This window comes from Perognathus longimembris, chromosome 1 (assembly GCF_023159225.1).
Source record: "Perognathus longimembris pacificus isolate PPM17 chromosome 1, ASM2315922v1, whole genome shotgun sequence".
Classification (NCBI taxonomy): domain Eukaryota; kingdom Metazoa; phylum Chordata; class Mammalia; order Rodentia; family Heteromyidae; genus Perognathus; species Perognathus longimembris.
The window spans coordinates 91734357-91806445 of NC_063161.1; the positions used below are offsets into that span (position 1 = coordinate 91734357).

General features: G+C 41.9%; 1 protein-coding gene across 1 annotated transcript; it reads right to left on the bottom strand.

Annotated features, from left to right (window-relative positions):
- Nucleotides 1-19298: 19298 nt before the first annotated feature.
- Nucleotides 19299-55914, bottom strand: Gcnt1 (glucosaminyl (N-acetyl) transferase 1). The gene is made up of 2 exons (XM_048332155.1): nucleotides 55896-55914; nucleotides 19299-23823 (listed from the first exon to the last, which is right to left on the bottom strand). Exon 2 carries the CDS (start codon nucleotides 23692-23694, stop codon nucleotides 22399-22401), a length of 1296 nt encoding a protein of 431 aa, XP_048188112.1. The 5' UTR covers nucleotides 23695-23823; nucleotides 55896-55914; the 3' UTR covers nucleotides 19299-22398.
- Between the last annotated feature and the right edge of the window lie 16175 nt (nucleotides 55915-72089).

The window sequence follows — 72089 nt, forward strand, 5'->3', positions numbered from 1 at the left end:
GTTCCAGGTAAGAGAGCATGCTTAAAAACTACTTCTGTGTGGACCACCTTGTTGCTTATAATTGGAGTAAAGTGGCCCCTTATAAGACTCATTGATCTGAATCTGCGGTTCGAAGCCAGCCCGGGCAAAGAAAGGTCCCTGTGAGAGACTTGTCTCTAATCAGCCAGCAGAGTGCTGGGAACAGAGTGGTGTGGAGCTCAAAAGTGGTACGGTGCTAGTCTTGAGCTGGAGAGCTGAGGGACAGCACTCAGGCCCTGAGTCCAAGTCGAAAGTCACTACTCCTGGGACAAAAGTGATGGAGCATCCAGAGGCAGTAAGCCACTGCTTGGATGGCAGAGATGGTGTCAGATCCTAGAGTCACTACTGTTGGCCTTTCAAAAGTTAAAGCCGGGAAGTCCTAGAAGAATAGTTCGTAAGCATGCCTTTCCAATGCCCATGTCTGTCTACTGGGCAGGAATTTACCAGTCATCTGTGATAGTGGTTAGTAAGGGTAAGTTTGTCAAATGAGAGGATAGATTAAAATCTCACCCCCCGCATTTACTCAAAGCTCTGACTGGCAGTGAGAATTTTAAGCTCATACATCTGTTTAGTAAAGAAAGCTTGTAGACCTGAGATTGTGTCCTCATTGAGATCTGTTAAAGGCCTGTCAGCTTGCCAATGCCCCCAATCAACAGATTACTAAAGGAGCTCGCCTCTGTGGGAATAGGCCAGGCGTGTATTGGGAAGTAATGTAGTGGCTAAGAAGATCCTGAAAGAAATCCTACCCAGGAGACTGAACTCCTTAGAACCATGGTGGAAGGGACCCTAGACGGCATCGCCACTTGGGTTCATTGCTTCCACGCCAGGCCAGCTGACCCCTTTGCCCTGGATGACAACTACCGTGATGGAACATGGGAGGTCTCCAAGCACCCAACTCAGCCGCTTTGCCTTCGCCTCAAGAAAAGAAAGTTAGACTGAGACTAAGGTTATAGGTTCCTGGCTAGGTAAGGTCTACGCCCCTGAGTCAGCCTGAAGAAGTTACAGAAGATGATGATCTTCACCCATCAGCCCCCCTTTAAAATCAAGGGACCAGTGTTGTTTTTGGGAAGATGAGGCAGGATAAACGAGGCATGCAAAACAGAGGTACAGAGACTATTCTTGTAAGAAATGGTGACAGGCCCTTTGGTTACTACATTGGGCCCTACTGGCCCATGCCTTACTTCTATATCATCCCCTAGACATGCAAGCCATTGAAATGGACAGAATGGAGCCATGATTGGCTCCCAAGGTACCAAAAAGGAAAAGGGGGAAATGAGGTGCCAGACTTTGAAGTCAGGGCCCACCACGTGAACCCCATTTTAGAATCGAACCCTGAGCCAATCAGATTTGTACCTGTGTTCTAATCTTGCTTGCACAGCTGATTGTTGTAACCTTGTTCTTTGCCTTTATAAGCCCTGTGTAATCACAGTTGGGGGCTCCCTCCTAACCTCCGCTGTGTCGGTGGGTAGGACGAGGCCCGAGTTGGCAGCTCGTTAAATAAACCCTTGCCTTGCTTTTGCATTTCGGAGTGTCTGAATCTCGGTGGTCTTCTTGGGGGTGGTCTTGCAACTTGGCACAACACTTTCACCTCCAGTGACTGGCTGAAAAGAAATTGGGCAGGGTGACCTTTTTTCCCCTCACGGATTGATTCCTAAAAGAAATGGCAAACTTTCTCCATCTCTCTGCCTGTCTGTCTGTCTCTCTGCCTCTTTCTCTTGGTGCTGGGGATTAAGTTCAGGGCTAGGCATGCACTCTAGAGACACCTCACATCCATCCACCCTCCAATCCATCAAGTGTAAGCTCCATGTGGACAGTAACCAGGAGTATTTCATTCACCAGGGAAGCAAATGCCTAAGTCATGGGAATCTGATAAGTAGGAACTAGAGATGTTCGTCTGAAGCATCTAAAATGCACAGAAGAGCCTCCACTCTTATAAAAAAAGAACACCTGGCCCAAAATATCAGTAATGTCTAAGTTGAGGAACACATGCTTAGATGGACTGAACAATTCTAGTCAGCAATGAATCATCTTTTGACACCCGCCCCCCACCCCCAGTACTCAGACTATACTATTAAATGACAAAATGGTACTGAATCATGCCTCTCCCTGTGACCAAACTATTGTGTGGTAGTTACAAGGAGAGATTCCAAAGGAAGGCTTTTCTTTTTCCTGGCCAACTGCTTTGTTCTTGCTCTCTTAAGCCTAGGGTGTACGTTCTGTTTTGTGCATATACACACCCCTTCTCTATTTTCATTGTTTGTCCCTATTTCCTTGTTTGCATCTTATACAAAGCACTGCTTGGTGTCATAGGAACCAGTGGACCCAGAACCTGATAGAGTTTCTACCAATGGCTTGGGAGAAAACGATGCAAGCAGGTAGTCACAAACACGGGCTGTATCTCTGCCCTGTTTTTCCTTCTCTTTTCCTGATAGATGAAAGCAACTTCAGTCTTCCAGAAACCCAAACTTTGTGATGGCTCATGAGGGGTTGTTCTTGCTGTCAGGTTACCTCAGTCACATGCTGAAGCAGTGAGGAAAGGACACTTGATTCCTACAGTTTAGTTACTTGGACTGAATTATCTGTAGGCAGAAAAAAGAAAAAGACATGATACTTTAATTTTGATGCAGCATTTGTCTTTAAGAAGGTTTTGTTTCACTGAGAGAATAAAGATAAGCTGAGTTTAGCTGATTTTCACATAGTTATGTGTAAATTCTAAAGTTTTTATCTATTGTGATAAATTCTATTTGAGAAAAAATCTAGAAGAGTTTCTTTTTTCTTTCAGAGTAGTTGTTAGGGGGCTGGGAATGTGGCTTAGTGGTAGAGTGCTTGCCTAGCATGAATAAAGCCCTGGGTTCGATTCCTCAGCACCCATATAAACAGAAAAAGCCGGAAGTGGTGCAGTGGCTCAAGTGGTAGAGTGCTAGCCTTAAGCAAAAAGAAGCCAGGGACAGTGCTCGGACTCAGGACTTGCTTGTGTGCGTGCGTGCACACACACACAGACACACAGAGTAGTTGTTAATAAAGATTAAGCAAATCCACCGGGTGCCAGTGGCTCATGACTTTAATCCAAACTATTGAAGCCAGCCTGGACAGAAAAATCTAAGAGACATTTTCTTCAATTAACCAGCAAAAAGCCATGAGTAGAGATGTGATGCAAGTGGTAAAGTGCCAGTCTGGAGTGAAAAAAGCCAAAGCCAAATGACAGTGCAAGGCCCTAAATTCCAACTTTAGTAATTCAGCCTTTGCATATGTGTATATGCACACACACACACACACACACACACACACACACACACACACACACACACACGATTAAACTAATTTTTTAAAAAGATTAAGCAGTTCATCTATTAATTGTCCAGGTGCTTGATGAGTCCTTACTGTATGAATACCATGTTTTTTGAGATGTAATGCCTGAAAATACAAAAACACACAGAACACAGCCCCTGCCCTAATGGACAATATCAACAATTGCTTTAACAATATTAAGGCACTGTTTCCTATGAAAAAAGAATACAAACACCGACTTGAGAGAAATATTTTCAAAATTCATACCTAGTAAGGAAATGTTAATATGCAAAATATGCTTAAAATTGTACTATACATTTGATTTGGACCAATTAGTTGTAAACTCCACTGTACTTGATTTTGTAAATGGGCAAAAGACCTGAAAAAACACTTTACCAATGATGATCTATATAAATGACCTATATGTACATGAAAAGATGCTCATGTCATTAGAGAAGTGAAAACAAAACAACCGCGAAGATACCGCTACAACACACACGAGTATGACCAAAATGCAGAACACTCACTACCCCAAATACCAATAAAGTTAGGGTGCCACAAAAACACTTACTACTGAAGGAAATATGAAATTGTGCAGCCATGCTAAAAGATAGTTTGGCAGTTTCTCACTAAACATAATGTTTCTTTCTGTAATCCAGTAATCATCTTACTTGGTGTTTAACAAAATGAGTTAGGAGTAGATGTACACATGAAAACTTGCTCATGTATATTTACAGTAGTTGCATTTATAATGGCCAAAGTTTGGAAGTGACCAAGATGTCCTTTGGTAGATGAATGAAAAAAAAAAGTGAAAGCACAAGGGACTAACTCAGTGGTAGAGCCCTTGCTGATTAGGGGCAAGGCCATGGGTTTGATTCTCAGATGTTGTTAAAAAGAATTGTGGTATTTTCATACAATGGAATATTATGAAGTGCTAAGAAATAATGAGGTCTTGATATATGAAAAGACAATGAAGAAACTTAAGTGTTTACAACTAAGTGAAAGAACCCGATCCAAAAATGTTATACTGCTCCAGGCACTGGTGGCTCATGCCTGCAATCCTAACTACTCAGGAGGCTGAGGTCTGAGGATCATGATCCAAAGCCAGCCCAGGCAGAAAAGTTCATGAGACGCTTACCTCCAATTAACCACCAGAAAGAAGTGGCACTGTGGTTCAAGTGGTAGAATGCTAGTGTTGAGATGAAGAGTTCAGGGACAGGGCCCAGGTCCAGAGTTCAAGCTCCATGACTGACCAAAAAAAAAAAAAGAAAAGACTATACTGTATGATTCTCATTACATCATTCTGAAAATGGAGAAGTGTAAATAAAATCACAAGTAGTTGCTGGAGACTAAGGGTAAAGAAAAGATAAGTGAAGCACAAAAGATTTTCTGGACAGTGAAACTACAGTCTTCCAACTGCTGGTGGTTCAACTTACTGATTTCTTGACTTTACTATGATGTGAAAGCAATGCACATTTTGTAGAATCTGTTTTTTGCATTTCAACCCTTATTTGGGTGAATGACACTCTCTTGTGAAGCTGAACAGTAGGAACAAGCCACGGCTCCCAGCTATGTATGTCATCATAGGATGAAACAAATAGGACTCAACTGTTGCTGAGTGACAAGGATGTTCAGTAAGTGAGGTAGGTGTATGAAATACAGTGGTGATATTTTCAGCTTAGGTTACATTTATTGGAGACCAACCTTCATCCTAAGTCAAGGAACACCTATTTTGGTATCAAAATGCTGGATAAGCATTTTAGTCAAAATTTACAGAATAGCTGGGCGCTAGTGGCTCACACCTGTAATCCTAGCTACTCAGAAGGCTGAGTTCTGAGGATCATGGTTTAAAACCAGCCCAGGAAAGAAAGTCTGTGACACTCTTATCTTCAATTAAGCATCAGAAAACTGGAAGTAGAGCTATGGTTCAAAGTGGTAGAGCTTGAACAAAAAAGCTCAGGGACAATGCCCAGACCCTGAGTTCAAGCCCTGTGACTCACAAAATAAAATGTACATAGAATATACAATATAATCTAGAATATCATAGAATATACAATATCAAGAGTTAATCCTGCTGCAAACTCTAGATGTGGGGTGATAATCTATGTCCAAGTAGGTTCATCAGTTGTAACAAGCAAATCATCATCGGTTTAAGTGCTGACAGTAAGGCCAGCTTTGCATACAGCTGGGGATGGAAACACAGAAATTATTGAACTTCTACTTAATGTTGCTATGAAATTAAAATTGCTCTGAGGCTGGGGATATAGCCTAGTGGCAAGAGTGCTTGCCTCGTATACATGAAGCCCTGGGTTCGATTCCTCAGCACCACATATATAGAAAATGGCCAGAAGTAGCGCTGTGGCTCAAGTGGCAGAGTGCTAGCTTTGAGCAAAAAGAAGCCAGGGACAGTGCTCAGGCCCTGAGTCCAAGCCCCAGGACTGACCAAAAAAAAAAAAAAAATTGCTCTGAAAATAAACCAAAGTCTAGTTTTAAAGAACATACACTCAACTCTCCATGTATGCACATAAATAAGTTGAGTTGTGTAATTAGATGATGTAAAAAAGCTCTGCTGGGAGTGCTGTGGACAAGTCCACTCAACACAGTGGCCATTCATGCAGGTAGTATGGGGAAGCAGTGGTAGAGAAAACCTCATGGAGAACAGGCTGTCTGAGCTGAATGTTGAAAGCTGAAAGTATTCTGATTTGATAACCAGAGGAGATGTGTTTCAGTGGAGTATGCAGTGCTTTAAAAACCCAGTGCTTAGGGCTATGGTTTGAATTGTGAATGTGTCTCCAGAAGGCTCAGATGTGGAAGGTTTGGTTAAGAGTAACTACTCAACTACTGAGAAATGATGGAGCTTTTAGGAGGTGAGCCCAATGAAAGGAAGTTACATCAAAGGGAGCATGGCTTAGAAGGGGCTATGGAGACATTGCTTCTTTCTCTATTATGTGCTGGGTTTCCCCCTGTTGCTGAGGATCAAACAGAAAGACTCCTACATGCTGGGCAAGAACTCTCCACTTATCTACGTCCCTAGTCCCCTTCTCTCCCTGATTCCTTCCCAGACACCATGAGATAAGTGGTCTCCTCTGGCACCTAACTTCCACCACAATGTACTAGGTTCAGGCCTGAAGCAAAGGGGTCAAGAGATCATGGTTGAAACCTTTGAAACCAGGAGTCTAAAATGAACCTTCCCTCTTTGAAACTGTTAACTGTTTCAAGTGTTTTATCATAGCAGCAGAAAGCAGACTAATACAACCCTCTCTTGAACAATCAAAGAAAGAATTTAGTGAATCAGATGCTTAAAAAGGCCTGGTCTCAGCTTGGTCAGGCTGAAAAACCAACAACACCATCTGTGTCTCCAGTGCCTTCATTTTACCTTCCAAGTGTTGAATCACTTTCCTGCTGCTGGAGTAGTAGCTCTCATCTCTGGTACCTTCTTAGTCTGAGATTCTGTGCAAGGAGATAAAGCAGATGCAAAAGAAAGGGAGGCATTCTTTTTCTTGGCTACTGTTTATCAGATGGCTGATGAGTAATCACCATGGGCCCAAATCTACAACTGATGGCTATTTGTAGATATATGAAGACTGAGTGTGTTCTCAGAGAAGCACCTGTGATCTAGGAATGGACAGAGCATGTCGTGCAATAAAGAAGACTTGACATGTAGGTCATGTTAGAAATGGCTTGGGATGTTGGTGTGTCCTGTAGGAATAAGCACCCCAACTCTAAAGGAATGGAAAGGCAAAGTTCTGCAAAACTCTGGCAGGCAAATACATAGAGCCAGGCAGGCTGTTCCCTTTGTTGTCCTTAGCCCAGCAGGACCCACCCCTCTGCTGAGGTTCACAATCTGCAAAAGGGTGTGGCTTAATTAACTGGACACAACTAAAATTCAAGGAGCTTCTGACAGAATGTCTTAATTAAAGAGCAGCAGGAAAAAGGATGTAGCTAATATGTAATTAACAAGGGCCAATCCACCTGACCAAACCAGGAACCTTTCAGAAAAAGACTTCTCTCAAGAGGAACAGAAAAGAGGCAAACTGCTTTGGCTGAAAAGATGCTTTTCTCACAGTCAGAAGCTACATCATACCCCTCAAGACATCAGGACCTTCTTGGCAACAGGCATTCATTGAAAGAAGTGATGTATGAGTGTGAAATCACCAAAATTCTGTGATGGATCTCTCACACAGTGGGGAGGAATTGTGCAACTCACATAAGGGGCTCAACACTCCTGAGCTGATTCAATTCCTGTATTTGTAAAAAGTGGACATACATAATTTTACAGAAATGGATCAATTCTTAGAGAAGTATAAACTGCCCAAACTGAACCAAGAAGAAATAAATCAACTAAATAAACCAATAATTTACAGTGAAATACAGGGGTAATCAAGAGCCTCCCAACAAAGAAAAGCCCAGGCCCAGAATGATTCACCAATGAAGTCTATAAAACCTTTAGTGAGGAGCTAGTACCAATACTCCTCAAACTCTTCCATGAAATAGAAACAGAGGGAGAAATCCCAAACTTATTCTATGAAGCTAATATTATACTCATTCCCAAACCAGGCAAAGACCCAACAAAAAAAGAGAACTACAGACCAATATCACTAATGAACACACAGGCAAAGCTCCTCAATAAAATATTAGCTAACAGGATCCAGAAACTGATCAAGAAAATTATACATCATGACCAAGTAGGCTTCATCCCACAGTCACAAGGATGGTTCAACATCCGTAAATCAATTAATATAATTCACCACATAAACAGAACTAAAATCAAGAATCACATTGTTATCTCAGTCGATGCCCAAAAAGCCTTTGACAAAATACAACCTCCATACTTATTAAAAGCTCTGGAGAGAACAGGAGTAGATGGAACATTCCTTATAACAATAAAAGCTATATACAACAGACCAACTGCTAATATATTAAATGGGGAGAAACTAAAATCATTCCCCCTAAACTCAGGAACAAGACAAGGATGCCCATTCTCCCCACTTCTTTTCAACATAGTGCTGGAATCCCTAGCCATAGCAAGAGGAGGACATCAAAGGGATCCACATCGTCAAAGAAGAAATCAAACTACCCCTATTCACAGATGACATGATCTTATATCTGAAGGACCCAAAAAACTCAGTCCCCAAACTCCTACACCTAATAAACCAATTTGGCAAAGTAGCAGGATACAAAATCAATCCAGAAAAGTCAGCAGCTTTTCTATACACCAGCAATGTACAAGCAGAAAAGGAGATTATGGAAATAATACCATTTACAATAGCTAAAAAAAGAATAAATTACCTAGGGATCAACCTAACCAAAGATGTGAAGGACCTATTTAATGAGAACTATAAAAATCTAAAAAGGGAAATCAAAGAAGACACAGGAGATGGAAAGACCTCCCATGCTCATGGGTAGGCAGAATCAATATAGTGAAAATGGCCATATTGCCCAAATTGTTATACAAATTCAATGCAATCCCTATCAAAATCCCAGCTACATTCTTCACTGAAATAGAGAAATCAACCCATAAATTCAAGTGGAACAGCAAAAGACCTAGAATAGCCAAGGCAATTCTAGGCAAAAAAAGCAGTAGTGCAGGAGGTATCACAATACCAGACTTCAAGTTCTATTATAGAGCCATCATAACAAAAACAGCCTGGTATTGGTATAAAAACAGACCTGAAGACCAAGGGAATAGAATTGAAGACCCAGAAATAAAACCGTACTCTTACAGTCAGCTGATATTTGACAAAGGAGCTAAAGACATACAATGGAAAAAAACATAGCCTCTTCAACTACAGGTGCTGAGAGAACTGGACAGCCATATGCAGAAAACTCAAAGTAGACCCTAGCCTATCACCATGCACCAAGATCAACTCAAAATGGATCAAGGACCTCAACATCAGACCTGAATCCTTGAAACTACTGAAAGACAGAGTAGGAATGACGCTAGAACTTATAGGCACAGGAAGGAACTTCCTGAATATAGTCCCAGGGGCACAACAGATAGGGGAGAGACTCGACAAATGGGACTACTACAAAATAAAAAGTTTCTGCACAGCTAAAGACATAGTCACCAAACTAGAAAGACAGCCAACCATATGGAAAAGGATCTTTACCAGCACAGCAACAGATAAAGGCCTAATATCTGTCATCTACAGATAACTCAAAAAACTAACCCCCTCCAAGCCCAGTAAACCAATTAGGAAATGGGCAAAGGAGCTCAAGAGAGGCTTCACAAGAGAAGAGATAAAAATGGCAAAGAAACATATGAGGAAATGTTCAACATCCCTGGTAGTAACGGAAATGCAAATAAAAACAACCCTGAGATACCACCTTACTCCAGTTAGAATGGCCTATACTCTGAACTCAGGCAACAACAAATGCTGGAGGGGGTGTGGGGAAAGAGGAACCCTTCTCCATTGTTGGTGGGAGTACAAATTAGTACAACCACTTTGGAGAACAGTATGGAGGTTCATCAAAAAGCTCAACATAGACCGACCCTGTGACCCAGCCATACCACTTCTAAGCATCTGTCCTGAACAGCAGGCCCCAAGATATCAAAAAGACATTTGTACTTCCATGTTTATCGCTGTACAATTCACAACAGCCAAAATATGGAAACAACCCAGATGCCCCTCCACAGATGAATGGATCCAAAAAATATGGTACCTATACACAATGGAATAACTACATAGCTATTAGAAATGGGGAAATATTGGTATTCGCAGGGAAATGGTCAGAACTTGAACAAATAATGTTGAGCGAGACAAGCTTAGAACACAGAAAACAAAGGGGCATGATCTCCCTGATATATGACTGTTAAGGTGGGGGGAAGGGGGAGACAGTAGAGACCAAGTCTGCAAAACAACAATAACAAAAAAAGTGGACATACATAGCACTTACACCACAGGACTGTGGTGAAGGTTAAATGAGTTCGTATTTGTTAAATGCTTAGCTCTATATGCTTGGCATAGAGTGAGAACTAAACATTTGCTGCTACTGTTGTTGTTATTACATATTGTGTTTTTCTGCTGTTGCACTAAGAGTGTGACTGGAGGTACAGCATTGACTGTATCCCCATCCCCACCCACAATTTGCTATCTTCATCATCATTGCTTTACTCTTTCACAGAACTCTTGTTCTTCGGACCTTAAAATTGCAAATAACTTCAGCTTCCACTCCAACCACAGTCTCCAAAGCCCCTAACTAGCATCAAAGGACAGTTTATATCCCAACAACCAGAAACTTTCATCTTAAAATCCTCACCTTGCCGTAGTATCCTTGAATCCCAAACTATTTCACCACGATCATTATGCAAGATCCCACATTTCCACCCCTCTTGCCCCTTATGGAGAGTACAAAACCTCATAAACAGCTCTGCTTGGCCTTTCTCCATTGGACTGCTACCAAGACTCTGAACACAGAGTCCTCCACCCCCACAATGTGCAATAGACCCCTCTTTGTCTCTGGCTAGTTTGTTTTAGTGATATTTTTCAGGAAGCCAGAACTGGCAGTGGACCAGGTGAGAGATGATGAGGGATGATGAGGGCTCGATGACAGGAGAGGAGCATTTGAATGGAGTCACTGTGAAAGAGAGACCAGATAACTGGTGAGGCAGAGAAAAGAGAGGGTACATCCCAGGACACCGTCAGACTGGCAGCTTCAGCACCTGGTGAGGCTGGAGAAGTGTTTTTCAAAGGAAAATGAAGCCAGCTCTCCTAACTTTCTAATAACTTTATGGGGATGTGCAGAGAGATTACAGTTACATAAGTCAGATAATGAGTGCATTTCTTTCCATACGGTATTTTCCCTTCCCTCACTCTCTCCCAGTTCCCTACAAATTCTGCCCTTCCCTTCAGAGGCAGGGTAGCCTGACTAATACTCTCCATCAGAAACTTTACCTGTTGATGCCAAACACTTTATGTGTAAGTGCTTCACCTGTATGTGACAGGGCATTATAAAGAAACTGGACTTTCAAGGTGGCAAATGGCTACAGGAGATTGGCTGAGACCTGAAGAGTCAGCCCTTTGGCCTAGAACTCCAGTAACAGAATCAGTGACATATTAAGTGACAGATGAATGAATAAAAAAATTTTAATGTGTGCAATGCTAATTGGCCATAAAAAAATAAAGCAACTCTAACATGAGTGGGTCTAGATGGCACCATGCTAAACACCAAAAGAACAACCCTGAATGAGCTCTTTAGCATGTGGAATGAAAAGAAGTCCAATTCAGAAACAGTTGAAAGTTGCTTGCTAGGGGCTGGGGACTATAGCAAATTGATGGGGGTGTTGAATGAAAAGTACAGAGCTTCATTGATAAATTATGGAGAAGAAATTCACAGCATAATTATAGTTAACGATGTACCATGCACTTGAAATTTGCTGAGTGGATTTTAAGTCTTCTCACTGCATACACAAAGGTAATGAAGTGATAGATGCACTCATTAGTTGGATTGGGTTAAGGATTCCATTGTATATACATATATTGAAACACTATGTGTGTACTTTAATTATATACCATTTTTGTTGGTCACAATTAAACAGAGAAAAAAGTCACTAGCCGATGGCTCATAACTATACTCCTGGTTACTCATGAGGCTAAGATCTAAGGATCACTGTTTGAAGCCAACCTAAGCAGACTAGTCTGAGTGATTCTTATCTCCAATTGAAACTTTTAAAAAACTGGAAGTGGAGCTGTGGCTCAAGTAATAGAGCATCAGCTAAAGGATAGCACCCAAACTCTTATATGAAACCCCAGTACTGGCACAAAAATAAAGCTCTCAAACAACAAACCGCAACAAAACAGATAGTCCCTAGAAACTGGAGATTGACACTTGGCATGTATTTTATATCAAAACAATTCTCTTTTAGTCCTCTGATGCTTTAAAGTATTAAAGACAGAATATCTTGGAACTATTCTCCTGAGAACTTTTAGATAGCTCTTTCCTCTCCTGATTTACCTTTACCTTTACCTTTGCTTGTGTGTGTGTGTGTGTGTGTGTGTGTGTGTGTGTGTGTGTGTGTGTGTGTGTGTGTGTGTGCTGGTCCTGGCGTTGAAGCCAGGGTTTGGGCGCTGTTTCTGAGCTGTTGTGCTCAAGGCTTGCACTCTACCACTTGGGCCACAGCTCCACTTCCTGCTTTTGGTGTTTAGATGCTGCCTTGAAACCATGACTCTTAGATGTCAGCTTCCTGAGTGGCTAGGATCACAGCTGTGAGCCACTAGTGCTTTTATGATTCTTACTAGTTTCCAAAGATAGCTTGATGGTACACTCCTGTAATCTAAGTACTTGGGAGGCAAAGAAAGGAGAATCACAAATGATAGGACAGTGAGAAGTACACAATGAGACTGTGGCAAAGTACTAAAAGTCAAAACAAAACAGTAGCAACAATAACAGATACAACAAAAAGCATAAGCTATCAGTCTCAGGACTTTCTCTCCCCTGCCTGTTCTCTACAGATTGTAGCTCATTTGTATGTAAAAGTTGTGCTAGTCAATAGCTCAATAACAATGTATATATCACATAAGATGATCCTAAGTGAAATGAACTACAAGATTTGGAAATAAGGGATTTATCTTTGATGTTTTATTTCCAATGTACCCTATGAAATTATGCCTTTTTCTTTTGTCTTTCTTCCCCACACTTTTACCCCTGTTGTCACTGTAACTGATTTTGGTACACTGGGTATTTTATGTATGTTTATCAGAACTAGGGAAGGGGAACTTCAAAATGGAGAGATGAAGGGTAAAAGGCAAACCAATGCAATAGCAATACTTACAAGACAATATGCTGTAAACCAACTGTACATCTCAGGGGAGGTGGGGAGGGAATCAGGGAGGGGGGAAGGTGGGATAAAAATGAAGGAGGTAAAAAGTTTGATAAGAAATGTACTCAGTGCCTTACGTATGTAACTGTAACCTATCTGTACATTACTTTGACAATAAAATAAATTTTTAAAAATTTGTGCTAGTTTGGGGATTGTATAGCTCAACGGTACAGCTACATATGAACAATCGCCCCCTACCCGCTCCAAAACGGAAGAACAGGGTCTGGGAAGAGATGGGTGGCAGAAATCATAAAATGGAGATGAGTGAATGACATTTTTGTTTTCAGAAGAGATGCCATTTGTTTTAGAGTCATGCCTTTGTTATATAGTAAATTATCCAAGAAGCCATTTACTGAATAATATTGGAGGCTTTATTAGAGCATTAGCAATCTGTAGCCTGCAAATACCCTTAACACTGTTAGGAATCAGGCCAGAGAAGGACAGAACAAAAACAATACCAACAAACCAATTCAGCTCCAATGGAGAGCTGAAGTGGGACACCATGATGACCGGAGATGAGCCAGGAAACAGGACACAGGATGTGAACATGGAGACATATGGCCTGGTACCTGAGCTGGCCTGACCCTCAGGTCAGGGGGCAGGGTCACAGGAAGCTCCCAGTTCTAGGCACTTGACTGACAGGTTCAGTCACCTATAGGCCTATTACCCACCCCTGTCTCCAGGGGTTCAGGCACACCCATCACTTGGGGATGGGACTTCCCTTCCTCTAGGAATTCAGGAACACACATCAAGGCACACCCTTGAAGACAAGATGCCTGATATTACAACTTACCATGTGACCAATGATGGTGCAGGTCAGATCTAGCCTCCATATTACACCTTTCTTTGACTCATTTGTCAATTAGGCCAATAGAAGCATGAGGTAAAAAAGGATCCACGAAGAGTGTTTTGAGCATGTGCAATTAACACCAGTTGTTGCTCATCTACTCCAATAAACATATTAAAATAGGCATTCATCTAGGAGTGGAAGGCAGGGAGAGCTTCCCTAGAGAATACTTCCTTCCGGTCAAAGTCAAATAAGAGAATTCTAACTGGTCCACAAAGACTTTCCTGATGTGGCTAATAACAAAGAAAGTAAATTATAAATACTCAGTAACATTTATACCTGTGATTATCGGTGTCCATATTCTGCAGGAAAACTTAAAGAAAACTTAAAACATTGGTTTCTGTATCTTAGCGAATCAAAACGGTCATTGGAATCTTCACAGGAAAAGAACAAATTTTTGTTAAACAAGAACTTCCTCCTGTACCAATGTTGCTGTTCTAGATTACTCATATGTTCAGATGGGTGAGGATGAATGAATACACACACACACACACACACACACACACACACACACACACACACACATATTGCCAGTCCTGGGGCTTGAACTTGGGGCCTGAGCACTGTTCCTGGCATCTTTTTGCTCAAGGCTAGCACACTACCACTTGAGCCACAGCACCACTTCTGGGTTTTGGGGTTGTTGTTTTTTCTGCTTATGCGGTGCTGAGGAATTGAATCCAGGGCTTCATGCATGTAAGGCAAGAACTCTACCACAAAGCCACTTTGCCAGCTGAGAATGAATATTTTTTAATTTTCCTGTGGAAGGTGAACACCAGTTTCTCACTGGCATGTAGCGCACAGAATCAAACTACCGTATCTTCATCTAACAAGCAATTAGACCAACATTTATCTGATATAAAAAAAATGAAGGGCTGGGAATGTGGCTTAGCAGTAGAGTGCTTGCCTAGCATGCATGAAGCCCTGGGTTCAATGCCTCAGCACCACATACACAGAAAAAAACCAGAAGTGGCACAGTGGTTCAAGAGGTAGAGTGCTAGCCTTGAGCAAAAAGAAGCCAGGGACAGTACTCAGGCCCTGAGTTCAAGCCCCAGGACTGGCAAAAAACAAACAAACAAAAAAACACAACAAAGAAAATGAAATCCCATATATTCATTCTGTGGAGCTAGTGGTTAAGCTAACATTCTAAGCACCTCAAAATCTTGACAATAAATTTTGTTAATGGCTACAGAATTGTTTTGTTTTTTTCCTAACGACTTCTTTTATTTCCATGCCTCCTTCCCCAATAAGCCCCGACTTTATATTAATATATAAAAGTGGGCCACAATTTGCTTCTCTTTGGGGTTAAGGTGAAGAATGTATGCAGTTCTGTCTAGAATCTGGCTGACACACACAGTTTGGTCCACTCTGGCTACTTCTGAAAATAATTCTACCAGAGCACATCAAAGAGCTAGCTGAACATGAAGATTTAAATCTTAAACTTTTCTGGAGGTAAGAGAGGAAAGAGAAGTAGGCAGAGATTTCCCCAAATAAAGGCTGGGGGTGGGGTGGCATGGGGAGGATGACTCACTTGAGGAAAACATATGTGAAAAGATTTCCAAATAGAGATTTGACAAGTAACAATTCATGGAGCTGGAGGGAATAATTCCCATAGCACCAAAACATAATTTCAAGGGAATTAATTCTGAATGTCTGTTTCTATTCAAGACTTCCCTCCACCACCACCCAACCCTGCTGTATTTCCTTTCCTAATTAACACTAAGTTGTATATAGTCCTAATTCTCAACATGATCACCTTAAGGAAAAAAATTAATATTTTGAAAACAAAACCCCTAATCATACCAATTTGGCCTACAAAAATTAGATTTCATCTAATATGGATTTTTGTTGACTTAGATTTTGTTAAATTACCATTCATCTGACAAAGGAAAGTGAAAAGTCCATAAATACATTTTATGAGAAGCTCACAGGAAAATTGCTACTAATCTTAGCATTTTGGGATCGAGACATTGGATGAATGTGGGCTAGAGGGACTGTATAAATGATTCCTCTAGTTACCGCTTAAAAAGTTTTTCTCTATCCAAGATGTATAAGTGGGGTAAAGCATTAACTTTTCTTCTTTACAGTGCTGGGGATCAAACCCAGAGCCCTGTGATACCAGGCAAGCACTCTCTGATCAGTCCTAACATTTTTCATATTAGCCTTTTTGTTTCTCTTATATGCCTTATTTTACCTTTGAATTGTTAAAAAATATTAATTTTCCTCTTGGCATTTTTAAATTAATCTTTTTTCTTTATTGTCAAAGTGTGGTACAGAGGGGTTACAGATTCATATATAAGGCAGTGAGTACATTTCTTGTTCAACTTGTTACCTCCTCCCTCATTTTCCCCCCACCTCCCCCTCCTCCTTCCCCTCTCCCCCCATAAGTTGTGCAGTTGATTTACACCAAATGGTTTTGTAAGTATTGCTTTTGGAATGGTTTGTCTTTTTGTTCTTTGTCTCTCAATTTGGCATTACTTTGTTTTTACCAATTACATTTATAATAATCTCTAAATAAAGCCAGTTTTCCCTTTTTCAGACTTCGGGAGGACAGATATTGGGCAGAACAATCTGGCTTCTTCTAGCAAAGCATTAAATGCTTTTAATATATATATATATATATATTCATAGCCAGCTGCCAGTGGCTCATGCCTGTAATCCTAGCTACTCAGAAAGCTAGATCTGAGGACCATGGTTCAAAGGCGAGCCAAGTAGAAAAATCCATGAGACTTATCTCCAGTTAACTAGCAAAAAGCAGAAAGTGGAGATGTGGCTTAAGTGGTAGAGTGCCAGCCTTGAGTGAAATAAAACTAAACAGTCTGGAGTGTGGGACCCTGTGTTCAAGCCCCAGTACTGGTAAAAAGATATATATCATATGTAATATCATGATCATATGTCATATATATGTCATATTGTATATTATGTATATATATTTTAGTTTGAGGAGGTTATGGGAAATGACTACTAAAGGATAGTTTGTGTCTGTGTGAGGTTGGTATTGTGAAGTCTAAAATGATTATGATGACCACCCTGAAAATCATTGAGGTAGCCTTCAAATGGGTGACTGTATGCTGTGTAGATTACCCCAATAAAGACTTTATAAAGTATTATACCCTTTTCTTTCAAAATCTGTTGGCAGTTTTTCTAATCTCATTTACATTTTGCTTTCTCATATGAAGCCTCATATCTTTGGCTGAACTTACAATCTGCTCAAATGTATCTTCCTATTGCTTCTATTTGGAAAATTCTACTACATCCAGAGACAGTCAATAATATATTCTCCTAGCTTATTTTGAAAATTTAGGACATAATTTTGTTGTTATTAAGGTGTTGTCCACAGAAGTTACCATTTCAGAAGTCAGGTAATAAGTACATTTCTTTTTTTAGACAATATCACCTTTTCCTTTGCTTTCCCCCAGTTTTGCTTATTTTGACTTTTACTGTATCTAGCTATTGGCATAGATTATTAAGCATTAATCTAATATTCCCCAAAGGTTTACCCTGTGTGTCTATCGTTTTTGGCAATACTTTATTTATATGAACATCTACTCCTGGGCTTCTACTATACTGATGTGAGTTCAAATCATTTACATTTGAAATCAACTAAATACTTTAATATTTAGCTTTTTTTTTTTTTTTCTGTTTTTTTGGCCAGTCCTGGGCCTTGGACCCAGGGCCTGAGCACTGTCCCTGGCTTCCTTTTGCTCAAGGCTAGCACTCTGCCACTTGAGCCACAGCGCCACTTCTGGCTGTTTTCTGTATATGTGGTGCTGGGGAATCGAACCCAGGGCCTCATGTATACGAGGCAAGCTCTCTTGCCACTAGGCCATATCCCCAGCCCCAATATTTAGCTTTAAAATATGGTGATAGCACTGGACACTGGTGGCTTATGAATATAATCCTAGCCACTCAGGAAGCTGAGATCTGATGATTCCAGTTGAAAGCCAGCTCCAGCCCCAGCAGGAAAGTTCATGAGACTCTAATTTCTAATTAACCACCAAAAAACCAGAAGTTGTGTTATGGTCCAAAGTGGTAGAGTGATAGCCTTGAGTAAAAGTCAGGGACAGCATGAAGGCCCTAAGCTCCACAATTGACAAAAGAAAAAAAAAAAAAAGGGTGGGGTAGACTGTAGCTAGTATTTAAGACTTCATTACTGTCCTCAAACTATTCGTACCTATTCTTTTTCAGAAGAAATTTAGAGTAATATTATCAACTTATCAAGCACATTATAATTGCCAATTTGGAGAGGACACATTTAATACATCTAATTTTATTACAATGATTGGTGTTCTTTTTTCCACTTATATTAGCCTTTTTTTCTCATCTAGATCATGTCTTTAGTTTGTAAAGTTTTACTTGGTTGAGCTTGGTGCCATGATGAATAGTAAGACCTTCTCATTTTATCTTACAAAATAATTTTGCTTGGGTCTGGGAATATGGCCCAGTGGCAAGAGTGCTCGCCTCGCATACATGAAGCCCTGGGTTCGATTCCCCAGCACCACATATATAGAAAATGGCCAGAAGTGGCGCTGTGGCTCAAGTGGTAGAGTGCTAGCCTTGAGCAAAAAGAAGCCAGGGACAGTGCTCAGGCCGAGTCCAAGGCCCAGGACTGGCAAAAATAATAATAATAATAATAATAATAATTTTGCTTGAATATACAAAAAACAATTAATTTTTGTCATCTTGAGGTGCATTCTCACTTCATACTAATTCCATGATGAGGTTTCTGAGGTTTCTACTTGAACAATCATATTATTAGCAATAATGACAAGCCTTTTCTTCTTTCTAGTTAAAATTTACATCAAGTTTGGGTCTTAATATATTAGAAATAATGAATATTGTAAAAGGATAAATCCTGAAAACCTTAAAAGTACATATTAAAAGTGAAATCTGGGTCTGGGGCTATAGCTCAGCGGTATAGCACTTGCCCTCATTATATGGATAAAGCCTTGGATTCAATTCCCAGCACTTTAGAGCAAACATTGCACTGGCCACTCCACCCTGCTTATCAAGTTCTGCCTTTATTTATTTGTATGATATATATATGTAAAATTTCTCCTTGGTACACTTTCTTCCCCTCAGACATCCTGCAGGAGTGCCAGTCAGAAGGGGAAAAATGAGTAATTCATGCAGATAAGGCACTGGGTTCTGAATGGTTGGGTTTTTTTTTTTTTCTATTTTTATGTTTATTTATATTTGTTTATTTAAGATAATCAGTTTTATCTTTTTAAAAACAATTTGCTACCATAGATTAGCCATATGAGTTGTATGCAGGTGACATTCCCATACATGTATACAATGTACTCCCATCAAACTCCTCCTCCACCATCTGAATGGTTGGTTTTAATGGCAATGCAAGTATTAGAATTACATTCAATCACATCCAGTCAAGAGTACAAATTATGGCAACCATATTTACCATGAAATAGTGTTACATTTATTTTTATTAGTTTAATTCAATTTTCTTTCTCTTGGAAATCTTAAAACAGTTTATACTAAACATAATGCAAATGATTTTTCCTCAACATAATGCAAATAATTTTCAATTGACCCTTCACATGAAATAACAGGATCTCTTCTACCCAAATCACTGGAAGAGAAAATCTATTAATTATCTCATTTAAATGAACCTATACTTGATGAATGGCACAAATACAAGATAATGCTCCACATTTTCAGGGCTGAGTAGCTGTTCACCTCAGTCTGGGAAGAGCTTAGGTAGTTGCCTATAAAACAAATAACATTACCTTTTATCCTTATGTAATATGTAAATCTTGACCAATTTATTAAATAGATCCTTTCTAGTCTAAATTTTTAGTTTATGTAAGTGTAAGGTCTTTTGATTTTATTTATGAATGTGACTTCTAAAAAATTATCTCTAAAAGACTCCAAATGATGGTAAGAAAAAATTACTGTTAAGTAACTTATATGATGTAAGTTAAATAATTTACATAACTCTTTGCTGAAGAACTTGAAGTTTGTTCCTATTGCTGGTTTCATTATCAAATCTACCCTTTCTCCATCCCTCATATTGTATTTGAATAAGCAAATGCAGGATCCCATAGTATGAGTCTTCTTCCTTATACATTTGCTTTCCTTTTGCAACATTTTGCTTAAATGTTATAAAAGGAAATCCTTGCGCTTCTGCTAGAATCCTCTGCCATCCTCTAACAGCTCCTGTCAGGGACATTGCAACCAATATCAGTGAAGCAAGATAGGGTATCACAATTATAGAAAGATGGTGGGTCTACAATTTCAATGTGAGATAAGGGACATGGGCTTTAATCCTATTTTTATAGCATGGTGGACACAGAACCTGTCAATTTCAGTGTAAGTCAAGTGCAGTGACACCACAGTGTCCAGTTGTGTTCAGTTTAAAACGACATACAGTTTACAAGTAAATGAAGTTGAGGGTTACCTGTGTGTTCACTACGTGTACTGTTGTTTTAAACTCTCCAGTAGATTTACCAATTTTTAAAATAAAAAAAAACAGCTCTAAGTTATAAATTAAAGAATTATGTCATCAAGTATCATTGGCTTTAGGGTAAGAAAATAATGTTCTATCTTACAGGTAATCACAGTTCTATGAAAAGAAAAAAAGTCTAGAGGCCAACAGAGACAGGGGGGTAAGGGGGGACGTACACCCCCTCATCCACATTGTCTCTTGAGTTTCTAAGCAAACAGGTTGTTCTTTTTCCAACACTGGCTGTTTTATTTCTTGGTCCAACAGAAAACACAGCTTATCCTTTACAAATGATGATAAAATTTTGGAAAAAAAATACACCTTTCAGTAAAATGAAACTTAAAACAATTGCCTAAAAACTATCTGATATGAATGGCTCATGGACAATTCAAACAGGTTATGTTTAAAAAATAAAATAAACGGTTTGGTTCTTGTGTAAAGTCTAATGCTAAATAAGAAGGCTTTGCTATTCTTAACAGCTCTGTAGCTGAATGTATCAACTTAGCCAAAGTTTAAAAAGAAATTAAAAAAAAATCTTTACTTAGGATGGGAAATAGAACTACAGTTCAGTCTTTTGGTGAGAACAGAGAGAGTACACACTATGTGCTGTGAATGATTGCAATAGTGAAATAATCCGAGTGAAACCTGAAGTTTCCATCCCAGGCCTTCCAATAGGCCTCCTGAACAGCAGAGTATCTCCATCCCCATTGAAGGCTCACAGAGAGGAAGACATACACACAACCGAAGGATTAATGACCACCTGGAGCACAAGTTACATTAAGACCCCAGGGTAGGGGCCAGGTTCTTTCAGACAAAGGCACTGGTGATACTGCAGTGAAGCTCCCCTGGGTGGTGGGACATAAATAGATCCAATGAGCATAAGTCTTAAGTTCTTGGGACAGTGACAGTTGCTGGTTTCAAAAGTTTATCATGGGCTTCACAATCAGCCTACACAGATTCCTTCTCCTTCCTTTCAGACCTACTCCTATCTCTGTTTCTTGCATAGATTACTGAGAATTGGACCACATCAGAGAACCAAGACCATAGAGGTTTCTAAAGTGGCAACATTTTTCACACAGTTTGGTAGCAGAGGCTGGGGAGATGGTGGGTGAGTGAGGGATATAAAAGAAATATTGGGAAAAGTTGAATGTCACTCTTGGTAGAAACTGTGATAAACCATACTTTGAATACACATGCTTTTTTTTTTTTTTGCCTGAGTCAGGGTCTCAGGCTAGAAATATATTGCCTAGCATATATGAGGCCTTGAATGGATTCTCAGTACTAAAAAAGATAAAAGGGTAGGGAGGTAGAAAGTGAGAGAGGGAGGGAGACTCTCCAAATTGTTTCCAAACTCCTGAGCATGACCATCATCCTGCCTCAGCCTCCTGAGTACCTAGAGCTACAGATCTGCAATACTGCACCGGATAAATATCTCAGACTTTAAAAAAGAGATGATTCATAGAAATCAACTAAAATAGAAAGTTTTAAATGCATATACACTGTTATAAGCAAAAATAAGACAGCAATATTAACATCAAGACTATTTTAAGCTCCCTGAGATAACATGCAGAGACACTACACCAATCAACATGACAGCACAAAGTCAATTATTTTACAAGGATCATTTACAATAAAAATCAAATTTCGATTCACCTTATGTAATTATACAAGATACACAGTATCCTTATGATTGTGTGTTGCTACAAATGTACTCACATCAGAAAAATGATCATACTTTAAAATTCTCAAAATAGTTTTGGCACAAGTCCCTGAGTTACTTTTAAGAGTCCCTGAGGCTGATTTCCACAGCTGCCTCTTGCCCAGCCATCCTGGCTCCTGCTTCCCACAATGCCTCATTCCCTTTTGTGGCTTCCTCAACACTCCAGCTGCCCTTTTCATGAACAGAGGCAGAGGAGGGAAACGGATTGGAGGCACATTTCATGGCATCCTTATTCCTATAATCGCCTACAATGGTTTAGTGTCTAACATCCCTAGGGCTTTATGCCGCAGATGTTCATCTAAACACTGGATGGCAAAGAAGTCAACATCCACATCAAACTTATTGGCAAAGAAGTGATGCTTGCGAAGCATCCAGTTCAAATCCCCAGCCCCGAAAACACACACTGCACGCACATGGACCCCGTTGCAGGGTGGGTAGGGTGCACCATTGGACACATCGCCTTCAAAGTATTGCCACTTGACAAACCGAGCGACGGCGTTCATGTCAGACAAGTCATACTTATTGCTTGAGGACAGGGAGCCTGGGACTTCTGGAATCCTCTGGATAGTGGCCCAGAGATACTCATCAGGACTGTAGGTGTCCTGCGCCCACTCCATGAATTTCTGGATGTTTTCATTCTCTAACACATACCTCACATACTCCCTACTGACCACAAAATAGGCACTGCCTGAAAACATGGGCGTTTTCAGTGGAGGCTGTGTTTTCACAGTGCCCGTGTTAATGATCCTGCCATTCACGATGGCATAATGCTTTTTCCACCTTTCTTCCTTATGGGGTGGCATCTTCTCTGTCTCCAGGTTATTTTCACCCATAAATGACTTGAGCTTCCTGACAATCTCTAGGTTGGTTTTAATAGGAAAATCCATCCCGCACAGATTGATCAAGTATTTCCAGCCTGCATTCATACTGTACAGGTCTTTCATGCAGTTGAGGTCTGCCTGAACTCGACTCCAAGATGCATACACTACTGTCTCCAACCGACTGGCCACGAAGACATTACTGAAACATGAGGCAATACCCATCACTGCAGCTAAAAAGGCATCCCCAGATTTCTTGTCCACATGAATGCAGTAGAAATTCTGTGGCATGTAGATGGCCCTCAAGAGCCTATCCAGCATTTCAATCTTGTGATGAACTACGATGGAATAGGCAATTGGGAAACTCATCTCTTCCTTACTAAGGGGCTCTGTGATATACTTGCGCATCTTGATGAAAGAGCCACAATCTCTTGTCATGTTTATGTAGTCCTGCGGTGTCCACCGCGGGCGCTTCTTAAACTCCACCGTAAGCATCTCAAGCTTTGCCTTTTGGATTTCATTGCCATCACCCTGTATAACTTTGGTGCAATTGACGTGGCTGCTAGGATTCTCGTCCGTAAGCTCCAAGTGTCTGACACTTACAAATTCAGGCTTCTGATGGATTTTTAAAACGGACAAGGTAACCAGAGACAAAACAAGAACCACAAAGTAGTATTTAGTGGGATAAGAAAAAAGTCTCCTCCGAAATAAGTTCTTCAGCATTTCAAAGGACAATGAGAGACTTCCCTTTCTTCAGGGCGCTGTAGTAGGCTTGGGAGCCAAGGATTTTTCTCTCCAGTTTAGTTTTTGTGTGTCAAGAGGCACAAAGTCATCTTGAAAGGCAGAAGAGCACTAAAAGCAAAACAGACATAATATAAGTAAATACAGTCTTGTACACCATCTTCTTAGGCTTGAAAACAGTCTCTTTGCTGCAAAGGTCAGTTGTTTAAAAGTAAAGCAAGGTAGGTTAATGAAAAGAAAAGAGATCATTTTACAGGAAACCCACAGTCTATAGCATTAAAGCCACAGATGTATGTGTGTAGGGGAGGGGGAGGAAGAGGTGCTGGGCACAGCTGCCAAAACCTAGTACTATGTTGCCCAATATATCCTCAATTAACATGTGAATAACAATATATCCTCAATGAACATGCATATACAGAGATGTAGTTGAGAATCTGGGCTGGAATCATTAATCTACTATCTATACTTGCAGAGTGTTGATTCTAGAATCATTACCAATAAGTCCCACTGATAGCTACTCATGTCCATGCACTGGTGTCAGCACTTAGGAAGACCTGAAGAGATCAGATCTATTCTGTTTCCTGCTGTTTGGGATAGAGGGCACACTCAGACATTTTTAAAGAATCTTTGAAAGCAGAGCAAATTCAACTGAGTTTTCAAATGGAACTAAAATAGTTTTAGGTGAAATGAGGTCAGATTTGGGACTGAGTTAGGTTAACATCATATTTAAATTCAGTTCAATGACAAGCACTACAGGAAGACAAAACAGACACAGTCCAAAACACAGCCTGCGTTTCCTGATAGTGGAGCCTTTAGCCCCAAACCAGTGGTTTACACCTATAATCTTAGCTACTTAGGAGGCTGAGATCTAAGGATAGTGGTTGAAAGCCTAGGCAGGAAAGTCCACGATACTCTTTTAACTCTAATTAACCAGTAAAAAGCCTAAAGTGGAGCTGTGGTTCAAGTGGTAGAGCGCTAGCCTTGAGCAAAAAGCTCAGAGACAGCACCTATGCCCTGAGTTCAATCCTCAGGATTCTGACAAACACACACACACACACACACACACACACACACACACACACACAAATTAGTAATTATAGTTGAGCCCTTGGAAATGTAACAGTTGTACAAAATTGCAATTTACAATAGACATTGTTCATTGGAGACCACCCTACTTTCAGTATAAAAATGCTTACACACATTTGAATATTGTTTAGTATTTTCTCTGTGTGTATATGTGTGTACATATAGGGGCTTGAATCCAAGGCTTCATGCTCTTACTTGGCCTTTTTTGATCCAAACTGGTGCTGTACCTATTGAGCCATATCTCTACTCGGCCTTTTTGCTGGTTAACTGGAAATGAGAGTCTTATGGACTTTTCTGCCCAGGCTGGCTTCAAACTTCAATCTTCAGATCTCAGCATCCTGTGTGGCTAAGACTACAGGTGTAAACCATGAGCACCCAGCTATTGTTTAGTTTTTAGAAACAATTTCATTATTTTGCAATTGGTTCTACAACGAATAGGTGCTGTTCTAAAACAGATCAAATACAGGAACTATATCCATACCAGATTTATACAGGGATGTTTGTTTTTTCAGTACTAGAGTTGGAACTCAGAGCCTTCTGTTTGCTGGGCAAGTGCTCTACTACTTGAGCTATGCCTCTAACTCCAGATTTATAGGGACTTGATGTAGGAGGCTTAAAAAAAATTATTTTCTTTGAGACAGGTTCTCACTATAGTCTATGCTAGCCTCAAATTTGTGATCTTCCTGTGTCAGCCTCCTGGGGGCTAGGATTACAGGTGTACATAATCCTTTGCTTGAAATAAAGTTTTTAAATGCCAGAATTAACATTGAACCTCTTAAATATTTCAGTGGGAAATAAATTATCACTATCAATAATGAAAATAAGTTACCAGCCACAACATAAATGCAGAATAAAGTTAGGCACTTGGATTTTTTTTTTTTTTTTCCAGTCCTGGGGCTTGGACTCAGGGCCTGAGCACTGTCCCTGGCTTCTTTTTGCTCAAGGCTATAACTCTGCCACTTGAGCCACAGCGCCACTTCTGGCCATTTTCTGTATATGTGGTGCTGGGGAATTGAACCCAGGGCTTCATGTATATGAGGCAAGCACTCTTGCCACTAGGCCATATCCCCAGCCAGGCACTTGGATTTTTACCATTCAGAATAAATGGGATATCTGGGTCATTCAGTGTTCTCAGTCCTGGCTCATACAGTCACTGTCATACTGCTAGGTATCTTAAATGTGCCAACAAAAGAGATATATCACAAGGGCTGTTCAAATAATCTACAAGACAAAAAGAGAAAAGAGTGAGGCCCATGGATGTGCACACCCTTATTAATTCTCTTTTAAAATATTTTTATTTACATTTAATGGTTTGCTAAAGGTTTGAAAAACACCCAGCAACTTAAGCTAAGCTTGGGGGTCGGGGAGGCAGGGGGATATGGCATACTGCTAGTAATGGAATCCAGCATCTTTCACATACTAAACAAGCTCTCTACCACTGAGCTACACAATTTTCTTTCTATATGAAAGGAAATGCTATTAACCTTTTCCAAAACATGTGTTGAGCAACCATTTAATGGTCCAGAATGTATGACTGGAAAATCTAACATGGCTGGTCCTCACTGTACAAATTTCCAGCATTCATGGACATGTTAGTGACCATACTTCGTCTCCTTTTCCTTTGACTATTTTGATCACTGCCCTGCTCCAAAAGTTCTAATTGAAAGCAAACATTGTTGCTAACATACTTAAGCATTTCCACCACTATACTATATCAATATACTAAGCAATGATATTCTTTGCCCCTTATTAGTTAAAGACATTTACAGAAACCTCTGTCCAGTCACTGGCAAACCCTGAAACAAATGAAACAGAGATTTCAGTGGCTTTATGCAACAAACACAGACACTAGAAAATAAATCAAAGAAAGTATCCAGGGCTGGGAATGTGGCATGCATGAAGCCCTGGGTTCGATTCCTCAGCACCACATACACAGAAAAAGCCAGAAGTGATGCTGTGGCTCAAGTGGTAGAGTGCTAGCCTTAAGCAAAAAGGAAGCTAAGAACAGTGCCCACCTGGGAATATGGCCTAGTGGCAAGAGTGCTTGCCTCGCATACATGAAGCCCTGGGTTCGATTCCCCAGTACCACATATATAGAAAATGGCCAGAAGTAGTGCTGTGGCTCAAGTGGCAGAGTGCTAGCCTTGAGCAGAAAGAAGCCAGGGACAGTGCTCCAATGCCCAGGACTGGCAAAAAAAAAAAAAAAAAAAAAAAAAAAAAAAAACAGTGCCCAGGCCCTAAGTTCAAGCCCCAGGGCCTGGCTTACTATCTTCTTTTTCTTTTGGTGATAAAGAAGATTGAACTCAGGGCCCTGTGCTCATTAGGCAGGTGCTCTTCCAAACTGAGCCATGCCTATTTTACATGCTGTATGTATTCTGTTAATGCAGCTTGAATCACCAAAAATTCTTAGTTCTAGTAGAGAATAAAATCTAGGAGGAAATGAAAGGAAGGAAAGAAGGAAAGAAAGATGGTACCTGAAGACAACAGTTTTTAATATTTGACTTCCAGAAAAATAAAGAAAAAACAAAACAAGCAACATAAGAATGTGAAGTTCTAAAAACACTGAAAATAGACTGCTTTTTCTTCTATAGTGCCAGTAGCAAGATGAAGTCAAGGAAGGAGATAACAGGTGACAATATGGCCACACCCCAACATAATTTTATATTTTAATTTATATAATTTTATATGTCATTGATGTGGGAACATAAAATGAATAGCTACCTGGGCCAAGGTGAGGGGTCCATTTGAGTACTCAGTGGAGTGGGAAGACAAACAAAATGACTTTGGGGGGTGAGGGAAGAGTAGGTAGCAATGAAAATAGAAGAGCAGATGAAGAAGTGACGGATGTATCAGATCTATAAACCCTAAACTGAAAAAGATCCATCTCCATTTAATATGACAATATTCATAAGGCGAAGGATCTGATGACAAAAATACTTTAGAAGGGAGGTCTGGCAGCTGTTTAGAAGGCTGATGGGTCTTCACCTCCAAGACCAGGGTTTGGTCTCTGTTCAAGGGGTCCAGGCTAGAGTACACCAGGAAAGGAGCTCAGATCCCCATAGGGTCCCAAGCAAGAACACTGACACCTCCTTTTTCCTCTCTGACTTCAATCCAACTAAGCCAAGAGAAGAAAAATGACTTAATACTATTTACAATGGGAGTTCCTTCCATGTTCAAAGGAAACACCCTAAATACAATAAATAAAATGTCAATACCAGTAAAATACTCAGAAGATAACTACTTTCATTAAAAAAGAAATGGATAGGCAGGGTGCTAGTGATTCACACTTCTAATTCTAGCTACTCAGGAGTCTGAGATCTGGAAGCTGAGATCTGAGGATTGTGGTTTGAAATTGGACCATATAGGTACGTCCCTGAAATGCTAACCTCTAATTAACCAGCAAAAAGCCAGAAGTGGAGGTGTGGCTCAAGTGGTAAGTACAAGAAGACAAGGCCCTGAGCTCAAGCAGAATTGGTACCAAATGAGAAAGGGAAAAAGAAAGAAAGAAAAAGTAAATAGATGGAGCAGATTACATTTTCTGAAGCCAGCCAGCCAACAAAGTCACCCTTCATGTTCTTCTGTAATATGACCTCCAATCTCTAATTGAGTAATCCAACTTTTCCTCCTTTAATTTGGCAGCCATATGATAATGTTGACTGGGAAAAGTTTAGCAGAAGTGAACCTGACCAAAGCTAGGTCATATAAAACCAGGTAGCTACTGCCAAGGGTGCCTGGAAAATTTTCTCTCTTGAAGCTCCTTTCTGAAGCAGTTTCTATGCTAAAAGAAGCCAGGTTGGTTAGAACAGAGAGATGCCCTGTCTATAGTTCTAGCTGAACCTAGACTTCACATCATCCCAGGTTCCAGGTATGTGAGTGAAGACGCCACCAAAAGGCTGCAGTCTCTCACTGCTAGAATCTTTATTGAATTCTTGACCCACGCACATCAGGAAGAAGAAAATAAAATGGCAAATTTTATGTGTTATTATGTTGGAGGTGGTTTGCTTCACAGCAATAGATGAGTAGAGCAGGAAACCACAGAACACCTAGAAAATAAAAAGAACCCTTGAAAATCAATGATAAAAACAAACAACTGAATAAAAGAGCTGAAAGGCCAAATTGAGAATTCTCTGAGAGACAAACTGACTAACGAGGGAAAAAAATAAAGAGAGAGAAATACAATAATTTAGAGAGATGGGCCAGGAGATTGACCTTCTGGTGGAAAGGGAGAAGGAAGAATGTTAGTCATCAATTAAATAAATGAAGAGCTGGACACAGGTGACTCATACCTGTGTAATCCTAGCTACTCAGGAGGCTAGGAAAATCCATGGGACTCTAATTTCCAATTAACCACTAAAAAGCTGGAAGAGGGAGTATGGCTCAAGTGGTAGAGCACCAGCCTTGAGCCCCCAGTATCAACACAATAAGTAAATAAATAAATGTTTCCCAAGATGAAGAAACAACTACTAGAAGATTTTGTGTACAAACTGATAAAATCCATTATGATGGATGAAACCAGAACCCATACCAAGAGTCATTTATCAATTTGCCAAGAAACGTCAGAATACTGGGAAAATGAGAATCACACAGGCTTCTACACAGAGGGGAAACTAAACCACACAAAGTGTATTCAGAGCCAAGTATGATAGTAGATGTCTATAATCTCAGCACTCAGAAAGCAGAGGCAGCCTGGACTACATAGTGGGTTCAAGGCCGGTTTGGGTTACATTAGAGAAACCCTGTTTCAAAAAAGAAAAATAAATGGATTGAGAGGAAGAATGTCTTCATACCTCACAAAATCAATCTATAGAAACCAAGAAAAAGCACAGCGCAGTGCTTTCCAAGCACTGAATAAAACAGAATGACATCCAGCTGGGAATTTTTATGAATTAATCATCAAAGTAAGTGTAAAATAAAAACATTTATGTCTCAAAATTTATATTTACCTACCTATTCTCATGAAGCTACTGAAAAATGAGCTCTATAACACAGCAGTATTGACCAAGAAAGAATCATCATCAGGAAGAAACTGAAGGCAGATCTCACACAGACAAAAGAATCTCAAGTTATGGCGAAGGGTCATGTTTGGCCGTGTAGGAAACCAAGAGACAAACCATAGCAGGTTAGAAGGCCCCGGGAGCCACGTCTTCTAGAACACAAAACTAATGAATGGTAGGGCCTCTGCTTCAGGAATATCCATTTCCTGCTTTCTCCCTTGGCCTGCTTTTGGTGGCAATGAGGCAATCAACACTGAAAACCAACTTTAACAATGGCAGACTTTGAGTCTGAGTTTGTAATAAGTACCTTGCAAACAAAGCAAGCTAAGGAAGTTAGGAGTGTAATTACCCATCCCAAACAAAGCAGGCATGCAAGAATGAAAATAGCAATCATCACCTATCATGCAGCTTAGCTCTGAAGAACAGGGCCTTTATATGTAAACACTACTTATCAATCAATGTGCAACACAACTATGCTTGAAGCCATGATGTCCATCCCCAAGAACAGGAAGGGAAGGGAGGGAGGAAAGGGAGGCAGGAGGGAGGGGAGGTAAGCTGGGAAGGGAAGGAAGGGAAGGAGGGGAGGGAGAGGAAGAGAGGTAAAGGGAGGGGAATAGAGGAAAGGAAGGGGCTAAAGGGGGAGAAAGAGTAAGGAAGAGGAGGAAGGGAGGAAGGGAGGACGACATACAACAGCCACCTAAGGTGCCATGGGAACATGGTCTACATTATTTTGATGCTACAAACCAGAGCCTCTTTCTAATTTTAGAATGCTCTTGTCTCCACCAGCTAGACATGGTAAGGATCTATGGGAAAGCATGAAGTAGGGGTAAAAAGCTACAAGCAATGCACAATGTTATATATACATACCATTGATGTGTGCAAGAAAAGGCCCCAAACCACTGATTATCAGGTCTAGATTTCAGCTTGAAATAATCAAGAACAGAAGGCCTCCATTCCCAAGTAAATGAGGGTCATCATGGCATTTCAAAACCAAAATCTACTAGATATGACTAGTAGACACATCTATCTGTTTTTCAGAATGAACCAGATCTTAAAATCTCATATTCATTCTAAGACTAGAGACTTAGTAGTATAAGTTATAAGTATAGTATAGTATAAGTATAAGTATAGTATAGTATAAGTATATAGTTCTTTTCCCCTTTATCTTTTTTTTTTTTTTTTTTTAACAGTTCTGGGTCTTGAATTCATGCCTGGGCACTGTCCCTGAGCTCCTTTTGCTCAAGACTAACACTCTACCACTTGAGCCACAGCACCATTTCTGGCTTTTTCTTTTTATGTGGTACTGAGGAACTGAACCAGGGCTTCATGCATGTTAGGCAAGCACTCTACTACTAAACCACATTCCCAGCCCTATCTTTTGTTTTTGAAACACGGTTTCCATATATTGTCCAGGCTGGCCTCAACTTTGCTATATGGTCAAAGCCTAGAACTCAAATCCTTTTTGCCTCCATTTTCTAAGTCCTAAACTTATAAACATGAGCTACCAGGCCCATTCCAGCCTTAATTCCTTTTTTTTTTTAAACTGTATTGAGGTTTGAACTCAAGGCCTTGAGGTTGCTAGGCAGATACTCTACCACTTGACCCAAATGTTCAGCTCTTTTTACACTAGTTGTTATTCAAATAGGGTGGTCTGAATCATGAGTCTCCTGTTTATGCATCCCGTGTAGCTGGGTGAAAGGTATATGCCACCATGCTCAGTTCTTATTGATTGAAATGGGGTCATGCAAACTTTCTTTTTTCTTTTTTTGCTGGTGCTAGTCTGAAACCAGGAGCTTCCTGCTCTCTCACGTTCTGAGTATCTTCTGGGATTGCTTGCAGGATTAAGCCATCACATCTGGCTATTAACTCCCCCCCCCCTTTTTTTTTAAGAGGCAAAGAATGTGAGAAGAAAGAAATACTCTTGGCTTGAACTCTAGGCCTGGGTACTGTCCCTGAACTCCTCAGCTCAAAGCTAGCACTCTACCACTTTGGCCACAACACCACTTCTGGTTCCCTGGTGGTTAATTGGAGAAAAGAGTCTCACCAACTTTCCTACCCGGGCTGGCTTTGAACTGTGATCCTCAGGTCTCAACCTCCTGAGTAGCTAGGATGACAGGTATAAGCCACCAGTGCCTGGCAAGAAATAATCTTATTGTAAGTTAATGTAACAAAATCCTACTTATTTCTCTCTTCCTTCCTTATCCCCCCCAGTGCTGGAGATGAAACCCAGAGCCTTACACATGCTAGCTGTGAGCACTACCATTGAGGGCGATACTGCCAGACCCAGACCCCTATACCATTTTTTTAATACTCTTTCTTTTAAAAGCCTGCACACATCTGTACATGCGTGTGTATTTCCACGCCTTGCCTCTGTGTGGGTGTGCATAAACAATAATGGATGGATAACCAGGGCCCACACCCCACTGCCCTCCTGCCACAAGAAGTCTGGGCTGGTTTTTCTTCTTAATCTCTGTGTTAGTGAACATTCCGGGACTCAGTTTCACCAACAGTCTAAGGACTATAGTTCTATGGAGCATAGACTTGTGACTAGAGACAAAAGACCAACTAATGTGATTGAAGCCAATGTCATATAAGTGTTTTAGGATTGACTCTAAGCATACCAAGATACCGAGTAGGAAACAAATATGCCTGAAGGCAGAGGCCCTACCATTGGAAATGGAGTTCTTTCTGAGCAACTGATCACCCTCTGAATCTCATCCCTCAACTGAACCTCAGGCTTGCTTGGCCCTTTGTCCTTCTCACAGGCTTGCCCTACTTCAAGGTGGTCTCTTATCTCTGCCACTCTCTGGAGGGAGGTATGTAACTTCTCAGCATTTCCTCACCGAGGCAATCTTAGTCCTACCCCTGGCTGGCCCTGCAGACCTAATACAAGTGAATTTAAAACACTGTTATAGCTACTCACCAGTGGCTTATACCTGTAATTCTAGCTATTCTGGAGGCTAAGATCTGAGAATCACAGTTTGACGCTAAGTAGGCAGGAAAGTCCGTGAGATCCTTATATCTAACTAGCCACCAAAAAGCCAGGAGTGGAGCTGGGATTCAAGTACAGTACCTGCTTTGAGTGAGAAAGCTAAAGGACAGTGTACAAGGCCAGAATCCAAGTCCCAGGACCAGTATGTAAAAATCAATCAAACAACAATCAATCAATCAATCAAGACTTCTGTGGACCTGCTGCTCTCAGAAGTCTCTGGTGTTCTCTTAGGCTCCAGCCAAGAAAACATTAGGCGACAGTGAATCTTTTATGATTACCAATCCGTCATGTCTCCTGTGTCTTTTTGAAAAAGGCACTTACTTTGTGGATGAACAATACAACAAAAGCCAGATGATGTGGAAGGCAGGGGAGAGCCAACCATATCTCCATTCCTCATCCCAGTGCCAGGCCCACAGGGGCACTGCACCATGCTTGCCTAATGAGGCCCACATTCCCACACTCCTTTGCTAAGATTGTGGACCACTCCCTTTTCCCTTACTCTTCCTTCCTAGATTCGCATGCTTTCCAGATCCTAACACAGGCAGGCAGGCACAGACATCTGAAAGTATACTGCTTAAAAACAGTAGTAAGTGATTTCCCCTTGTAGTCCAAACCCCTCAAGCACCAAGATTACTGTTGAAGAAATAGCACCAAAAAGCTAAAGTCGGGTTCCAGTGGTTCACACTTGTAATCTTAGCTACTCAGGAGGCTGAGATCTGAGGATTATGATTCAAGGCCAGCCCAGGCAGCAAAGTCCTTGAGACTTTTTATCTCCAATTAATCACCCCAAAAGCCAGAAGTAGAGGTGTGGTTTAAGTTGGTAGAGCACTAGCTTTAAGCACAAAAGCTCAGAGACAGTGGGAAAGTCCAGAAGTCAAGTTCCAGGACCATTAATAAATAAATAAATGTAAATAAATAAGCAAGCAAGCTACTAGGCCAGTGGGACACTGGTGGCTCACTCCTATAATCCTAACTGGAGGCTGAGATATGAGAATTGTGGTTCGAAGGCTGCCCTGACAGGAAAGACCTTGAGACTTTTATCTCCAATTAACCGCCAGAAAACTGGAAGTGGACACACACACACACACACACACACACACACACACACACACACACACACAACTTCAAAAGCTAGAGGGTGTGACTGCTGATAGACTTGCAGATTTCATTACCCTGGATAACCCCACTTCTTACAGCTGGAATAAAACAGAAAGAACAAGATTTTCACACACACACAAATGATTTCTATTACTATGTAAAGGGTTTATTCATTGTTATAGCCTCAGGTTTAGAGCTGAGGAGGCAGCTTGGCGGTGGAGAGAGAGATCACCTAGTGTATGTGAGGCTCTGGGTTCAATCTTCAGACAAAAAAAACAAATATATTAATTTCAAATATAAACTGCTTTGAAATGCTGAAACCATTTTGAATTTATTTTTCTTTAAATTTTTGGAATATTTGCATATATATGCAAAGTAGAAAATCTTGAGAATGGAACCCAGTCTAAGAAAAAAACTTATGGATTTTTTTTTTTTTAATTTTATTTTTGGTCAACCATGGGGCTTGAACTCTGGGCCTGGGCATGATCTCTGAGCTCTTCAACTCAAGACTAACTCTCTATCACTTGAGCCACAGCACAACTTCCAGTTTTGTAGTGGTTAATTGGAGATGAGTCTCATGGCCTTTCCTGGCTGGGATGGCTTTGAACTGTAATCTTCTGATCTAAGCCTCCTGAGTAACTAGGATTATCGGCATGAGCCTAGCACATTGATATTTCTTATACACCTTAGACACGTAGCTTGAGGGTAATTTTAATGAAGTGTGTCAGTGTGCTAAGGCTCTGATGCAATTTGTCACATGGGGTCAGGGGTGGAATTTTCCACTTGTGAAAAGTTTCAGATTTTGACGCAGTTTGGATTTCAGTTTGCAGATTTGCAGTTTGGCGCAGTTTAGCGCTGCTCCATTTGTATTAAGTTTCCCAGATTCTTTTTTGTTTTCTAACACTGCTTCTAGAAAATTACAAAAATTACATGTTGCTCACATATTTCTTCTGGACAACAGAGAATGGGAAGTTCTAGGGGCTGTTGGCAAAGCAATGCTGTTTTACATGATTGACTGTGTGGGGAGAGTTCTCCATGTCCCCTTGTATTTCTATACAACCTGAGTTATGAAAAGAATAACCTTGGGGGAAAAAATAACACTTTGTCCTAGGTACTGATGACTCAAACTAGTAATCCTAGCTACTCAGGAAGTTGAAAATCAGGGTTCAAAGCCAGCCAGCAGAAAAATTCAAGAGACACTTCCCATGCCTCTGTGCCAGCAAAAAGCTTGAACTGAATGTGTGGTTCAAGTGGTAGAGGACCTGCAGTGAGTGTGAAAGAAAGCACAAGGCTCCAAGATCAAGCCCTAGTACCAGCATGCACATGCACGCACACAAACATACACACCTACAAAATAAATGCATAAACAAATAATAAATAACGTCTAGTGTTATGAACTTTTAAAAGTTATTTTTTAAACCAATCAACATGGGAAGAGAACTATCTTCCTGTCCCTGAAAACAAACCTTCTTCCAGAAGGTTCTCAGGGAGAGAGTGCTTGCCTAACATACTCTTGTTGATCTTTGAGCTCCCTTGTGAGAATCAGGACTCAAGAAATGTAGATGGGCCTGGTACAGTGGATGGCTCATGAATGTAATCCCAGATATGAGTGAGGCAGTGGTGGATCATGGTTCAAGGCCTTCCCAGTAAACTGTTAGGAAAACCTTATCTTACAAAAAAAAAAAAAAAAAAAAAAAAAAGCCAAGCACAGTGCTTCATACGTGTAAACCTAGCTATACAAGGTCGGAGGATCATGGTTCAAGATCAGTTGGGGGTGGGGGGGAGGATGTGTAACTTTATCTGAAAAATAAAATAAAGCCAAAAGGGCTGGGAACCTGGCTCAAGTATAGCCAAGTATGATGCTCTGAGTTCAAACTACAGTACTGTCAAAATAAGAAAAAAAGTAATACTGAGTTTCAACAGTGTAAAAGAAAAAAAAACTGGTTCCCCTGCCTGAACAGAATGGAAAATTCTATTCAGCTTTTTCATTTGTCCGTAACACTACTGAATGTCACTTTATAACTAAGCCTGGCATTTCACTCATTAGTGGAAATAGCATTCATTCTTGTCTCTTTTCGTGGCTTGGGTACCCATTGGCACAACTGGGAACTCAGGAGCTGATGGCTGGGGGAGGGGCTGTGGGCAGCCTGCCCTGCCCTAACAGCACTGATGAAACCCAGGTCTCTGCATTAGCAGGAAGCCAGAGGTGTGTGGTAGGTAGGCAGACTCAAGAGGCTTCCTGGATGAGCAGAGACCTGTGTAGTACATGATAGGATTTAGATGTCAGGGTAGAAATTGCTCCCTGCCTTTTAAACCTTCACTAGAGACCCAAGAAGACAGAACCCGAGGCAAAAGCAGCCCCAGGAAAGAAGCAGAGAGGCCTTGGGCAGTCAAAGCTGCTTAGAAGGTGAGTAATGGCCTGGGTTGGGTAACATGGAAGACTTCCTTCTCCATTTTGCCCCCAAGCCATGTCCTCACCTTGGTGAAACTAGTTACAAACAGGGTCACTTAGACACACATGCCACACATACACAGACACACATACACACAAGTATGTGCACACACAGACATGCACACATATGTGCAATGCAAACACACACATGTGTGAGTATGCAAACACATATGTATGTATAGGCCTATTTGTGCACACATTAACACACATGTGCCTATGCACACATTAAGACACATGTGCATGTGTAAATGTGATACATGTTCTTATGTGTTCATGCACGTGCACATGTGGCTATATGCATGCATGAATGCACACAAGTGTGGTACACACACATGCATGACTTAGGACTAAAGGCTAACCAAACATCTCTTTACATACCAAATGATAGCTCAGAAGAGTAAATGAAAACCTAGTATGTGGCCTCCATTAATTCTTTTTCCCCCAAACTGGAAACAACACATTAATGGAATTAATAGAGGCCAGCGGATGCTAGCAACACTGCATGAGGCTGGGATCCCTCTACCTGGGGCCACCTCATCTGCCCATCATGTGTGACAGCACAGGCTCCAAGTCACTGGCTCCAGCTCAGTAGTAAGGCCAACTGGAAAGGAGGGATACATAGGTACCAATTGCAAAAGGTGCCCACAATGAGGTGCCCTCAGATTCCCTGTGTACCACAGCTTTCCATAGCAGAAGTCCCATTAGTCCCTGTTCCAACGCATGCTCAATTATTAATCCACTTCATCCAATTTCCTATCAAACTTAACACTCAATGCTAGAAATAGATGCATGGTTTTACCTACACAAATTCCATACATTTTCCCCAAAAGCCAAAGGAACATTGATACTTCAGTATCAAAATAAAGACATCATATCAGTAGTTAGGAAAAAGAAATAATAAACAAAATGCAGTCTGTCCATACAACAGAATAGTGTTCAGCCTTAAAAAGGACTGAAATTGTGCTAAGCAATTACAGTAGCACTCAGGAAGCTGGAATAGGAGGAACGTGACTTTGAAGCTAGCCTGGCTATTAGAGTAAGAGGTTGTTTCAGAGAGAGAGAGAGACAGAGAGACAGAGAGAGAGAGAAGGAGGAGGAGGAGAGGAGAAGCAAAAGGAGAAAAAGAAAAATACATTTCTGACCTGTTAGGACATGAATGGGCCTTGGAAACTGTTAACTGAAATAAACCAGACACAAAAGAACACACAGTAGGATCCTGATTACAAGAGAGAGGACAAGGAGCTGAATTCACAGAGACAGAAAGCACATGGGGTTTCTGGAGGTTGACAGAGGGGTGAATAAAGACTTACATATAGAGCTTCTATCTCTAATGAAGAAAGTTTGACATAAGGAAGAGTGTGTGAAAGCTACACAAAGCTGTAAACAGATTGATCACCTCTGCATTTCCTGACTTTTTCCTTTTGTGAGTGTTCATTTTAACTGCTTCATTAAAGTTAAAATGAGATGCAGCTGGGTCATAAATTTCTTATTTAGAGCAGCTGTACAGGTAAACAACAACAACAACAAAAAGTACTGCTTTATCTACCTACTTATTTACTTACAGTGCTGAGGATTGAACCCGGGGCCTCACTCATGGGCAGCAAGTGCTCTACTATTGAGCTCCATCTCAGACTTGAAGAATTTTATCTACAAGAAGCTTTTGTAAGTCAATCTCAGAGGAGATAGACATAGAAGAAAATATAGTAGCCAAGTATAGGTAGCTATGTTCCCCAGGTTATATGAAGGAAAAAGAAAAACCTCTTCTAGTACAGGGTCCTGAACATGTAGTTATGGCTAAAAACCAAGGTCAACTGAAAGCAGGTAACTTGAGGGGATGGGTGGGGTTGGGAGAGATGAGGAAGAAGGATTGCTACTGGGGTAGCAATAAGATTGAGGATTCCTTTTAAAAACTAGTATTTGTTAGTTGGGTGCTGGTGATTCATTCTTGAAATCATAGCTACAAAAGAGGCAGGGACCAGTGGGTGGTTCAAAGCCAGCCTATCAAACTCCAATTAACCACCAAAAAGCTGGAAATAGGGTCGTGGCTCAAGTGGTAAAGTACCAGCCTTGAGCAATAGCTCAGGGGACAGCTCTGAGTGCAAACTCTGGTATGGACAAGGACACAAGGGGACACACACACACACACACACACACACACACTCACACCCCTATTTGTTTAGTCTCTATGTGTAACCAAAAAGGGTTCTGTAAGTCTTCTTCAAATGAACTTTGTTCCTGAAGAGGAATGGTTTTGCTATGACTCAGACTTCAAGGGAACTGAGGCAACAGTGAAACCCCATAGGCTATGTAGAGAACACTTTGACATTTGAGGAGTCATCAGTGACCTATGTCCTTTTTATATAGATACATAATTTTATAGTTGTACAAAAGGCATTTAGATTCAACACATCAGTTTATGAGTATAATGAATCTTGATCAATGTCATCCCTTCCATCATTCTCTCCCAGGCACCATTCCCACCCCCACCCCCCACCTCCTCAAGTTACCTGGTTCCAGTCAGTCTTTGTTTCTTTTTTCTTTTCTTTTCTTGTTTGGCCCATCCTGGGGCTTGAACTCTGGGCCTGGCTGTTCCTGAGCTTTTGTGCTCAGCGCTAGCATTCTACGACTTGAACCCCAGCTCCACTTCTTGCTTTTTGTGGTTAACTGGAGATAAGACGGTCACAAAATTTTTTCCCCCAGGGCTAGCTTTGAACTGAGATCCTCAGATCTCAGCCTCTTGGGTAGCTAGGATCAGCCTTTGTTCTTGATGAGAGCTACATTTTCAGGACCCTGGGGCTGGAAAAGGTCCTTCTTTTTCCTTTAGGTATCCTGAGAAACATATCTACCCATATCCTCTTAGTGTATTTCCTACATCCATCTTGTCTTAAATTCACTTCAGGCTCCCTGTAAGGAAGATCTCTGGGCCTGGGTGGAGCTCAGTGGTGGAACACTTGGCTGGCATGAATGAGGCTCCTGGTTCAATCCCCCAATGATCTCATTGTCCACTTCTGGATTCAAGGCTAAAGAGTAATATTTTCCTTTTTTATAAAAACAAATAAAAAATTTAAAGGTCTGTAGTTTATAAGACTCAGATATTATACCACAGTTTTATAGAAACACAACTTTAGATTGGAGGTCACTTAAGTTCATTTTGTCCATTCCTCATTTTAAACTCGAGAAAACTAGGTCACACGTCAAGGAGAATTCTGTAACAGACATATCTTCCAGTGGCCCTGGCTTCCCCCACTGGAGTTACAGTGCTAGATGAAATCACAACCTGTCCTGTTTGTCACATACATAGACAGCAGGTCCTGGGAATTCTGAACAAATTCAGTTTGAAATATTCTAGTCTCTGAAGTGTTCCCTTAGTCTTTAGACCTAACTCCAAAATCCTATCCCCCTTTCCTGGTTTTAGAATCTTCAAATTCTATTTGCTTCGCTAAGTGAGATTGGGAGGGTATGGAATCTTGCTCCAAATGACAAAGAATAAGCAAGAAAAAGAAATGCTATATCTTCCTAAACTCAAAATCAAGCCACCACCCTCTTACATTCAGTCACTATACCCCTCCTTGAAACCCAATATTATTTCCTTTTAGAAATCACTTGCAAATGAGAGTGTGAAGTTAAAGAAAAAAAGAACATAATCCTGACCATGCCAATTTGTATTCACGTGGTTTGGGTGAGTTGCACCATCTTTCTGAGCCTTGGTTTACTCATCTGGAGAGCGAGATTATGGACTGGGCATAGAGCTTTCCTGGTACGTGCAAGACTCTAGGTTTGACCCCAAGCACCCCTCTCCCTCCAAAATATCCATCTCACAGAGTACCAGGGGCTTATACCTGTAATCTTACCTACTCAGGAGGCTAAGGTCTAAGCATTGTGTTTTGAAACCAGACCTGGCAGGAATGTCTATGAGATTCTTGTCTCTGATGAACAGACAAAAAAGCCAAAAGTGGAGCTGTGACTTCAGTGGTTGAGTGCTAACCTTGAGTGAAAAAGCTAAGGGATAGTGCCTGGGCCTGTTGAGTTGAAGCTCCACTACTGACACAGACACACAAAAATATCCAGAAGGGGCACTGTGACTCAAGTTGTAGAACACTAGTGCTGAGCAAAAGAAGTCAAGAACAGCAGTCAGGCCCTGAGTTCAAGCCCCAGGACTGGTACACACATACATACTCACAAATTCAAACACAAAATCCATGCATTTCAAATCACCGTCTTGCCGTGGGGGGAAAAATGAGGAAATACATAAATAAATGTAGAACAGCAAGTTGGATACTGTTTTCTAAGTAAGTGCTCAGTCTTTCCCAGAGAAGAAAATTAAAGTATAATACTTAAAAGTTCTAAATGACAGCGTGTCAGGGAACTGAAGGTGAATTCAAAGCGCTCAGTGTTGGGTTAGACACAGGGTGTATTTATAGAGAAACCCAAAACCATGACCACACCTCTGGTAGGGTTCACATCCTGCATTCAGGACTGATCCTAACCTTTCAGAGTTTGGTCTCTCCATCTGTGTAAAAAGAGGTTTGGCTAGGTATTCCCCAGTGCTGAGTGATAAAGTACTTAGGCTGACCTTAGCAAATATGTATTGAAGGAGGTTATGGGGAGCTGAAAAAGTACTGGACAGACTGGACCCCCAGACTAAGAAGGGGGGATAATTTAGGGGGGAAAGGATGAGAGAGAACTTGGTCCCTGTAGGGCCAAGTACTAATACTCAGTTTGCTCAAATCTGAAAACTCTTATTCCTTATGTGAGCAGCTTTGTAAGGCATCTGATGGTCTTCTCAGGACCCTGCTGACTTTCTCCTCCATACTGGATCTGGCTAGGAAGGGGTTCTAGTGATGTTTCACTCTGTCTCCTGGGCTGTCAAGGAACCCAGAACTTCCTGGTCTCCACAGTAATCCCCTTGGGCCCCAGGAGCCTCTGGCCTCCCAGCTCCCAAATGTGCCCTCTCCATTGCTTCAAATCCTGAGTGGCAACCTCATGGCTCCACACTTGAACTTAAACGACTTCTCATGCCAAGAATACAGCCTTGATCCATGTAATGCCCTAAAAGAACAGTTTTAAGTATGTCTATTAAAAAAAACAGCAAGCATGTGAACCTCTTTGGTGCAATTAATAAATAACAACAATAACAGGAAAGTAAAACAGACTTAGAATGGGATAGAGTAAGGTCCAGAAAGACAGAGAGGTAAGAATGAGGGTGAATGAGGATGGCTGTAGTCCCATAGTTTATTTGCATGTATGAAAATAGAACAAAGAAACCTGTTGAGAGGCTGGGAATATGGCATAGTGGCAAGAGGGCTTGCCTTGTATATGTGAAGACCTGGGTTCGATACCTCAGCATCACATATATAGAAAATGGCCAGAAGTAGCACTGTGGCTCAAGTGGCAGAGTGCTAGCATTGAGCAAAAAAAAGAAGCGAGTGACAGGGCTCAGGCCCTGAGTTCAAGGCCCAGGACTGGCAAATAAATAAATAAATAATAAATAAATAAAACAAAAGAACCTGTTGAAATTGTTGTAGGAAGGGGGGATAGGATGGAGAGAAGGATGGAGGAAAGAAGGCTGATTCACAACTGTGGAAATGTCACAATAAAACCCCTTTCCTCCGTACAAGTAAAAAAAAGAAAATTGGACTGGGAATGTGTTCTAGTGGTAGAGTGCTTGTCTAGCATGCATGAAGCCCTGAGTTCGATTCCTCAGCACCACATAAACAGATAAAGCTGAAAGTGATGCTGTGGCTCAAGTGGTAGGGTGCTGGCCTGGAGCAAAAAGAAGCCAGGGACAGTGCTCAGGCCCTAAATTCAAGCCCCAGGACTGGTAAAAAATTTAAAAAAGAAAATTAAATCAAGTGTCCAAATAAATATATTGTAAGTGTACAGTGGGAAAACATGAGAAGCATACATCCAAAACCATTCAGTAAAACCCTTTTCCATTTGTTTGTTTTGAGGAGAGTGAGATGTTTACTCAAACACTGTTATAACACTTGAATTTTTGTCACTTTAGTAATTAAAAAAAATACATGAGATTTAAAAAGCACCAACAAAAGTTCCATTGGAATACAATTTCTAAGCATTACAGTAAAGATCATTTCTCTCCAAGAGCCAGTCAGTGGCGCACACTTGTAATCCCAACTATACAGGAGGCTGAAATCTAGAGGACTGAAGTTCAAGACCAGCTCAGGTAAAAAAGTCTGTGAGATGGAATTACAACAGAAGAAGCTGGGCCGTGGTGCTATATCTATCTGTCTGTCTGTCTGTCTCTCTACCTACCTGACTACCTATCTACCTGCCTACCTACATACGTCATTCCAGCTACTACAGGAAGCATAAAACAGGGCTGCTGTCCAGATGCATTCCTGGGCAAGAAGCAAGGCCCTATCTCAAAGTAACTAGTGGGAAAAAGGACTGAAGGTGGATAGAACAAGTGTGAAGCTCTGAGTTCAAACCCTAGCACTTCCAAAATAATAAAACTTTCACAAAACCAAAAGGACATTTACAATCCCATTTGATTCCACATCCTGTGGGTTGGCTTTTTAAATTCATGGATTAATTATTAATTGCTTGTATTCCTGAGCATCCAGCTCAAGGTTCACACATGCCAGCCATGTATCTTAGCACTGTATTCCACTCCAGCTCCAGGAGAAAATAGACATAGGGAGTTATTCTTTGAGCTTGCCTTTTGTTTCACTTACTGGATATCTGTAATGCTAGCAAAGCAAAAAGCCTAACACTAGCAATCTGGCATAGTATCAGCAACCTATTACTATTGTTTTTAATTTCTTGCATCTGTCCTATGTCTTTCTTGTCTTTGCTGCTACTAGATTTTTTGTTTTTAAGTTGGCTGTTAAGGGTATTTCCAAATTATATTGTTATAAACACAAGCAATGAATATCTTGCTGCACTCATGGCTTTGTGTTTTCTCCTTGCTTTTAAAGGATTTCCTTGGGAATTCCAAGGGTAAGGCTCTTAGGTCAATAAGACCATCCTTAAATGACTTGACCAACAGTAAAGCTGGGCACCACTTCCCTTTTGTAATTGCTTTAATGTAGTACTACCTAGGCATTTGCTGTATAATTTATTCCATCTGGAATATGGCACATCATTAAGGCTTCCTTTTGTCTTGTTTGGATTACTTATGGCTAAATATGTTTGCCCATACTTGAGAGCCAGGAGAGAGGGAAAACAATTGATTTTGGAGCCAGACGGCCCAGCGGAAAACCCAGGAACCCTTACTCAGCCACCAACTCAAACATAGGAAAGTTCTTGGCCTCTTCCAACTTCAGCTTTTTAAAAAGAAAATGGTTAAGGGGGCTGCAAATGTGGCTTAGTGGTAGAGTGCTTGCCTAGCATGCACGAAGCCCTGGGTTCGATTCCTCAGTACCACATAAACAGAAAAAGCCAGAAGTGGTGCTGTGGCTCAAGAGGTAGAGTGCTAGCCTTGAGCACAAAGAAGCTAAGGACAGTGCTCAGGCCCTGAGTCCAAGCCCCAGTAATGGCAAAAAAAAAAAAAAAAAAAAAAAAAAACTTTAAAAAAAAACGTTTAAATCACATTTCTGGTATGCAACAACAAAAGAGTTTTCGATACATTGTATAATTTCAGTCTCTTTGTTGGTTAAAAAGTAGTAATAATTAGCCAGGCACTGGTGGCTCACACCTATACTGCTAGCTACTCAGGAGGCTGAGATCTGAGGATCAAAGTTTAAAGGGCAGCCTGTGCAGAAAGTCTGTGAGACTCTTTCTCTTTTTTGTTGTTTTAAAAGTAATATGCAGTGGGGTTACCTTTACATATATTGGGTGATAAGTACATTTCTTTCCTTTTGCTTAGTATCAGCTGTTCCCCCCTTCTCTCTCATTCCCTCCCTCCAATCTCTCTCCTATCCCCAATTAATCACCGAAAAAGCCAGAAGTGGTGCTGTAGCTCAAGAGGTAGATTCTTGAGCAAAAGAAGCTTAGGGACAGTGCCAAGGCCTATAGTTCAAGGGCCAGGACTGGCAAAAAAAAAAAAAAAAAGGTAATAACTTAATTGGGGAAATGAGTATATATGAGTTTTGGTTAAGAATATTTGGGCCTGGACACCTATAGTCCCAAGTGGGAAGGTAATCTTGGGGGGGAAAGTTTGGCAAGATCCCATCTAAAAAAATAAGCTGTGTATACCTGTAATGCTAGCGAAGAAGAAAGCCTAACACTAGCAATCTAGCATAGTATCAGCAACCTATTACTATTGTTTATAATTTCTTGCATCTGTCCTATGTATAAATCTTTTTTTTTTTTGGGGGGGGGGATAGTGTCTCACTATATAGCCAAGGCCAGCCTTGAACACACACACACACACACACACACACACACACACACATAAACACACAAATGTAATTTTTTCAGAGTCACTCTTAAAATGTGAAAACATATTTCAAGCTTACTATCAGATACTTCAATGCCATATTGAGCAACTATTATACAAGACTGGTATATTCTGGTAGGGAAAACACAAACATAAGTAATGCAAACTCCCAGCTCTCAAGGAATTTGCAGTGTGGTTATGTGCTGAGGCTTCATGGGGGAAATTATAGGTTTGACCAACATAATTAACACTATTTTTGGAACAATGTATTCTTTGTAGAGTGGCAAGAACACAGGGTCTTGTTGGAAGCTCCTGCTTCTGGGATCTGTGGCTGGGTCTTCGGGTCTGGGTGCATTCTGGAGTGGGGTAAATTAAGAGAAATGTAGGCGGAAAGTATGTTAGGCCAGGGCTGGGAGCAGCTATGTAGCAGAGCCTTTGCCTAGCACACTCAAGACCCTGGGTTTGACCCAGCCCTGCAAGTGAGGGTGAGGGGGATAACCTGTAATCCTAGCCATTGGGGAGGTTGAGATCTGAGGAATGTCGTTCAAAACCAGCCTAGGCAGGGAAGTCTGTGAGACTCTTATCTTCAATTAACCACCAGAAAACTGGAAATGGTGCTGTGGCTCAAGTGGTAGTGCAGTAGCCTAGAGCAAAAACAGAGCACAGGTACAGTGCCCAGACCCTCATGACTGAGAAAACAAACAACACCAATAATAAAACCTACAAAACTTAAACACGATTCTGGGGTTCTTATTTCTTCATCCTTAAGACAATAATGCTCAGTGGAAGTATTTAAAAGACAAAGACAAAGTATTCCTACAAGTAACTTGATTTTAAAAAGTCTTATTATAGCACATAGGCCAGTGTATAAGGAAAACCTACAGAGTTCCAACCCCACCCTCTTTTGTCATTGTAGGGGTAGCTAGCTGAGAGATGGGGGTGGGGGAGAGGGGGAACCTAAACTCTGTTCCTTCCACTGGCTGGTTTTTGTTCTGCCACACTCTTGCAATGCCTCAACTCAGTTCTACATTTTTTGGAAGGGAGTAAGAGTTGAGGGTCACCCACATAATAATCCCATTCACCTTCCACCTGCCTTAAAACAGCTCCCCAGGAGACAGATTGTTTTCACCAACCTGTTTACAAAAACAACCAAACTGGCTTAGGCTGGTTTGCAACACAAGCCTTAAACACAATAGCACTGAGGGCCAGTGAAATGAAAAAAAAAAAAAAAAAAAAAAAAAGCAAGAGCATTGTCAATGCTTAAATCTCCTAAAGCATTGACCTGCCTGGGATTATTTGGATACCGTGTGTTTAAAGAAGGGTCTATAAATATATCTTATTTGAATCCTAGCAGCCTGTATTTAGTGAGCCCGATGACATACTTTGAGATATGATACAATATAGAATGAAAAAGTACACACATTTCTAGAGAATCAAGGTACATGTAGCCTATATTTCTTATTTATCAGTCTTCCCAGCCTGAACATTTTTGTTGTGGTTGTTGTTGTTTGGTGCTGGTATTGGAGCTTGAACTCAGGGCCTGGCCACTCTCCTGTAGATTTTCTGCTGAAAGCTGGCTCTCTACTACCACTTGAGCTACAGCTGTACCTCCAGTTTTCTTGATGGTTCATTTGAAATAAGAATCTCAGCCCCTTTCCTGCTCTGGCAGGCTTTAAATTGTGATCCTCAGATTTCTGCCTCCTGAGAAGCTAGGATTACAGGCATGGGCCACTGGCACCCAGCTACACTTTTTATTTTCATTTTTTAAAATTTAAAATATTTAATGGGGGGCTGGGAATATGGCCTAGTGGTAAAGTGCTTGCCTCATATCCATGAAGCCCTGGGTTCGATTCCTCAGCACCACATATATAGAAAAAAGCCGGAAGTGGCACTGTGGCTCAAGCGGTAGAGTGCTAGCCTTGAGCAAAAAGAAGCCAGGGACAGTGCTCAGGCCCTGAGTCCATGCCCCAGGACTGGCAACAGAAACAAAACAAATAAACAAAATAGAATATTTAATGGCCAAATCCTGAATATATTGAGGTGTATAATGTGATGACTTAGTATACATGTAACATGATTTACACATCCTGACAATTTATTATTTTTATCCTCTAGTTGTAATTGTTTTCCTACTGCCTGAACGGCAGGAATGTATTGTGATGTGTTTAAAGACTGCTTTTGCGGAAAAGCATTGACTACTTAATTGGATCCATGAATTAACTAAAAAGCAGAAGAGCTTAGCATCCCATTTGACTCCCCTTTTTGTAGGTCTGGGCTGGGAGCAGCAGTCAATTTGCAATCTTTAGGACAAGGGAACAGAAACTACACCCAACGATCAATTAAGCCTCCACAGGGTACCCACTTTGCAACAAAGAGTTGCTTATCTGAACCAAAGATAACAAGGATAACTTCCTAGAACCCTACCCCAAACAAGGACTAAAATAAAGATCACCAGGCCCCACTTGAAGCAAGACGGTTTAAGGGTGACAAATACCTCTTTCTCCCTGCCTCTTTTCCCCTGCTGAAGTGCACAATCCATGTCTGTACCCCAGAGATGTCTGAAGATGGGCTCAAGGGCTGTCACCCCATGGTATGCCCAGGCCGTGTAGTTCACTCCCTTTCCCTCCCTTTACCAAGTCCCTTTATTGGTATGGAGGGGAAGCAGCAGGGCCTGACAAGTAGGACTCCTGGAGTTTGGGCTTGGTGGCATCTAAACACTATGGTTTCAGTGGTAGTTTTAAATTAAAATTTGTTATCAAGCAAGCTGCCAAACTTTTATTATGGATATATATATATATATACATTTATATTTGCTATACATTTAAACATATATTACGTTATGTATAGTAACAGTGGACTTAAGCCAAAGTCCTAACACACACACACACACACACACACACACACACACACACACACACACACAGATTCTGACTCAGAGTTATTAAATGATAAGCCTGCCAAGGTCACTATAGACCTAAGGAATAAAAATCTTGAGCCAGGAGCCTATTGTTTATACCTGTAATCCTAGCTACTCATGAGGAACTGAGAATCTCAATGTGAACCAGCCTGGCAGGAAAATCCAAGATACTCTTATCTCTAATTAACTAGTAAAAGTAACAGCAGAGGCATGGCTCAGATGGTAAAGCAACAGGCATGAGTAATATATATGTATATACACATATCTACATGTACATATATACACATATATCACATATATATGACAAACCCTGAGCTCAAGCTCCAATATTAGCATGCACACATGTGCACATGCATAAACACACATACACAATCTTGAAAGGTCTTCAATATATTATTTTTGAAATTACATGGGCTAGGCATAGTACTACACACTTGGAATCCTAGTTTGAAATAGGGAAAACCTGAGTTCAAGGCCAGCATGAATTACACAGAAAGATAATGTCTCAAAAAAAAGAGTAAAAAAAAAGTAAAACGTCTGTATACAGGCTGGCTTACAACTCCTAGGCTCAAGTAATTCTCCTACTTCAACCATCTGAGTTACCATCAACACTTTGTTTTTAATGTGTTAACCAATAATACAAAGTGTTTTGGTGAAATTCAGCTGCTAGGCTTCAATAATTATACCAGTGAAATAGGTAACCAGCAAGGGTCACCCACTTAAAAAAATGGATTTAAAACTCATTTGTGCAAACTCTTCACTTAAAAAAAATTTTAAAGTAGGGGCTGGGGATATGGCCTAGTGGCAAGAGAGCTTGTCTCGTATACATGAGGCCCTGGGTTTGATTCCCCAGCACCACATATACAGAAAACGGCCAGAAGTGGCGCTGTGGCTCAAGTGGCAGAGTGCTAGCCTTGAGCAAAAAGAAGCCAGGGACAGTGCTCAGGCCCTGAGTCCAAGGCCCAGGACTGGCCAAAAAAAAAAAAAAATTTAAAGTAGACAATTCCATTTCCAAGGTTCTTAACTTTTCTTTGGAGAGTTTTGATAAGTTACAGCATTAGTTTTCAGATGCCTGTTGACACTACGACAAAAACATTTCCAAGTAGAAATCCCTTTCCATCTCATCCCGAAACTCCCATGTGTCCCTTGAACTATTTCTCCTTCCCCAAATACCTGAGACTACTGACAGGCATCAGAAAATTGGGAAAGGACACACTTAAAAGTCCTGCCTTTCTAGGCAGGTATACCTAGGTAGGGTATACCTTGAGTTCAGCACTCAAGAGGCTGACATAGAGGATCACTGAGTTATGGGCCAGCATCAGCTATATCACAAAAACCTCAGCTCCAGAAAAAAAAAAAAATCACACAAAAACTGCTGTTGCTTTGTTACAAAAAGATTCAGGGACCTGTGAGCTCAGCCATGCTGAGGTATGTGGCTGCAAGAACACCCCAGATACTTGGAGGGAGCACAGAATGGCCACACTCCCTCTCCAAGGCACTGTAAGTTGTAAAGCTGCTAGAACCCAATCCACAGTCTTCTACAGCCATTCTGGCTCATGCCACAACACACAACTGAAATGGCACCTGTTACAGTGCTTGGCTGAAGAGGGAGGGCTGAGAGAAGCTAAAACGTCAGCACACCTGTAATCACTCGCAGGTAAGTGTGGGTGCAGCAGTTGAGAGGGGCTCTGATTTGAAGCCTTGGTGTTTTATTGGATTAAACAACTTAGTGATCCTTTGTAGCTCACAATTTGCAATCTCTTCACTATATACTTACTTTACAGCCAGGTGAGCAAGGAAGCCCTTCCTTGCTTATCACCTAGGAAAGCACCCTCACCCTACAGGACAGATTAACATGAGTACTCCTGACAATCCAGACTTGAAATACTTTTTTTTTTAATGACTCGATTTCTCTATTAAATGCTTATGAAATCACAAGAAGACATTCTGACACAGTCCTTCAGTGCCCTAAAGTAATGCCATTTGCAGCCTGTTTTGCCAATATGATTGTAAGCCAACATGCGGCCCCGCCTCTTTTCCTGTCCTATGTACTGACAATAAAGTACAGTGACAAGGGCCGGAACTCAGTACAGCAGAGCAGTTTTAGCTGTACCTGGGGAGCCATCCCTGCTAAGTAGCTCCCAAATGTAGCTGTGTACGGTGGGCGGGGGGGGGGGGGGTGAGGTTTTGAGTTCTTTTTCCAGAAAATGCCAGTAACAGTCTTTTAGCTTCCCAATATGTTGCCATTACCATTACTTCCTCACTGAGAGTGGGAGGCAGGATATCCAGTTGAGGATATCATGTTCATCAGAAGAGGAAGTTCTGTGCAAAGGTCACTGCCTTTAACCAAAGTCAAAGGCAGGAAGCAGAATTATCAAGCTATAAAATTATAAAGATGTGAATTCAACACATATTAGTAAGGGGAAGAAGTTTGAAAAATGACAGTCTATGTAAGGTTCAGCCATAGAGCCTGGGAAATGTACAGTTAAGGAGACAGTGGAAGATTCAAGGGTGGAACCGCTGAGCTAGGAGGAAAGAATAAATCGAGGGAACAGAGGAGGGTTTAGGGCACTTGGCATAACACTGTAATGCATAGATTTGTCCCCAATGGGGACACAGAGGCAGAGAGCACACAAGAATCCCCTGCCTTCTGCCTAACTTTGCTATGAACCCATAACTGCTCCAAAGCACAAAGCTTCTTGTACATATTTTTTTTAGGCAGGAAGCAATTATAGGCCAGGTGGTGGGAGGCTATTTCCAGTGTGTAAAGCCCAGATTAATGGTAATCATCATCAAAACACTTTCCACAGAGCCCATCATGAAACTTGCATACGAAAATGTTCATTTGGGCATGTGTAGCTTAGTGACAGAGCCCTGGCTAAGTGTGTGTAAGGGTCTGGGTTTAATCCCTTGCACTACAATTTTTTTTTTAATTAAAAGGAAAGAAAGACAATTCTCAATAAGCACTAGGTAAGGAAATAATCTGACTTCCCACTGAAATACAGCAAACTAACCTATGGTTCTACCTCCTTCAGAGAAAAGAGAAGTCTTAGAAATCTTGCTTCTCAAATCTAAGGCATATCCTCACCCACACTGTCACCCTCCGTCCTTGCATTGAAGACCAATCCCACATCTGCATTCTCCTCTTCTTGGAGACCTGGTCTGACACTTCCTTCTCTCTGCTCAATCTGTAGCCTCTTCCTCCACCTTCTCACACCATTGGAACTCATACAAGTCTCTCATCTTGATTTGAAAAAAAAATAAATAAAAAGCCCTATACTTCATGCATATCTGGCTCTTTAGTAGCCTTCAATGGCTTATCTTCTACCCAGAATGGATCAAATGCCAGATCCTTTCTCCTCTTGCTTTATACCCCTCTTGGGAAGGCTTATTTTATTTTTGTGGTACCTGAATTCAGGGCCTGTGCTTGCCAGGCAGGCTGTCTACTACTTGAGCCACAACTCTAGACTAGTGCTTTGGTTATATTTTGGACAAGGTCATGTATTTATGCCTTAGTTAACTTGGACCACCATCCTCCTATTTTCTCTTTCCATGTGGGTAGGATGACAGGTGCACACTACTGTACCATTTTTTATTGTTTGATAGAGGCTATCACTTTTTGCCTGGGCTGGCCTCAGATGTTGATCTTCCTGATCTCAGTCTTCTGAGTAGCTAGGATTACAGCTTTGTACCAGTACTCTTGGCTGGAGAATGGATTATATGCAATGGTTATTTATCTGTAACAGCTCTGAGACATAGATTTGTGCCTCAGATCTTCATGAGTTTTAGGTGCCTGTTCCTCAGCTTCATTTGGATATCTCATAAGCAAAATATCTTCAAACTGGAATTACCTTCCTTCCCCAGTCTGCTGCCAACACAATCCACCTCCCTTGCTCTTGGACACTGTGCATTCACCATTCCATCCCACTCGGTTGTTTATGCCAGAAAGTTCTGATTCATCCTCATTACCTCCCTCTCTATCAACCATACCTGAATAATTACCATCTTTGGATGGTTTGAATACCAAAGTCCATCTCAGTCTCTGCCATTACATTTGAGTGAAGGCCACTGCATCAGCCCTGGGTGACTGCAAAGGTCTTAGCAGGGCTAGCCACATCCATTCCCCCCACCCCCACATACACACCTGGCCACACTTTATAGCACAGGCTTTAGTACTGGTCTTGCCAGACCTAATCATCATTTCTTTTCTACATGGTTCCCCCACCCCTACCCTCACCCTCACACACACAAGGAAAGGTTTCTTTTCCGGTTTGCAACAACGCACCAAACATGCCAGCCAGTGGTACCTACCCCTTGAAACCATTCTCTACACATCCACAATGGTGATTACTTTAAAAACTCAAATGGAATCATCACTGCTCTCATTTAAAATCCTTTAGTAGGGCCTGGGAATGTGGCTTAATGGCAGAGTGTTTGTCTAGCATGCATGAAAGCCTGGGTTCAATTCTTCAGTACCACATAAACAGAAAAGGCCATAAGTGGGTAACATGGTAGAGTGCACCTTGAGCAAAAGCTAGGTGCAGTGCCCAGGCCCTGAGTTCAAGACCCAGGACTGGTCAAAAAAACCCAAACAAACAAACAAAAACAACTTTTAGTGGGTTCCTATGATCAAAATTCCAAAGCTGAGGGCTGGGGATATGGCCTAGTGGCAAGGGTGCTTGCCTCGTATACATGAGGCCCTGGGTTCGATTCCCCAGCACCACATATACAGAAAATGGCCACAAGTGGCGCTGTGGCTCAAGTGGCAGAGTGCTAGCTTTGAGCAAGAAGAAGCCAGGGACAGTGCTCAGGCCCTGAGTCCAAGCCCCAGGACTGGCCAAAAAAAAAAAAAAAAAAAAAAATTCAAAGCTTAAATCCTCCCTCCTCCTTCCTCCCCCCCCCCCCCTTTCTCTTTTTTCTTGCTTTCTTTCTTGGTACCAGTACTCAGGATTGAACTTGGGGCCTGGGCACCGTCCCTGAGCTTTGTATTTTCCCCCAAGTCTAGCACTCTAACACTTGACCCATGGCTCCACTTCCAGCTTTTTTTTTTTTTTTTTTTACATTTTTTTGGAAGTTTTATTCCTGCCTGGGCAGGCTTAGAACCATGTTCCTCAGCAATCAGCCTCCAGAGCAGCTAGGATAATAGGCATGAACCACAGTGCCCAGCTTACATATTTAAATGTTTATCTATCTTCTCTAATCATTGAAACTTTGGAGCTCATTATAGTTAACCTGTGCTTTTGTTCTTAGGTGTCTAGAATATTTTACATCCTTTAAACTAGGAATTAGAAAGGTTATAGCAAAGTCAACTAGGAGTTGACTTTGTTTCTCAACAAATATTTGGTCATGTCTGGAGATATGTGAAGTTTCTATAACTGGAGGGAGGGGTCCTGCAGGCATCTGGTAGGTATAAAACCAGGGATCCTAGTGAACACCCTATGGATTACAGGACAATCTCCTGCCACAAAAACCATCTGGCCTGAAATATCAGTGGTGACAAAGAAACATTGCTCTAAACATGTAATGTATTTGCCACAGAAGATATCAAGGAAATCTGAGCCTTACCTCCAATGTCAAAGCCAAGAGCATAGACAGTCTCCACAAACACGCCACACCTGGTTGATAAGAACAGTCATTTGGGAACTCCAGCTTTCACACTGAGGTGAGCATTTGACATGCTGACCTGGAACCATGACACATTTCTCATAACCATGAATATTAAAACTGAGAAGAGACCCACATATGATGATACATGCCTGTAGTCTCAGCACTAAGACTGAGGAGGAAACTAAGACAGGAGGAATGTCAAATTCAAGGTAGTATATTAACAGAGTCAGACTATGTCTCAAAAAAAAAAAGCAAGATATTACTCATTACAATGAGATACTTCATAGGACATAGCCGAATGAATCAGAAAAGAGCATTTATTTTCCAACAGTCCTAATTTCTCTTTTCTACCACCTCATTTCATTAAAAAAAGATATATAAATTACCTACATTATAGTTCAGACATTTTCATTCATTTGAGAATGTAATCATTACAAATAAGCAGTTTCTGAGGCAGAGATGAACTAATAGATAAAGCAAATTTGACTTCATTGCCTTTTTTTTTTTTCTTTTTAAAGAAGCAACATTTAGAATCAGGTTTGGAGCTTGGCACCAGTGCCTCACACCTGTAATCCTAGCTACTCAGGAGGCTGAGAGCTGAGGATCATGGTTCAAAGCCAGAGGGGCCAGGAAAGTCCATGAGACTCTTCTCTCCAATTAGCCATGAAAAAACCTGAAGTGGTGCTGTGGCTCAAAGTGGTAGTGCACTATCCTTGAGCTGAAGAGCTCAGGGACAGTGCCCAGACCCAGAGTTCAGACCGACGACTGACAAAAAAAATCAGATCAGATACAGAGCTGATGGTGTAGGCCAAGTGGCAGAGCACTTGCGACATAAGCAACAGGTCCTGAGTTCAAATCCCACTTCTACTAAAAACAGAAGCAAAAAAAATCTTTTCAGCTACATTGCTTTTGAGGGGAAAATTAAGAAAGACAACTCAAAATATAAACTAAAAGGAAGACAAAAATAGCCTATGGTTATAACATTAGCTACTCAGGAGGGTGACATATGAAGATTATGGTTCAAAGCCAGCCCAAGCCAGAAAGACCACAAGACACTAATCTCCAATAAACTTCCAAAAAATGAAAACAATTTAAAAAACCAGAAATGGGGCTGTGGTTCAAGTTGTTAGAGCAAAAAAGCTCAGGGCCAGGACCCAGGCACTGAGTTCAAGCCCCAGGACTGGCACTCACACATAAAAGATTTTGGATCAGAATTTCCCAGCAGTTCCTTGATGAAGGTATCCATCCGCCAGATTTTTCAGGCCTCTGCAAGTCACCTGTCCCCGCCAAGCATGTTTGTTACCCATTTGTCCCTAGGAACAGATGAGTTGTAACCATAGTTTTATTTTACTGTGACACTCATGCTGGCTTGAACTCAGGAACTAGGCATTGTCTGTTAGCTTTTTCAGAGCTCTACCACTTGAACCACAGCTTTGTTTCTGGTTTTTGCTGGTTAACTGCACAAAAGAGTCTCACAGACTTTCTTACTTGGGCTGACCTCAAACTACAGTCCTCAGATCTCAGCCTCCAGAGTAGCTAGGATTACCAGCATAAGCCACCAGTGCTTTGGCTGTAATCAAAGTTATGAGAAAATAATTTTCTTATTGTCAGGAACTAAATTACAAGTGGAAAGTAGCAAGTCCAGAGTCAAAGAAGCATTATAATTCAATGATGAACCACAATTAATGAAGGGTGGAATCCAGGACAAACTTTGGGAAAAGTTAAAAGGCTTCTTTGACAGTCAGTTAAAGACTGTGCAGAGGGGCTGGGGATATGGCCTAGTGGCAAGAGTGCTTGCCTTGTATACATGAGGCCCTGGGTTCGATTCCCCAGCACCACATATACAGAAAACGGCCAGAAGTGGTGCTGTGGCTCAAGTGGCAGAGTGCTAGCCTTGAGCGGGAAGAAGCCAGGGACAGTGCTCAGGCCCTGAGTCCAAGCCCCAGGACTGGCCAAAAAAAAAAAAAAAAAAAAATGTGCAGAGGAGGTGGCACATGAAATGGGAAGACAAAAAGTTAACCTGTTTCACCTAACAAAGAATTGCTTCTTTAGAGTCATTCCATAATACAGTATGTTTTAAAATAAAGCAGTAATATATCTGTTTCTAAGAAACTAAGGTTTCCCAAAATGATTTTGAAGGCTTGCACAAAAAAACCTAGAGAAAAGAAAGGAGAGAGGAGGGAGAGAGGGAGGGAGGGAGAGAAGGGGAGAGGGGAGGGAGGGGGAGAGAGAGAGAGAGAAAGAGGGGGGGGAGAGGGAGGGAGGGAGGGAGGCAGAGAATCAGATCCTGGCACACACTGATTTTTCCTTCCTGCCAGAATTGAAATCTGTTACCAAATCCTTGGAGGAGGGGGGCTGTCTACAAATGACTAAGCCTCTACCAGGTAACTTACACTAGTCTTTAAAACCTATTTGCTTCTCCTGTTCCCTTCTGTAATAAAACAAACCTGTCTTTCAGAATCACTTTAAATGAGAGGCAGCATGCCAGAAGAGACCCTGGGGTTTCCCCTAACACACCAAATTCAGGCCACAAAACTTGTGACTCCCTTCCTGCCTTAAGGCACCATAGTTTTCTTTAAGCACCACCTATCCTCCCAACTTACCCTTTTGTCTCAGGCTTGATCAAAAGATGCCTCTCTGTCAAGGGGCACACAGGGCAATCTTTATACTCAGTGCCAAGTGACTACAAAACTCACCTCCACCTGGGCAGCGCGCAGTGCCCAGCTGTGGTTGACACACAAGTGGGGTGGTCTATGTTTTGCCCTCGGCATCGGAGAGAAAACTGCAAAGAGAGAAGGAGCAGTGAGAAAGATCTTGCAAGAAAATTGGCTTGGAGACTGGGCACGAAACAACAACAATACAATAAAGAAACCTAGCATTAAGGGAGGTGCACGTGCTTAAAAAGAATCGCGGACTTCTGTAACCTGTAACAGACCCTGTGGTGCGAGGTTCCCAGACTCCAGCCAGAAGGGACGGATACGAGTAGCAAGACTCCGGGGCTTCGGTTCCCCCCACCTCCCGCCCCCCAGACTGACTCGCATCTGCGTTCCCAACCATTCCCTCCAGGGCGAGTCGCTTAACTACCCTTTAACAGCTAAACGGAAGATCCCAACGTGTCTTCTCTAGCCCTGTAAAGGATAAATGAATTTAAATGAAGTTATAGCCCCTGACACCCCCTTCCACAAAAGAGATGGTAGTCACTGTTCGCCCCTGGCGGAATCCACGTCCCCAGCTAACACCTCCGATTTGTAAGCTTCCACTCGCTACACAAATCATGCAAAACAACAACAAAAGAGGTTGGAAAGTGACTGCCAGGGCTAGGGATATGGCCTAGTGGCAAGAATGCTTGCCTCCTATACGTGAAGCCCTGGGTTCAATTCCCCAGCACTACATATACAGAAAACGGCCAGAAGTGGCGCTGTGGCTCAAGTGGCAGAGTGCTAACCTAGAGCAAAAAGAAGCCAGGGACAGTGCTCAGGCCCTGAGGCCAAGCCCAGGACTAGCAAAAAAAAAAAAAAAAAGATTTGTGTGTGTGGAAAGTGACTTCCAGGTGACACTGGACACCAGCGTCCTAGCCCGGGGACGACTCACAGAGGGGAAGGAAAAGGACGATCGAGACAGAACGCTCCGCTCCATCCTCTACCCCGAGTGCGCTCCTACCCCGAGTCTGCTTTGCTCTCGCCCGCCCCAGCTTGGCTTCCTCTTCCAGGGCCAAGTCCATCCCACCCGGAGAGAGGGGCCGGGGCCCAGGCTCGGAGCCGGCTCTCCTGCTCCCAGCAGTTCCAGCGCAATCGTGCCCACCGCGGGACCGCCAGACCCGGGAGAAGGTGAGGAGCTACGTACCTGGAGCAGTCTCCTGGCTCCCGCGCTGGAAAGGATGCCAGAGTGCGCCCGGAGTGCTGAGGTCCCGCTGGTCGAGCAGACCTCCTGGCCCCGACCCGGGCCACGCCCCCGGGTCCACCCTCGAGACCACGCCCCCGGGTCCGCCCTCGAGGCCACGCTCCCTTACGAGCAATCCCCGCCCCGAGCATCCCTGGCTCTCCCACCTGAGCGGGCTTGGAGCTCAGGGCGCTCAGCTCCTGCACGAAGTGAGGGCGCCCTCTGGGCGTAACTGTGTTCCTGGACCACACCTTGTAATGAAGGGTTTCCTTCCTGGGATAGGTAGGTTCCCAGAACTTCTGAAGGGGAGAGGGGATCTTAGAAAACTGTCACAAAATGAAACCCCAAACAAACAACCTCCTTTTCAGCTGGGTTTGGTGATACACAGTACACAGTAATTTCAGCACTTGGGATGCCCAGTCAGGAGTATAGCCGTATTTACCACATGTGGAAGCCAGAGGTTTAATTAATATATATCATACATATGTATATATGTATGATACACACACACATACATATATGTATATATATATATATATATATGTGCCCTGTGTCAACTTTTATAATCGACGCCAAGCAATATATTCTGTAAAGGTGGAAAAGAGTATATGTGTATATATGCATATATTTCACATAGGTTTTGTATGCATACATACATTATATAGATATTATATCTATATACAGGTGCTAGGCACCTGTGGCTCATGCCTATAATCCTTGCTACTCAGAAGGCTGAGATCTGAGGATCTTGGTTTGAAGTCAGCCTGAGGAGGAAAGTCTGTGAGACTCTTATCCTAAATTAATCACCAAAAAGCCAGAAGTAGAGCTTTTGCTTAAGCAGCAGAGTGCTAGCCTTGAACAAAAAGAGGCTTAGCTATAGCACCCAGGCACTTAGTTAAAGCTCTAGGACAGGCAAAACAACAACATAAACCTCTTGTCACCTTCAATTTATTTTCACCTGACAGATCAAATTAAATTATAGAGGGGCTGGGAATATGGCTTAGTGGTAGAGTACTTGACTTGCATGCATGAAGCCCTGGGTTTGATTCCTCAGCATCACATGAACAGAAAACACTTGAAGTGGCACTGTGACTCAAGTGGTAGAGTGCTAATCTTGAGCAAAAAGAAGCCAGGGACAGTGCTCAGCCCCTAAGTCCAAGCCCCAGACTGGCAAAAACAAAACAAAACAAATTACATTATAAAACAATTCAGTCTTGTGGTAAAATGGGTAACACCTCTACAGCATGTAGATTGGTGTTGATTACAAAAGTCACACAGGGTTCTTTGTAGCTGGAGGATACAGGCAGAACAGGGTTTTGTTCATCTTATCATTTTGAAGGAACTACATACCAGCTTACTCCCCTGCTACCATGTCCTGATGGAGTTGTTGCCCAGGTGTCCATTGAAGAGCCAGACTTTGAAGTCAGGCCCCACTTTACCACGTGAACCCCACTTTACCACATGAACCTGAGATAAGCCCTGTGAGCAAACTCAGGACAAGCTTATTAGGGCCCAGCCAGTCGAGAACTCTAACCACTGGGAATGGTTAACTCTAACTGCCCCCAGAGTGCCTTGAGCCCTGAGCCAATCAGATTTGTACCTGTGTCCTAATCTTGCTTGCTTGAACACCTGATGGCTATAACTTTGGTTTTTTTTGCCTTTATAAGCCCTGTGCAATCGCAGCTCGGGGCTTCCTCCTAACCTCCACTGTGTTGGTGGGTAGGACGAGGTCCGAGTTGCAGCCCACCTGAATAAAGCCTTGCTTTTCCATTTCGGAATGTCTGAGTCTCGGTGGCCTTCTTGGTGGTCGTTTCGCGACTCGGCATAACATCCATCATCCCTCCAAAAGGAACTCATTCTTTAAGGAGGAGATGTTAATGTGGAGGGCCAGGCTGGGCTGGTCTAGTCTTCGAACTGCACCTCTGGGGAATCAGACTTGAAGAGGCTACATGCCCTAGGGAAATGGCTGCCAAGACTAGCACAGGAGGATAGGCAGAGGACCTGAGCACTGGCTAAGTGAAGCATCACTTAGCCACATCTCAAAAATCATACTGGGGAAAATAAAATCACACTAGTTTCAGGTTAACCTCATGTGTTTTTCTCTCTCTCTCTCTCTCCACACTGGAGGTTGAACCCAGAGTTTTGTTCTTGGTAAGTGCTTTACCCCTTGAACTATGCCCCCAGAACTTTTGTTTTTATTTTGTTTTTGAGATAGGGTCTTAGTAATTTTTTCCTTGACTGGCTGGGGATCCTCCTGTCTGCTTCTGGAGCTGTTGGATTACAGATGTGTGCCACCATCATGAATTCACTCCATTTAGACCTGTCTTCTTTTTCTCTTCTGTACTCTTTCCATCTCTCTCTCTCTCTCTCTCTCTCTCTCTCTCTCTCTCTCTCTCTCTCTCTCTCTCTCTCTGTCTTTCTCTTTTTCTCTTCTTTCTGTGGTGGTGAAGATTGAACCCAGGGCCCTCACAAACTTCTAGGCAAGTACTCTATCATGGAGCTACTTCCTAGCTTTGTGTGTATATGGGCTTTACTGAGGTTGAACTAAGGCCCTTGACCTTCTGAAGTTCTACCATTTGACCCACACCTCCAACATCATTTCACATTTAGATTATTCATTTTTAAGATAGGGTATCAGGGGGCTGGGGATATGGCCTAGTGGCAAGAGTGCTTGCCTTGTATACGTGAAACCCTGGGTTCAATTCCCCAGCACCACATATACAGAAAATGGCCAGAAGTTGCACTGTGGCTCAAGTGGCAGAGTGCTAGCCTTGAGCAAAAAGAAGCCAGGGACAGTGCTCAGGCCCTGAGACCAAGCCCCAGGACAGGCAAAAAAAAAACAAAACAAAACAAAAAAAAGAAATGTACTCAAGATAGGGTATCAGATCCTGTCCTGGTATACACCTGATCTTAGCCCACCTACTTTAGGTTTCATATTTCTGGGAATCCCAGACCTTTCTGCCCACACTAGCCTCAAAATATGATCTTCCTAACTCAACCTCCCATCTAACCAGAATTATAGGCATGAACCACCAGCCCTAAGCTTGCTTATTTATTTGTTTATTTAGTTAGTAATTGTGCCTGTACTGGGGCTTGAACTCAGGATCTGGGCACTCAATGCTGGCACTCTACCACTTGAGCCACATGTCCACTCCCCCCGCCTTTTTTTTTTTTTTTTCATCCACGAGACTCTTTTTTATTTTATTTTATTTATTTATTTTTTTTTGGTCAGTTGTGGGGCTTGAATTCTGGACCTGGGCGTTATCCCTGAACTCTTCAGCTCAAGGCTAGTGCTCTAGCACTTGAGCTACAGAGCCACTTCTTCTCCCCCCACTTTTTTTTTTCTGAGAGAGAGAATCTTACTATATAGATTTAGCTGGCCTTAAACATGCAATTCTGTTGCCTCTGCATCCCAAGTGCTGAGATTATAGGGGTGCCTTACTATTCCTGTAAGTTATTTTGATAAGAAAATTAATTACAAGAACCAAGCACTGGATTTTACAGTAGGTTTTAGATTAGACTTGAATTGCTTCTAAGCTGTAAATACAATCCACTTATTTGTCAGTTGGCTATTGTGTACTCATAAATGAAATCCACCTGTACTTCCTGCAAAGATCTATAGCCAGGAATCTGTAGGTGTTCCGAAGCTATTTCTGTGTTGCTTCGGGGGCTGTATAAGTGAGAAAGCAGAAATCATTTTGACAGAGAATGTAGAGACTTGCTGAAATGGGTACTGGAAGGTTAGAAAGGCAACAGGAGACATTTTGCAGTCACCTCAGAAGGCAGCTGCTCCTTTGGGGACAGGCAAGGGTTGTAGCTGTAAGAAGCCTTGGCCCCCGGGGCGCTGAGCTGCAGCTCCCAGAGGAGGGGCTGCTTCCTGGCCGTACACACTGAAGCAGAGGGGATAGGTTAAACTAGAAAGTAAACCTCCTGCTGCAACCAGGAAGGGGCCTTACTAAGGCAACACTGTTGGGAAGGGCGGGCAGGTGTGAGCAAAGCCCTTCTCAGGCACTCAACCCCCTACTGGAAAAATCTGACCAAAGAAAATGTGCTTTGCTGAGTTCCAATCCCAGGACACAAAGAAGAGTAGGGACAGAAGATGAGCTTCAAGACATATCTTAGTAAGCAGCCCATAGCTATAAATCCCAACTGTCCTAATATTATAGATTAGGAAATGTCGATGACACAGCTGTTACAGCAATGTAATGCAGGCAGAGTCAGAGTGTGCATACAGATGCAAGGATGTTGTTACTAGGAAACAATGACATTTTATGGAGTAGAGGTGGTCAGGGTGCAGAGTGGTCAATCCAGGGGCCTAGCAACTTGCCTGAATGAGGCTTATCTGCTGTTACAAGGTGACAGGTAAGTCTGCATGCCATATCCCAGTCTTGGGATACTCCTTGTTTGTTGTTGTTTTTATTAGTTGTGAAGTTTGAATTCAGGGCCTGGGCGCTGGGCACTGTCCCGGAGCTTTTTCACTCAAGGCTGGTGGTGCTCTACCACTTTGAGAAACAACTCCATTTCTTGTTTTCTGGGGGTTAGATGGAGATAAGAATCTCACAGACTTACAACTGCTTGGGTTGTCTTTGACCCTCAACTTTCAGGTCTCAGACTCCTGAGTAGCTAACATTACAGGCATGAGCCACCAGTGCTCAGTAGTGCTCCTTGCTTTTATAGGCCCCATCTGGTATGATTAATAAGCTTGTGTATCTGTTGCTTCTGATTTGATATATTTACATGTATAATGATTGCCACCTATAAATTATTTATCAGTTTGTGCCTCCTGGTGTGCTGGCAGATGGTGGTGGTTTACTTGTATAAATGAAATGTCGCTGTCCCTTAGCCCTTGTGTTCAAAATGGAGTAACTTAGGTCAAAACTGGCTGCTTTATAAATGAAGGGCCTCAAGGCAAGGCACTTCCTGAAAACTGCTATGCTATTAGACATAGATGAGCCCAAAGCTGGCCCAGCCTTCTGGGAAGGGTATTGTCCTTGAACTTGATGTTGGGCTTGGACTTGACCTACCTTCATGCTCCTGTAAACCGATGAAGAGTAATGCCATCACCTCCCCCCTCTGTTTTCTTTTCTTTTCTTTTTGCCAGTCCTGGGGCTTGGACTCAGGGCCTGAGCACTGTCCCTGGCTTCTTTTTGCTCAAGGATATCACTCTACCACTTGAACCACAGCGCCACTTCTGGCCTTTTCTATATATGTGGTGCTGAGGAGTCGAACCCAGGGCTTCATGTATATGAGGCAAGCACTCTTGCCACTAGGCCATATTCCCAGCCCCCCCTTCTGTTTTCTGGCACATTACTTCCTCCACAGATGTGCCTTTCCATGAATGACTTAGTGAGGCCACACAGACTGTCCAAATTCCCATTCTCACTTCATGAATTAATGATTAGCTGCTGATTCCTATTCTGTCACTGTCCCCGTGACCAAACTGTTTGACTCACTCAAGTTTACTGTTTTTTTTTTGGCTTCTCCCAAGCATTTGACTTCTACCCCCTCCCCTAACCTAAAGGAAGACCAAGAATGCAGTACAAACCCCTCAAGGGGCTTTGCCAAAGAGAAAGCCCCAGCTGCCCACAGAGAAAACCTCTCTTTCCCCGCTGACCCATCATGCCACCCACTCACCACATTTCCAGGAACTGGTTCTAACCGTGTTTACTTCTTTCAAACTAAATTAAACCAAAGCAAAACAAAACCACTCTCTTCTACCTGGCATTGATCTTCATCAGTTTCCAGGAGCATGAAAAACTACCCATCACAGTATTAGACTACAGTGTTCTATTAGAATCCCCTTCTTCTTACTGCAGTAATCCTTTTGAATAAAGCCTTTCCCTTTGTAGCTCCAGCTTTGGTTTTATTTGATCATTTATAGGTGCTGTGATTCTGCTCAAATTTAGACCTTACCTAGGAACCTCACAAGCCATACCCAGGTACAGAGTTGGGTTCGGGCTTTTGAGCGTCCTCAGGTGGCTTGGTATTTCTTTTGGAGGGAGTTACTGAGATGGAAACCAGCAAGCACTCTCTTACTGAACTATAGCCACAGCCCTAGTGGGTCCAGCTGTTAAACAGGTACTTTGGAAATAATGGTCAAAGTTACTTTGACTATCTCGGGCAAAGGGAGTCTTTCTTTGGTCCTTCTTTAAGAACTTTCTTACTTTTGCTGTTGTTGTTTTTATACCCACTAGGGTCCCCAGGAATTACACGAGGGAGTTAAGTGTCAGGGCTGGTGGCTCACACTTCTAATCCTAGCTACACTGGAGGCTGAAATCTAAGGATCATGGTTGGAAGCCAGCCCCTGCAGGTAAACCTTACCTCCAATTAACCACCAAGAAAGCTAGAAGTGGAGGCAAGGCTCAAGTAGAAAGTCCAACCAAGAGGTTGAAGTCCTGAGTTCAAGCCCAGTAATGGAAAAAATAAAAATAAATAAATGAACATACGTGGGATTTTTTTTTCTCAGCAACTAACTTTTAAGATTTTTGACTTTGTGTCAATTTTCCACTAACTCTATAGATAGCTACCAACCACTATCTTTTTTCATTCAATGTAGTCGCTTAAAAAACAGCAGAAACAAAAGAAGATAGTGGCTCACATGCCTGAAATCTTAGCTAATCAGGAGGCTGAGATCTGAGGATCACAGTTTGAAGCCAGCCCAAGCAGGAAAGACTGTGAGACTCATATCTCCAATGAGCCACCAGAAAAACCAGAAGTGACTCAGTGGCTTAACGTGGTAGAGCCCTAGCCTTGAAAAAAACAGCTCAGGGATAGCACTCAGGTCCTGAGTTTAAGCCCCAAGATCAACAACAACAAAAGATTAAAGCTATAAATTCTGTGAATCTGGGCTGGGAATATGGCCTAGTGGCAAGAGTGCTTGCCTTGTATACATGAAGCCCTGGGTTCGATTCCTCAGCACCACATACAATAGAAAACAGCCACTGTGGCTCAAGTGGTAGAGTACTAACCTTGAGCAAAAGGAAATTGCGCAGGCCCTGCATTCAAGGCCCAGGACTGGCAGGAAAAAAAAAATCTGTGACTCTATCTCTATCTGTCTGTACGTCTATTACCACTTTCTTGTTTCTAGATTGTCACCAAATAAGATAATAAAATCCCATAAAATTATTATTGGCTAAGGGATTTTAAAGAATGCTTAAATAAATTACATATCCCAGCAAGACACTGGTAGTTCATACTTGGAATTCTAGCTACTCAGGAGGCTGATATCTGAGGATCAAAGTTTGTAGCCAGCCCAAGTAGGCAACTCCAAGTGACTCTTATCTCCAATTAATGAGAAAAAGCTGGCAATGGAGGTATGGCTAAAGTGGTAAAGCACCAGTCTTGAGAAAAAAAAAAAAGAAAAGAAAACCAAGCAAGAGCTCACGCCCTAGTAATGACATAAAGTCATTGTTTGAATGGGAAAAAAAAAACAAAACTGTAGCATGGCCTTACAATGATATAATACTTAAGTGGGGATGAGGAGGTGGGAAGGAGAGGCAGTAAAAAATGACCAGGAGACAAGATTTCAAACACAAGAATATATATTGTTTTGTCTATTGCTTGTTCTGTTTGATGAGATATAGCCTTACTATGTAGTCCAGGCTGGCCTCAGCCATCCAAATGCTGGAATTGTATATCTGCCCCAGCATATCTGGCCTAAATTCTTTCACTCATATTTGTGCTCACTTTTATATATTTAAAACTCTGGAGCAGGTAAATCTAATCTCTAGGGGAAGGTAGGGTAGCAATGATTGTTTGAGGCTGGGTGTTGTGAGAAAAAGTATTCTTTCCTGTCAAACTAAAGTGTATTTGGTATTGCGTATTTGATATTTCTTGGAATTATTTGCTTCTTTTTTACTTCAATGGCAACTATTATCTGTACTGCTTGTTATCAGCTAGCTACGTTAGGGAGATATTGTGTTGAAGAAGTTAAAATAATAAACTGTAATTGTTAAGTGAAAAAAAAAAGAAAAGTAAACCTTTGATAGGAATTAAAGAATGGCCCCCTTTCTAACCTTAGGAATGAAGGAGGAGTAACAGTTTGGATTGGGATAAAAGGCTAGCAAACTGCCCTGCCCAGTGTGCTTGCCGGGCTCTAGGTAAAGTAATGACATTGTACCCTTTTGCGCAAAACGAAATTGCCCTGACGAACTCTCCTATATCTCTTGTGTGTCTATTATTTCTAACACCGCAGAGTCCTGCATTTCTAGTAGTATGAGGAGGGGCAAGGATCAAGAAATATTCCTTATCTTGTTTGTCATAGTCATTTCCTGGGTGTGTCAAAATTCATGGAGCTATAACAGGTGCATTTTATTATATGTAAACTACACCTCAATATATTTTTTTTTATGGTGCTAGAGATTGAATACATGCCAAGGAAGGGTTCCACTACTGAGCTACACTCCTAGCCTCAGAATTACATTGCAGCCGAGCACTGGTGGCTTATTCCTGTAATCCTAGCTACTCAGGAACCTGAGAGCTTGGTGATTGCAGTTTGAAGCCATTCATAACAGGAAAGTCTGTGAAAGTCTTATCTCCAATTAAAAACCAAAAACATCCAGATGTGGAGATGTGGCTCAAGCGGTAGAGCTCTAGCTTTGAGCAGAAAAGGCTTAGGGAGATCACTCAGGTCCAGAGTTCAAGCTCCAGGACTAGCATAATTTTTTTTCCTAAATTCCTTTTTAAAGTGTTCTTCTTCTTCCTTTTTATTTTATTTTTTTATTTTATTTTTTTTTTTGGCCAGTCCTGGGCCTTGGACTCAGGGCCTGAGCACTGTCCCTGGCTTCTTCCCGCTCAAGGCTAGCACTCTGCCACTTGAGCCACAGCGCCGCTTCTGGCCGTTTTCTGTATATGTGGTGCTGGGGAATCGAACCTAGGGCCTCGTGTATCCGAGGCAGGCACTCTTGCCACTAGGCTATACCCCCAGCCCTTCTTCTTCCTTTTTAAACCGGGCAACATTTTTTAAATTAGCTTCTCAGTCATCATCTGGAAAGAAAACATTGTTGAGTAACATCATTAAAACCGTTCTGATAAAGCACAGTCACTACTATGTATCATCAAGCAGGTAGAAGGTATTTTACATTCATGGAGGTATGATATGGTACTGTCTTGTGTTGATAATACTAAAGGATTCAGTTACAAAGACATTATTGAGACTTGATTCTGCTTTTCTAGTAGAGGGCCCAAAGGACCGTGTGACACAGTTCTGTAAAGGAATGCACTTTCTTCGATAGCATTTCCTTCCATCAGTGGCACAGCTCTACGTACTCACTCTAATGAACATCAGCTATAAACCATCTGAAAATGGAGGCATAGGAACAGAAGGGAAAAAAAATCCCCAACAACAAACCAAAAACCATCCCTCACAACCACAGGGTTCATACACAAATGACTGAATAAAGAAAAGCAAGATTCAACCTGATAATATTTTACCATGTCTGTTATTTGAATGGCGAGAGTTCCATAGAAGGAGATGCCAAAATAGCCAAACCTTGCACATTTAGATATGCTTAAGGGTACCAAATCAATATTTAATCATCTGCTCACTTATCCAGGAAGGGGGAGATTAGTTACTACTGTACTCTGATTGTGTTCAATTCAATTACATTATAAAAATAGCAATCTGCCATAACAGCAACAATAAAAATAAGGCTCCTGTACCCAGCACATTAGCTTTAATTTACTTTCAAGCCATAAACATCATAACGGTATCCAAGGAATGCAAGGAAAATAAAGAAACAGCATTATGACTTAGTAGCTGGGGACAATACATTGTTCAGGTTGAGAGCTATTCCTCACTGGTATTACTTTCTTCCTATTTTTGGTGCTTCATATCATCAAAGAGATTTTTAGATCTAACTGGTGTGCACTTAAGGACTATGTGCATATGTCTGTATATCTGTTCTGGCTGAAGATGCATGTCCACCAACAGAGCGAATGCAGTATAAGTGATAGCTTGCAAAGCCTCATGTTAACTAGTACAGCTGCTGTGGAGTAAATATAATTGTTCCCATGTCCCATGTGTGAAATGTTTTTTAGTAAAAATTAGAAGGGGTAGAAAGGCACAGGGTTCACTTGGACAGGGTCAGGACCTATGGAGTTCACAGTGACCATTAAATTCTTTGGGGGACTGGGATGTGGCCTAGGGATAGAGTGCTTGCCTCACATGCATGAAACCCTGGTTCAATTCCTCAGTACCACATATACAGAAAAAAGCTGGAAGTGGCGCTGTGGCTCACATGGCAGAGTGCTAGTCTTGAGCAAAAAGAAGCTCAGGGACAGTGCTGGGGCCCCGAGTTTAAGCCCCAGGGCTGGCAAACAAAAACAAAAGAAACAAAAAACTCTCTGGGAAATCCTCCTGGACCCCAGGGAACTCTTACCAAAAGTACTGGGAGGGGATGGCTGGGGGAGCTCGAACAGCCAAGCTGCTGGGTGCAGTGCCAGTGCAGCCCTCTCAATGATGGAGCTCTGGCACAAGGAAGAAAGGGAATAGAGTAAGAGGGGCAGAGGAAGAGCAGTGAATGCTGGTATGGACACCCGAAGGAATAGGCTCATGTGGTAACATAGGAGAGCCAGGCGGGTTTACAAGTTGTTAAACTGCATGCTACAGCCCCATGCTGAATAAACAAGGTTGCTCCAGATATATAAAAAATATTTTATAAACTTCCTCAGCCAAGAGGTTATACACTCCGGAAATCCTAACACTCAGGAGGCTAAGACGAAAGGATCACTAGTTAGAGGCCAGACGGGACAATTTAGCATATTTCAAAACAAAGCAACAAAAAATCCTCCCACCACACTGACTTGGAGATGCTGCCTGAAGCGTGGCAGAGGTGCCCTCTAGTGGTGGCATGCAAAGTTGCATGTATGCAAAAATGGGCAAATAGAAAAGTTCCTTTTAAAAATTCTTATGCTTTCGTTATACAGGGAGGGAGAGTTTTGTTATGACATCTCTACACATGTATGCAAGGTATTCCAACAATCTCAAACCCATCTATCACTCTCCCTAAACAGTTGTGTTTTAAAAACAATTTCAAGGGCTGGGGATATGGCCTAGTGGCAAGAGTGCTTGCCTCATATACATGAGGCCCTGGGTTCGGTTCCCCAGCACCACATATACAGAAAATGGCCAGAAGTGGCGCTGTGGCTCAAGTGGCAGAGTGCTAGCCTTGAGCAAAAAGAAGCCAGGGACAGTGCTCAGGCCCTGACTTCAAGGCCCAGGACTGGCAAAAAAATAAAAATAAAAACAATTTCAAGAAGATTCACTTCTTTTTTCATACATGCAAAAAAAAAATCAACTTCAAAGTGCAGCAGTGGTATTCATGAGAGACTATGTTGAAAATGAACTCTACAACTTGTGGGTGGGGATGGGAGGGAAGAACTGGGAGAGAGGGGCTGGGGATATGGCCTAGTGGCAAGAGAGCTTGCCTCGTAAACATGAGGCCCTGGGTTCAATTCCCCAGCACCACATATACAGAAAATGGCCAGAAGTGGGCGCTGTGGCTCAAGTGGCAGAGTGCTAGCCTTGAGCAAAAAGAAGCCAGGGACAGTGCTCAGGCCCTGACTTTAAGGCCCAGGACTGGCCAAAAAAAAAAAGAAAAAAGAAAAAAAAACTGGGAGAGAGTAAGCGAAGAAGTGATATTGTCCAAAAAGAAATGTACTTATTACCTAACGTATGTAACTGTAGTCCCTTGGTACATCACCTGTGTAATAACAAAAAAAAAAAATTCCCTAGGTAACTGGATGGAGATTTAAACAGGTGAGAACACCTGGAGCCCTCCTGGGAGTGGCCTGGGTACAAGCTTAAAAGCAGCACTCCTATTGGACTGGCTCTTGTCTCATCCTTGTTCTTCCCAGCAGCCAGTGGGTGGAGTCACCACAGTCCAGGCAAGATTAAGCTCTCCAAAAGAGAAATTAATGATTTGATTTTTATGTACAAGAAAAAAGGCAGGGGGATGTAATATGGAGTTCAGACATGGCCAGTGCAATCATTGGCTGTTGAGGGGTGTCGCACTGACTCATCTCAGATTAGTTAAAGAGAGCAGAAGCCGACTCCATCTTCACTATGATCTCCCCCACCCTATCCAAGGAAGTTCCCCTTCGCTGTGATAAGATTGTGTAAACTGCTTGACCACCTGAGTAGTAGAACATTCAAGGTTAAATCTGTGCCCTCCCATGAGTAGGCGTATCTGCCTGCCTCAAGTGAGCCCCTGTCAAATCCATCTTTTTGCTTGAGAAAAAAATTTTTTCTCTTTAAAAAAATCTATTTCAGGGCTGGGAATATGGCCTAGTGGTAAAGTGCTTGCCTCGCATACATGAAGCCCTGGGTTCGATTCCTCAGCATCATGCATATAGATAAAAGCCAGAAGTGGTGCTGTGGCTCAAGTAGTAGAGTACTGGCCCTGAGCAAAAAGAATCCAGGGACAGTGCTCAGGCCCTGAGTCTAAGCTCCAGGACTGGCATTAAAAAAAAATCTATTTCAGCCTTATTCATTCCCATTCATCCTACTGGTTCCTCTTTTCCCTCCCACCAATCCCCTCTCAATCTGATCAACAGTTTAAACTCAGTTCGTGTGTGTGTGTGTGTGTGTGTGTGTGTGTGTGTGTGAATGCTTGATGCTAGGAGTGTACATATTGAACAATGCAGCACTGCCTACCTACTATATACATACTTTTCCTTGCTTTTTATTGGCTAGCACATTTTGGAATCTACTCTATCTGTTTATATGAAGCCCAATCCACTGTGTCCAGTATCTGCACAGCACAGAGGATATACCATGGCATATATTCATTTTCTTTTTGCATCTTGAGCTTGTTTAGCTTTTTTAAAAACTCATGGCTGGTGCTTAGCACATTGACACACCTCTACTTCCAGCTTTTTTCCTAGTTAATTGTAGATACAAGTGTCTCTGGTTTCTCTGCCTGGACTGGCTTCACACTTTGACTCTCAGATCTCAGTCGCCTAAGAGGCAAGGATTATAGGCTTGTGCCACTAGAGCACACATATTATATTTAATTAGAACTGAGCATTCAGGTCATTTCTAGGTGCAGTTGCTGTTGTTATTTGATTTTATGAACAACATTTAAAAGAATATCTTCACATAGGCGAAATCTATATGTAAAACAAGCATTATAAATGGACTCATCTGACCGGAGTTTATGTGTATGAAGCTGAAGCCTGGGTGCCAATGGAAAACTCCTGTAATCCTAGCAACTTAGGAGGCTGAGATCTGGAGTATAGAGATTTGAAGGTAGACCAGGCAGAAAAGTCCGTCCACAAGACTCCTCAAAAATATCCAGCCAAAAGCTAAGCTGGTGATGTGGTTCAAATGGTAGAGCACCAGCCAAGCAAGCTTCAAGACTTGATTTCAAATACTGGTAATGGAGAGAGAGAGAGAGACAGACAGACAGACAGACAGACACAGAGACACAGAGAAGGAGATGGAGATACACAGGGAAACACAGGAAGAAAAATTATAGGAAGGAAGAAGGAAGGAAGGAAAGAAGGAAGGTAGGTTGGACTTTTACTCTGTTTTCTTTTAAGAGCAGTGATTGGCCAAAATAATAATAATAATAAAAAAGCCCATCAAATACCAGCAAAGAAGCAAGTTTCTTAGTCTCGAGTGAAAGCTATGAGAACCCAAACTTCCAGAAACATCAGTGGGGTTGGAGAGCCAGCAGCCGTGTCTGCCAGGAGGGCAGGCTTCCCTGGCATTGCTGGATTCCATCAGATTCTTCAAAAAAGCAGAGGCTTCCTTTTCTAGAAAAAAACATATGGTGAATAGACTACATGTTTTCTGCCTCAACTACTTAAGTCTGTCTCTGCATGACAGCTGTCTCAAGTAACTCATAAATGCCAAGGAGTGGTGATGACTTGCAAAGTACCAGGCCCTGCTTTATACAGTGCTGACCTTGAACTCTGTGATAGTGACAGAAATGAGTTCCAGTTGTCCCTGTGTTGCTTATACATGACAGACTTGTAGCCACTGTCTACTATAGCGGAAGCCACTAATTCTAGAATTCAGGGGAGGCACAAGCAGTAGTTCAAGGGTTCAAAGCCAACTTGGGTCACATAGTCATACTGTGTCTCAGAAAATCCAAAACCAAGACAAAGAAATGTTTGTATTCTGCTGTCTCTAATCCTGCCAAACCCTTGGTATCAGGGGTGTAGGAGAATATCTGCAGATAAAGTACTTCTGTCTATTCCAGCTGTACATTACAATACCTGCTAGGCATTTATCAGAATTTGTCTTATTTGTTACCTCAGCACCTTCCAGGCAAGTCCTTTTTTACTTTGAATCTCATTCCTTGCCTGGGCTCTGAACCCTGGCAGTTCTCCCCCACTCCCCCCGCCCCGGCCCCTGTCATTCCTTGAAAGCTCACTGGTACCTCCTCATCTCTCTGCTCAGTTTAAGTCACAGAACCTCAGCACCTAAATCTCTTCCTTTCCCTCACCCAGTCCCTTCTTATGAATGCATAACTTCTGATTTCTATCCCCAGTTTCTACCCATCCTCTAAATTCCAGACTCATTTTCCAGTTGTTGGATTGCTATCTCGACTTAGAGGTTAAATGACCATCTCAAACAAGTATGTCCAATACACAGTGACACAGTGACTAATCTTGTCCTTCCCTGTCTCAAATATTCAAAAGTCCGTTCACCATCCATCCATCTATTCATCCATCCAATTGTTAAGCCCAACACTGTTGAAAATGTTTCTCTCTCTTACACGCACACACACGCACACACATGCACACGCACACACACACACACACACATACACCCCACATATACTTCAACAACAAGTGCTTTGGTCTCTATTTCAAAAGATATTCAGATTATCATAATTTTGAGACAGGCTTGTCTTGAACTCCTGATCTACCTGTCTCAGCTTCCTGAGTGCTAAGATTATAGTTGTGTACACCAACTGATCTGTTCACCCCAGTAGCGATCAGTTAAAGCTATAGAATAGAACACATCAGATGCTTTCCTAACTCAGGGTAAATGGCAACAT

Bases quoted from the DNA above. Each gene is read 5' to 3' on its own strand.
- Gcnt1 (XM_048332155.1), bottom strand. From the start codon at position 23,694: ATGCTGAAGAACTTATTTCGGAGGAGACTTTTTTCTTATCCCACTAAA.